The sequence below is a fragment of the Macrobrachium nipponense genome, chromosome 41 (assembly GCF_015104395.2).
Source record: "Macrobrachium nipponense isolate FS-2020 chromosome 41, ASM1510439v2, whole genome shotgun sequence".
Classification (NCBI taxonomy): Eukaryota; Metazoa; Arthropoda; class Malacostraca; order Decapoda; family Palaemonidae; genus Macrobrachium; species Macrobrachium nipponense.
The window spans coordinates 35,860,078-35,932,166 of NC_061102.1; the positions used below are offsets into that span (position 1 = coordinate 35,860,078).

A 72,089-nucleotide genomic window follows, 5' to 3' on the forward strand; every position below is an offset into this window, starting at 1 on the left:
TGGGCTCAGCTCGTGTCGCCCTATGAAAAGTATCCTTAATATCATTCTTTCTAGGTAAAATTAGCCTAAAATTACCAGAGAAAAACAAAATTAAGAAAATGTCAGTAAAACTGACTCGCTCACTCTTAAAAAGAAGTGTCGGTATGAAATAGGGGCGAGTGTGGAACACTACCACGAGACAAACACCAATTAGAACTTCCCTATCAGAATCCCCCCAAGAGAGAGCTGATACCAACGGGCGATGCAGCCTCTACTACTACTACTACTAGAGGACGCCACGGACAGCAGCGCCCCTAGTGGTCATCCTTAATTTTTAGCACCAGCGACAAGTCGCCATTTTCTTGTGCTTGTGTTTTTCTTGCGATTTATCCGCACCTTCATCATGGAACGCTCTGCAATTGCCACGGCTAAGTTAAGTAACTCATAAGTAACATTTTACCGTAATTTTGTCTTCCGGGTACCAGTATTTTCCTTTTTATAGGTCATATACGGTTCCCCGGTTGTCTCGTGGCGGCCATGCCGCCTCGTAAGAATTCCCAGTCCTCCATACTGTGGACTTCTTATGCTTATGGGCTTACTTTATCACATTCATTGTTTACATCGAGTTTCAGTTTTAGCTAGTTCAGCCCTCCTACCATTCTCTTAGCTTGGTATTTAGGGCTATTATTATTATTTTCGGCCCAGCATCCCGGCTCTTGCTCTACATCGGCTATCGCTGGCTCCGAGTAGGCTCCTGTTTCTCGGAACAGTCTGCCTCCTCCTGGGCTTCTTTCTCTTTTACTAAAGTGTCTCTTCCACCTTTCGATGTATTTTTATTATTTTAGGGTGTTAGGCTAGCCTAGGTGCTTGTTCCACATATTGGTACAGCTTGGTTCACGTGGCCCTACCACGGTTGTGTTGCTCGCGGCCTAGGCCACTTGCGGTCACGTGTCCTATAGCACCTTACCCTGCCCCTTCCCTCCCTCTCTGATGTAGGGAGGGGCTGGGGGACCCCTTGGTTGTTATAACAACCTCATCGCCTTCTCTCACACTCTCGGAGGTGACCGGGGGGTCCCCCCAGCAGGGGGTATAGGGCGACCACTATGAGGTACCGGGTCTCCATGCGGGTAGTTGGTGAGGCGGGGAGGAGTAGGCCATCCCTCCCTCCCCCCTTTTCTCGCTCCCGCCGTGTTTCGCCGATCTTCCTCCCCCCCTCCCCATTGCTCAGCCACCTCCCTCCAGATACGTAAGGAGCCTTCCGTCGCAGCCGGGACCCCTTTGGTTATAGGATATTGGCTCCGCTAGCGGGCAGGGTGGGCGCTATGAGTGGGTCAGTTGCTTGCCTACTATATCCTTATATCTCTCCCCCGCTACCGGAAGGGAGCTTACCCTTACCTACGCACTCTTCTAGTAGACGGGTGGAGAGAAGTTGTTTTAATTTTGTTATTTTAAGGATATATACCCTAATTATAAGATATTTTACAATGATTGTGTGTTATTATATTATTTTTATCACCATCCCCGCCATTGTCCGTCGTGGTTTCCATTACCACCACTCCTAGTTGGTTGATTCTTGTGCCTCCGCCATTGGCGGAGCCATAGCCTATCTTCCAACCTGGTTACCACACGTATTTTAGCGGGGCTCTGGTTTTATCTAACTTTATCGCTCCGCCGGCACCAGCGGAGCATATGTTAGGCTGTAAGTGTTTACTCTGTACTCATGTACTTTTTTCACTTACAGGCTACCACTGCCAGGTCCTAGCCTGTAATGCGACGCTCTACTACCCCTGTGTGGACATGACGAGTGCAGGTCTCACGCCCCGTGTGCCACGTCGTACAATGAGACGATCGTCTGGCACCCCGAAGCCTGCGCTATATGCTACGACCTGGTCGGTCAGCTGGGAGATGGGGTATGTCCATTATAGACTTACTTATGATTTTACTAACAACTTCTAGTCGTAAGTTTGTTAACCCTGTCCCACAATTGGTAGCTAATCTCACCTTTCTTTCAGGCTAGCGGTGTGAGGGAAGTCGCCCTCGCCACCCTGAAAGCGTGGGTGGGCGGCTTTGGGAAAAACGTGACGCCGCCAGGGCCAGCCCTACATTTTAGATAGAAGCTGGCCATACCAGATCTTCCCCGCGGGCAAGTCGACGGGCTACGTCGATCCCTTGTCCGCTGCCCCATTGATAGCCTCCATCCAGCAAGACCTCCAGCAATCGTTTGGGGTCGTAGCCTCCCAGGAGTCGGTTCCGGACGTCGCTGCCCTGGACCTGAACCTTGAGCCAATGGCGGTAGTTAGGCTAGGGATTTGGTTGGTTGAGGTAGGTTTGTCGGGCGCCCAAGGTCTTTCCTTGGCGCTCCTGGATCTTCTCCTGTCCCTTCTTCTTCCGCCTCTTTCCAAGGCTTTGCGGGATCCGAGATCCCTAGCCGCCCTCCGCTCTCTCTGTACCTCCTAAGGAGGAAAGGAAAGAGAGAACCGAAGACCTTATCCAAGTCGACTTCTAGAAAGTCGTCTTCGTCTTCTTCGGGCCAGGAAGTCGTCGACTTCATATGCCGATGCGGTGAAGGCAAAGCCGAGCTCTTCCCAGTCGAAGAGCTCCAGAAGCAAGGCTTCGAAGGAGAAGGCTCGCGCTACCACGAGTCACTGCCTTCTCCCGCTCCTCCGCTGCCTCCTCTCCGGCTATGCCGGCAGGGGTGGCAAGCACCAGCACCTGCGTTCCCTCTTCTGTCTCACCAGGAGTGATGGAACAGGTAGGGGTGCTGGTAGGTTCCAAATTTCAGCATTGGGAAACACGTTTTGAGCAGATGTTCGCGCAATTATCGAACAGTCTGTCTCAAACTGGACAGTCTATCCAGGACCTCTCTAATAGAATGAGAGAGAATGAGGACCGAGTGGCTGGGCTAACTCAGGCTCCTCCCCCAGTCTCCCCTGCATCTAGCACGGGGATTCTCCAACTTCCGCCTTACGACTCCCTGCCGGCTTTCTCTATGGACAATCCATGGAGAGTAGCGGCCTACGCCCCTTTTAAGGACGGGATGATTTCGATCCCGGAGTTTGGTACTCGAAGGATTGAGGACTTCGAGTTTCTACCCTCCGGGTCTGACGCAGCCTTTCATCGGGTATGCTAGGCTGACGCCAACGCTCTCACGAGAGAGGACAAGATCTCGAAGGAGTCAGTTCTCTACAGTAGAGATCACGCCCAGCGAGAATGGGTTCACTGCCTTGAGGACTGGGAGTGTACTAACACTAAACTCCAGGCCTACAAGAGTCCCTTCACTATTTTCGCGACGGAAGAGGAGGTCTCTCTTCCGTTCGCCACGAAATTGGTGGAGAAGGCTCTTCAGGCAGTCCTCAAGGATGAGCCCATTCCACAGTTGAGGGAGTCGGAGTCTACTTCTCCACTCTTCCCCGCCTTCGGAGATTGTGGGAAACCTGCCAGCTACATTCACGATGGGTAAACTCAAGCCGGACTGCGCCATGGACCAGTTCGGTGAGAAATTACCTAGGCTGCCGGATTCCCTAATCCAGGCAGAGTTCGATGCGCGAACTAGGTTTGGCAGGTCCCTCAACTCTCTCATCGTTACGGAAATGGCTGCTCTTTCCTACGCTACGGAACCGCTGTTCAAGATTCTGGCGAAATCTCAGTTTCAGACGGTTCTGTCAGACGCTTTTGACTTCTTCCAGGCCAGGAGGAACTGCCGGAAGCATGTCCTTCAAGAGTGTACAATCAGGCATGAGCCTAATAGACTCTGGCTGCGAGCATGTGGGGAGCGGTATCTCTTCCCAGAGTCGCAGTGAACGAGGGTCCACCACGAAGCTGCTAGACTCAACCAGAGCCTTAGAGCTAGGTGGGGTATTTCCTCTAAGAGGAAACAGGAATCCGTTCCCACTGCTGGCAAGAAACCAGAGAAGGCTGGTAAGAGGTTCCAGCCTTTATAAAAAACTTCAACATCAGCAGCAGTTTGTGCAGGCAGTCCCAGTTACCCAACAGGGGCAACCTTCCACATCTAAACAGAACCAACCTTTCCTCCTGGCTGCACCCCAGCAATCTCAACCATCTACTTCCTACGCTATCTCGCCGGCCTTTAACCTGCTTATGAGGCTCAAGGCTACTCTCAACCGAGGGGTAGGGCGAGAGGTTACTTTCGTCAGCGTGGCGCAGGAAGGGGCACGAGGAGTAGGCAGTTCAGAGGAGGGCGTGGTGGCCAACCCGCCCATCAGCAATGAGGCTCCCCAGGTAGGAGGGAGGCTGTTCCTCTTCCGCCACAGGTGGAGGGGGTTCAGCAATTGGGACAGAGCATAGTGTCCAAAGGATTAGGCTGGAGTTGGATCAAAGATCCCCCTCCAATCAAATCATTTCATCAGGTACCGTCAAAGGAATGATAGATTACGCGGAAGAACTCCTCAGAAAGGAGCTATTGCGAGAGTCAAACTCTAAAATTTCAAGGGCGCTTATTCAGCGTGCCAAAGAAAGGCTCAACAAAAAGAAGGGTAATCTTAGACTTGTCAAAGCTAAACTCTTTCATTCGCTGCGACAAGTTCAAGATGCTTACCCTCTCGCAAGTAAGGACCCTACTTCCGCGTGGAGCGTCACATGCTCCATCGATCTTACAGACGCATACTATATATCCCTATAGCCAGGCACTTCCCGCCGCCCATTCCTAGGATTCAGGCTAGGAAATCAGACATTCTCATTCAAAGTGATGCCCTTCGGTCTGAATGTAGCCCCCAGGTATTCACAAAGATAGCAGAAGTGGGTTTGTACAACAATTGAGAGCTCAGGGAATCATGGTAGCGGCATACCTCGACGATTGGTTGATCTGGGCACCAACAGTCGAGGAATGTCTCGAAGCTACCAAAAAGGTAGTTCACTTTCTGGAACATCTGGGGTTCCAGATAAACAAAACGAAATCCAGACTTACTCCGGAATCTCATTTTCAGTGGCTAGGAATCCAATGGGATTTGTCTTCCACAATCTATCAATTCCAGTGGCCAAACGGAAGGAAATAGCAAAATCTGTCAGGCAATTCCTCAAATGCAAAACAGACATCAAGAAGAAACCAGGAGAGAATCCTAGGGTCTCTTCAGTTTGCTTCGGTAACAGATTCCTTCTGAAAGCAAGGCTGAAAGATATAAATCGAATTTGGCGGTCAAGAGCAAACTCCAAATATCGAGACAGTTGTCAGTAATTCCACAGATCCTCCGCAACCAACTACGGCCTTGGTCAAAAGTAAAGAACTTAGCCAAGAAGGTACCCCTTCAATATCCCCTTCCAGTGTTAACCATTCACACGGATGCTTCCCTGTCCGGGTGGGGGGGATACTCTCAATTCAAACAGGTTCAGGGGACTTGGTCAGTTCATTTCGCCAGCTCCACATAAACTGTTGGAAGCAATGGCAGTATTTCTTACTCTGAAGAGACTGCTTCCCCCCGAAGAAGTCTCATCTAAGGCTAGTTTTGGACAGTGCAGTGGTAGTTCATTGCATCAACAGAGGAGGGTCCAAATCCAAGCATGTGAACCATGTCATGATAGCCATCTTTGCATTAGCAAACAAACACAAATGGCATCTGTCTGCCACTCACCCTGGCAGGAGTAAGAAATGTGATAGCAGACGCCCTGTCCCGGTCAGTTCCTCTGGATCAGAGTGGTCTCTGGACGTCGGTCATTCCAGTGGGTAGCCGGAGAGTCCCAGGTCTCCAAGTGGATCTCTTCGCCTCACAAGCGAACCACAAGCTCCCTTGCTATGTGGCCCCCAACCTGGACCCTCTGGCTTATGCCACGGACGCCCCTGTCGTTAGATTGGAATCAGTGGAGGAGGATTTATATTTTTCCCTCCAGTGAATCTTCTCTTGAAAGTCCTAGACAAACTAAGGTCTTTCAAAGGGATAGTAGCTCTGATTGCACCGGATTGGCCCAAGAGCAACTGGTATCCTCTTCTTTTGGAATTGGTCTCCGACCTCAACGGATCCCCAATCCCAAACTGTCACAATCAGTACAAATGAGGACTGTGTTCGCTTCCTCAAGAACTCTCCAGACCCTAACTTTATGGACTTCATGAAGTTTGCGGCTAATAAAGATGCTGACATTGATCCACAGAACATTCTCTTCCAAAAATAGAATCAGATAAGAGAGAGTCAACCATTAGACAATATGACTCAGCTGTTAAAAAATTAGCATCTTTTCTTGAGAATCGAACACCACAACCATGACAGTTAATTTGGCTATATCCTTTTTCAGATCCTTGTTTGAAAAAGGTTTAGCAGCTAGCACGATTACCACTCACAAATCGGCTTTGAAGAAAATCTTTCAAGTAGGTTTTCAGATAGATTTGACTGAATCTTATTTCACATCTATCCCCCTAAAGCCTGTGCTAGACTTAGACCTTCTCAGAGGCCTACTACAGTTTCATGGTTCTTAAATGATGTCCTCAAACTAGCTTCAGATACTGACACTCATCTGTACGTTCATTATGCTCCTGAGGAAGACATTATTCTTATTAAGCCTAGCCTCAGGAGCTAGAATTTCAGAACTGTCGGCTCTATCCAGGATGCGGGTCATGTGGAATTCCTCCCATCAGGAGAAGTTCTACTTGCTCCGGATCGTAGCTTTTTAGCCAAAAATGAAGATCCTCTTGCAAGGTGGGCTCCTTGGAAGGTTATCCCCACTTCCACAGGATCCTTCTCTCTGCCCAGTATCAACTCTTAGAGCCTTTCTTCTCGTACTTCTTCTAGATCCTCAGGTGCTCTCTTTATGAGAGAAAAAGGTGGTACTTTATCAGTTAAAGGCATTAGACAGCAAATCCTTTACTTCATTAACAAGCCAACCCTGAGTCATTCCCAAAAGCACATGTATATCAGGGGAGTAGCCACCTCAATTAATTATTTCCAACATATGAACTTTGAGGATCTTAGGAAGTATACTGGATGGAAATCCCCGACAGTCTTTAAACGGCATTATTTAAAGTCCTTGGAATCTTTAAAGTTTTCAGCAGTAGCAGCGGGAAACATAGTTTTCCCTGATACTGTTTAGTAGTTGTAGTATTGATCCAGGTCGTCTTTCCTACTACTTCAACCAACATGCCTCAACCTATCGTCAGGCTACTCAACATCATAGCCTAGCCGTTGTATTCATATAGTGGATTGTCCCTTATTTTTTGTTTTTTTGCTAGGGACAACCACTTTTGTACTGATATGTACTTCAGTGTACCTACCCTTATTTTTTATGCTAGGGTAAGGACACATATGTTTGTATATTCACCATTTTGTGTTTGTGATGAACTTCAGTCACAATGTGTTTTGTATATATTTGGAAATAAATGTATTAATGATGGATTTCAGTGTACCTACCCTTATTTTTATACTAGGGTAGGACACATGTATGTATATATTTTGTAATTAAGTATTCTAATTAAGTAAATCCCAAATTTGCCTTATTTTACATGCATCTCTGTATTTATTTATTTACCATTTAAGTACTTTAAGTTTACTAACATCTTATTTTACTGTTATAATAAGTTAGTTTAAGTGCTTAATTTGTATGCTGTATTTGATTTACTTATATTATATCCATCATTTTAAACTGTTTTTCATTGTTTCCTTTTCCATCTTGTCTGTTTCTCTGGTACTCTTTCATAGGCAGACACGAGCTGAGCCCAGAAAAGGGATTTTGACGAAGGAAAAATCTATTTCTGGGTGATTGGCTCGTGTCGCCCTATGAAACCCCCCCTTTTTTATGGTTTGTTTTCCCCCCCTTGCAGGACAAGATGTATTTACTGTTTTAATTAAGGATGACCACTAGGGGCGCTGCTGTCCGTGGCGTCCTCTAGTAGTAGTAGTAGAGGCTGCATCGCCCGTTGGTATCAGCTCTCTCTTGGGGGGATTCTGATAGGGAAGTTCTAATTGGTATTTGTCTCGTGGTAGTGTTCCACACTCGCCCCTATATCATACCGACACTTCTTTTTAATTTTTGAGTGAGCGAGTCAGTTTTACTGACATTTCTTATTTTGTTTTTCTCTGGTAATTTTAGGCTAATTTTACCTAGAAAGAATGATATTAAGGATACTTTTCATAGGGCGACACGAGCCAATCACCCAGAAATAGATTTTTCCTTCGTCAAAATCCTTTATTGTTATTAGTGGAATATTTGGGTCTTGTGGATGATTGGGGTGTGATAGCTGTATTTTGGTTTAGTTTAATGGTATGATTTTCATTAGCATTACGTATGTAAGGGAATGCTATCATTAGTATTGTTCTTTTGGGAACTGTAATTAGTGATTAACTGATTCTTCACTGTCCAAATGTTGGATATATGAGATTGTTAGATTGGGACTGAGCATAACTGTATTTCCACTTGTGATGAGGTTAATACGATGTCTTTTTTAAAATGTTCTTCTGTAGCTGGTGTTTCTTTAAATTGATTGGGATTATCAATATTCAATTTTTTTCTCTTAGGTGGGGTTCGTTCCAGTATTCTTTTCTTGTCAGTTCTGTTATTACTGTTATTATTTTATTCCTCTTCCATTGGCAATTCTTCTTCATGGATATCTGAATCTGTAATGTTAGTTGTGGTCTTGGTGGGTATAATATCAATCTTATTTTGGGTTTTAGTATTATTGACTTGAGAATTAGTTTCTGTATTTATATTATCTTGTTTGTTATTGTGCTGATTGATGTCTTGATTTTTAGTTACATTTGAAAAAGTGGGGCTTTGGATGGATTATTAAATCCTCTTACTTTTAGCTCAAGTCTGGCTTCCATGACCGACATTCCTGTCCTATTTATTAACAACTGAAGTTCAGTGTCCTATTGGTAAAATGAGCATTCTTTAGATTTCGCGTGATGGGCTAGTCCACAATTAATACATTTTGGTTGGTTACAGTTGCAATTAGTGGTATGGTTATCTGATGCGCAGACTGCACATATTGCCTTATTACAGCATTTTTTGTATGTGTGTCCATACCTTGAGCATTGTGTACGTTGTAGTGGTTTTGGAATGAAAGGATGAACTTCTCTATTTTGCCCGAGAATTTTTATTTTAAATGGGAGGTCTTGGCTTGTAAATTTTATTTTGGCAATGTTGATATTTTTATTCTTGTCTTTCCTACTTGGAACTGAGTATATTTCTAAATCGTGGACATTGTTATATCTCAATTTTAAGGAGTCTAGTAGCAGTAGTAGTAGTTGTTTTGTAGGAAGTTCCTGCTCGCTATTGGGTAGGATGACTGTAACTTGTACATAATTCAATGTTTCATGGCTTGTAATTGTTACTTTTATATTATTTATTTCCCTTATACTTAAAAAGGCAGTGGACTGCTTTTTACTGGTTACTTAGATTAGCCATTCATTGTCCTTGATGTGTCTACATTCCATTTCCTGTGTTGGATATATGTTGAGTAATTTGTTTTCTAGTATCGCTGCTGAGATTTTCTTTTCAGTTTTGAGGACTAGAAATCTTGACCAATTATCTGGTCCAAAGAGGTCATCAAAATGTACCAATGTGGGATTAAGTTGGTAATTTTTGTTTCTTTTTGGTCCTTGTTTTACGTATGTTGCTTGTCTATTAGGATTGTTGTTTTTCTGTATTGATGGGAGGATTACTTCTCTAATTCAGAATTATTGTTCATTACATATGGTTTCATTGTTATGATATTGGAGTTTACCAATTGATTTTAGTTTCTTTTTTACTTTTTATTTACCCTAATTGGTGTTTTGGCTCCTACTTCACTTGGAACATGGTGTCCCTTTGCAGCATTTATAGCATTTCACTGCTTGAGGCTGTACCATGGAAATTTGGGAGTGACGTGCCAATAGTCATCAACTGTGCCGGAGTTTTTCCATCATGGGGCCCAGGGGTACTCAAATCATTAAGGGGGCCGGCCAGAAACCCTATATATGGTGGTATAGGGCGAAAAAAGGGATTTTGACGTAAGGAAAAATCTATTTCTGGGCGATTGGTTCGTGTCGCCAGCGAAATATCCTTTAATCCATTATTTCTAAGGTAAATGTACTAACACATACCAGAGAATAAATAAAATAAAGAAAAGGTCAGTACAACTGACTCGCTCACCCTCCAAGAGGGTGTCGGTATGAACACTATGGCGAGTGAGACCACTACACGAACCGCTTGCCATAGAATCTCCCACTACAAAATCCCCACTAGAGGGGAGCCGACCCCACAGAGTGGGCAGCAACTACTACTACTATCCCCCATGCTGCCGACTGCTGCGCCTCTGGTGGCCATCCTGAAGTTAGCAGACAATCTTGAGCGATGGGATGGGCAGGGCGGGATCGCTGGCGACACGAACCAATCGCCCAGAAATAGATTTTTCCTTACGTCAAAATCCCTTTCTGGGCTCACGTTCGTGTCGCTGCGCGAAATCGTACCAGAGAAATAGCACAAGATTGTAAAGAACAAAATAAAACAGACAAAAAGGGTCTCAAATAAAAGATAACATAAAATGAAGAAATATAATTGCTAATAGATATACATATACACAATGATACAAATAGAAATATTACTTAAAATTAACTTAAGGTAATAATATTTCTTAAAATTAACTTAAATTTAACATATATATACAGGGCTTATATGGAATATATGTTGAGATTCGTATCAGTGTATAGTTATTATGTACAAAGAATCAAAGCAATTATAACAATAAACTGAATAGAACAAACTTCAATAATAATATAATAAAGGAATGTATATGACTTAGTATACAAAACCCGTAACCATTGTAAATACGATGTGTACCCTAGCATAAAAATAAAAAAGGGGATCACATCAAAGAGATCATTATATACAATCAATTGTGAGTGACCCTAGCAAAAAAAATAAGGGGCACCCACTATACCATCATAAGAGCAGCTAAGACTCAAGGTAACGTAGATGAACATGGCAGGTATAGACGAACTGTTGGGTGAGATAGGTAGAGAAAGGAACTGGATCTTCTACTAAAGAGTTAAGCAGAGTCGGGGAAACTATGTTACCCGCCGCAACTGCTGAAACGAAAATTTCAGAGCTTCCAAGGACTTTAAGTAATGACGCTTAAATACTGTCGGCGATTTCCATCCAGTATATTTTTTCAAATCATCGAAATTCATGTGTTGGAAATAGTTAATTGAGGTGGCTACTGCCCTGACATCATGTGCTTTAGGGAAGGAATCAGGATTGGCTTGCTTAATAAAGTACAGGATCTGTTGCCTGCTGCCTTTAATAGATAAAGTACCACCTTTTTCTCTCTTAAAGAGAGGGACCCGATGGAGGATGAGGTAGGTCCTGGACAGAAAGGCTCGTAAGGTTGATACTGGGCAAAGAGAAATATCTTGTGGAAGGGGTACAACAATTCCTTCCACGGTTCCCACCTCATCAAAGGATCTTCATTCTTTGCTATAAAACTACGTTCCGGAGAAAGTAGAACTTCCCCTGTGGGAAGAAATTCAACATGATCCGGATCTCTGGATAATGCCGACAGTTCTGAAATTCTAGCTCCTGAAGCCAAGCTTAATAAAAATAGAGTTTTTCTTTAAGAGCATTATAAATGAACATGTGTTATTATCTGTTTCTGAAGCCAGCTTTAGAACATCATTTAAGAACCATGATACTGACGTAGGCCTCACTGAAGGTATAAGTCTAGCACAAGCCTTGGGAATAGACGAGAAGTAAGAGTCTGTCAAGTCTATGCTGAAACCAAATTGAAAAATCTTTTTTTTAAGGCTGACTTGTTTGTCGTAATAGTGCTAGCTGCTAAGCTTTTTCAAATAAAGATCTGAAAAAGGATATAGCTGAATTGATTGTCATGATTCTAATATCTGATTCTCTCAGGAAGGTTGCTAACTTTTTGACTGCAGCATCATACTGTCTCAAAGTTGAATCTCTTTTATCAGATTCCAAGAAGAGAATATTTTGAGGATCAATATTCGCATCTCTTTTAGCCGCAAACTTCATGAAATCCATAAAGTTAGGGTTTTGAGAATTCCTGAGGAAGCGAACACAGTCTTCGTTGCACTGACTGGGAGAGCCTGGATGGGAATTCGAAGAGGACGAAGACCCAGTTCCAAAATGAGAGGGTACCAATTGCTCTTCGCCAGTCTGGGGCTACTAGAGCCACTTGACCCTTGAACGTCCTGAGTTTGTTCAGCACCTTCAGGAGAAGATTCACTGGAGGGAAGACATAAATCTTCTCCCAGTTGTTCCAGTCTATGGACAGGGCGTCCGTGGCATAGGCCAGAGGGTCCAGGGTTGGGGGCCACATAACATGGGAGTTTTGTGGTTCGCTTGGGATGCGAATAGATCCATTGTAGACCTGGAACCCTCTGAAGTATCCACTGGAACGAACTGTTGTCCAGTGACCATTCCGACTCCAGAGGAACTGATCGGGATAGAGCATCTGCTATGACGTTTCTCACTCCAGCTATATGGGTGGAGGAGAGGTGCCAACTGAACTTGTCCGCCAGGGAGAAGATGGCTACCATGACATGATTCAGATGACGTGACTTGGAGCCTCCTCTGTTTTACACAATGGACTACCACTGCGCTGTCTAAGACTAGCTTTATGTGGGAGTTCTTTGGTGGACGTAACCTTTTTAGAGTCAAGAACACTGCCATTGCTTCCAGTACGTTTATGTGAAGCTGACGGAACTGGGGTGACCAGGTTCCTTGAACCTTCTTGAACTGAGAATATCCTCCCCAACCGCTTAATTGAAGCGTCTGTGTGGATGGTAATCCCCGAGGAGGAAACTGAAGGGGTACTGATATTGACAATTCTTGACTTTCGACCAAGGGCGTAGACGATTCCGTAGATCTGAGGGACTGATGATAATTTGTCCCTGGACCTGACATTTGCTCGTGAGCGCCAGATTCTGGTTAGGTCTTTCAGTTTGGCTTTCATCAAGATGGTTTGTCACTGATGCAAACTGGAGTGAACCCAGAATCCTTTCCTGGGTTCTCCTTGAAGCAAGTTTGTGTCCTAGAAATTGCTTTACTGACTTCGCTATTTCTTTTCTCTTGGCTGATGGAATCGACAGAGTATGGGAGGATAGATTCCATTGAATGCCCAGCCACTGAAAGTTTGATTCCGGAGTGAGTCTCGATTTGGTCCTGTTTATCTTGAACCCTAGATATTCCAGGACTGGATTACTTTCAGTGTTGCTTTGCGACATTCCTCGACTGTTGGAGCCCAATTAGCCAATCGTCGAGATACGCTACTACCATGATCCCTTGCGATCTTAGTTGTTGGATGACTACTTCCGCCAACTTCGTGAAACACCCTGGGTGCTACGTTGAGACCCGAAGGGAACTACCTTGAAGGAGAATGCCTGATCTCCTATCTTGAAGCCCAGATACGGGCGAAAGTGTCTTGCAATAGGGATATGATAGTATGCGTCTGTAAGATCGATAGAGGTTGGTGACGGCCCCACGGGGAAGTAAGGTCCGCACCCTGCGAGATCGTGAGCATCTTGAACTTGTCGCAGCGAATGGCCAAGTTTAAACGGGACAAGTCTAAGATTACCCTTCTTTTTTGTGAGCCTTTCTTTGGAACGCTGAACAAGCGCCCTTGAAACTTTAATCTGTTGACTCTCGCTATTGCTCCTTTCTGAAGGAGGTCCTCCGCATACTCCGTCAATTCTTTGGATGGAAGTTGAAGGAAAGGTCTGGGTGGGGGCGGATTCGCCACCCAACTCCAACCCAGGCCTTTCGCACATGCTTTGTGCCCATTTGCTGAATCCCCACCGGTGGCGGAAGAGAACAGCCTCCCTCCTACCTGGAAGTTCTCATTGATGTTGGTAGCCTCCGCGCCTCCCCGGGCAAGTGTTTTCCTCTATTAAGGACCTTCCTGATCCTCTCTGACGAAAGGATCGCTTACCTCTGCCTCCCCTACACGAGCGGTCATAACTGCTGAAAGGCCTGGCCTTCGAACACTTGATTGAAGGCTGGGGAGACAGCGTAAGAGGTGGAAGGTTGAGGCTGGGGTGGGGGAATCATCCCATAAATAGGCTGTGATTGGGCCTTGGAGGTAGAGGGTTTGGGCCGCCTGCACCAACGGAACAGCCGCCCAAACAGGCTGGGCAAAGCGTTGCTGTTTCTTTTGGTAAGGCTGGAAACGTCTGGGTTTCTTCTGAGCCTTACCCCTCACTGCTTGATCTTGGCGTCTCTTTGCAGTGAGACCCCAACGATCCTTAAGGCTTTGGTTAAGCCTTGTAGCCTCTGCCTGGACCTCCTTTACCATTGCATCTGGGAAGAGGTTGCTGCTCCCAGATGTTTGATGAAAGCAACTTATTCGGTTCATGCCGAATAGTTGCTTCCTGGAGGACATGCTTCCGACAATTCGTTTCTGGCTGTGGCGAACTCGAACATGTCAGACTGTACCGTTTGAGTCAGACTTGAACTTGGTGATCAGCTTGAATAGTGGCTCGGAACCATAAGAAATGGTAGCCACTTCTGTCATGGCCATGGTGTTGATAGACCTGGCCAGCCTAGACTTGGCATCAAACTCTGCCTGAATGAGGCTGTCTGGAAGTCTAGGCAGCTTCTCACCAAACTGCTCCATAGCACAGTCTGGTTTGAGTTTGCCCGCCGAAAAAGTGTTGGGCAGGTCTTCCCACACAAATCTCCGGTTGAGGGAAGTAAAGGAGAGTGTAGGGTCCGCTTCCTTTAGCTGCGGTAACGACTCCCCCTTTTGGGCCGCTGGGATAGTGACCGTAGCAATCTGGTAAGGAAAGGAAGCGGAGTTCCCTCTTCCATTGTGAAGATGGTGAACGGACTCTTAAAAGGTTGTATCTTCGTATTCGAACAATCCATGTCCTCTAAGCACCTGAGCCATTCTCTCTGAGCCTGGTCACGTGAATAGAGGACTGTCTCTTTAGGGACCTTGTCATCTCGCGTCATGGCAGCGGCAGTGAGCCTGGCGTAGCCGATGAACGGCGGTTGGAGATCCTCCGGGTAGAACTCGAAGTCCTCAATCCTTCGAGTTCCACACTCCGGGATAGAAATAAGCCCGTCCTGGAAGGGGGCGTATGACGCCACCCTCCAGGGGTTGTTCATAGAGAACGGAGGCAGAGAGTCATGTGGTGGCAGCTGAGCTATACCTGTGCCGAAAGGTGGGGGAGTAGCTAGCGGAGCCTGGCTTAGTCCGGTCGATAATGTTTGTCCGGGGGGGTGGGAGTTAATCCTATCGGACAACCGCCGGGAGAACATCTGTTCCATACTGTTCTTGAGAGAACCAACCAAATCCCCCATGTGTTGCAACAGGCCAGCATTGGGATCCAAAGCCGGAGCTGCTGCGGAGGTGGTCGGGTAGCTCTGAACAGGAACCAAAGGAAGGGGAGAAACGGCTGACTCCACTGGAGTATGTGATTTTTCCTTGGAGGATCTACTCCTTGAGGATTTGAGCCGGACCCAGAAGCTCTAGACCTCTCTTGCTCCGGGGTTTGTAGCCGGAGACTTGCGAGATGATGACGCCGACGACGTCTTTTTAGACGACGACGACGTCTTACTCTCAGGTTTTAACTACCGTTTTGCCTTTGACCTTAGGTCTAACGGAGGCATCAGGAGAAGTATAAAGGAGCTCAGCTCCTGTAAAGCCTTGGAAGGAAGCTGGAGAGTTTGCAGGAGTAGAAGATCCAGTGGCGCCCAAGGAAAGCCCTTGGGCGTCCAACGTACTCACCTCGACCAACAGGTCGTCAACACCTACCATCGGTTCAATATTTAAGTCCAGTGTCTCGCGACTTCCGACGAGATGTCCTGGCCTGGTTCAGTCAACGAAAGCGGCGAGCTGCTGCTGAATTGCCGCTATAGTCGGGGCTGCCTCTGCTGGGTCGACGTAACCGTTGACTTGCCGCCGGGGAAGATCAGGACCGCCAACCTCTTCTCCAGGATGTAGGGCTGTCCCTTGGCGGCGTTCTTGCCAAAACCGCCGACCCAAGCCCGTAGGGTTGCCAGGGCTTTGGTGTCTCTAACAGCGGGAGCCTGGAAGAGAGGGTATTTGTAAGTTTTTAAGTTTAAACTTAAAATTAAAACTTAAGTAATAGGGTTTTAAACTAAAATTATAGAGGATCGAGATCCCATATAAAACAAGCTTAAGTTTAAAATAAGATATTAAAATTAAACTAAGAACTATAAATCTTGTAGGGAGGTTAGCTAACGGAGTTGGAAATACTTACCCCGTCTAAGAGCTGGCTCACCAGATCATAGCAAATCGTGCAGGTCTCGTGAAACCAGACTTGAAGGTTCCCGTGCGGAGTCGCGCATGGAGCATGGGATCTGCAGACTTCATGCCCACAGGGGTCCTGGAGCATGGCATTACATCCCGGATGCTCACAGTTGGTGGTCTGTAAGTGAAAAGATACATGAGCATCCTAAAAGATATCACTTACAGGCTAGAGTTAAAAGAAACTCCGCTGCATGCCGGAGCGCGAAAAAATTTTGGGCATAACCCCTCCCTTATCGCCTGAATAGGCTATAACCCCCGGAGAGATCCGGTGTGAGCAGGCAACGGAGGGATTGGCTTAAGGTAGCTTAAATTAAACTTAATATAGTTTAAATTAAATACTAATTCTTAAACCTATAGACATCGAACGTACCGGACTAGGTCCGGTGCGTGGCGGAGTTCGTGTCGCGATATCAGCGCGACGGAGTGGTTAGTCAAGACCAACTGTATGCCGCAGTCCGCCCGTCAGGGTGAACTAGCACCTTTCCACGTGGATGCCGGAGCTCCGGTAGATAAAGAGCACCAGTAAGGTGGGAAAGGGCAAGAGGGCAAACAGACTCGCACTAGCAACGGAGCGACGGAGTAACGACGGAGGGGGGAAAGGCCAGTCCCCCCCCCTTAGTCATCCGAGCGCGCCGTGAAGCTAGAGAGGTCGAGTCCAGTCTGGGTCTGTCCAGCCCCCCTACTCCCTCCGCCTAGGGAGAGAGGGAGGCAGGCCCGGGTATGTGTGGAGCGAGCGTGGGCAGACCAGCCTCCCCCCCGGCCCTATGGAAGAGCGGGAGGAGGGAAAGGTGACTGGACAGGCGTTCTGGCTGCGCCGTGATCACCGTAGTGACCACGGAGCGAGGTAACATAATACAATGAAACAATACCGCCTAGGATAAAACAACCGACTAATCAGAGAGATGCTATAGATGAAGCAACCGAACTGAAGAGCGGAAGCATAGTCCAATAAAACATAACCTAGGCTACGTGAAGCCAGACGCCATACACTAACAAAAACATAAATAATCAAAATCACTAAACGTAAAGAAAGAAAATAAAATAGTAGGAGAAAAAATCCAGGAGTGTACGACTAACTCGAAAGAAAGTCTACCACTCAAAGCTAGCCGGGGCCGATACTAAGAGCTGTGGCTAGGGTCTGGATGGAAGATGCCTACGCAAGGTGAAAAAGACATGCATGCATGACATAAACCCAGTAGGCTGTACCCTTAACATAAAATGGATAACTAATAATAGAGCGTAACAAAATAAGGGAAGGTTCTGGGTATGGAAGACCAAGAACGAACCCGCCACGAGGCAGAACCATGCTGCAATGGCTTCCGACCTAGAGCTCGTATTTTATACCTAAAAAACGGCAAATACTGACTCACGGCCGGAAAAAACCAAATAGCAATAATCACTGATTACTTAACTTAGCTGCTGCGATGGCTGTACGCTCCATGACGAATAAATCCAAGAAAAAGGGCACAAAAACAGAGCAAAAAAGGGCACGTGTATATGCTGTGCGCTAACTGAAAAGGATGGCCACCAGAGGCGCAGCAGTCGGCAGCATGGGATGGAGTAGTAGTAGTTGCTGCCCACTCTGTGGGTCGGCTCCCCTCTAGTGGGGATTTTGTAGTGGGAGATTTCTATTGGCAAGCGGTTCGTGGTAGTGGTCTCACTCGCCATAGTGTTCATACCGACACCCTCTTGGAGGGTGAGCGAGTCAGTTGTACTGACCTTTTCTTTATTTTATTTATTCTCTGGTATGTGTTAGTACATTTACCTTAGAAATAATGGATTAAAGGATATTTCGCGCAGCGACACGAACTGAGCCCAGAAATGCAGTCATGAAAAAATTCATGGAGCTTCATATGGCAATTGAGAATACGTATACGAAGTATTTCGTCAAAATTCCTCTTACTTTCGTAGTTACAGGGTAATTAGTTAACGTAACTCAATGAGCCTAAAACATTGATCCGTACAAAAAAATGCAATATTTCTTCTATTATCGTAAATTTTGATAATTATTGTCAAAGAAATTGGGAGAAATGGCATCTGTAAACATTCCCCGAGTCGAGAAGGAGACTTCAGGCTCAGCTACCAAGTCCAACACTCCAGTTATGATTTAGTGTGATCACAGACTTCAAGTAGTTTACACGTTCCATTTCACGTCTGACATTCGCTTGCTTTTACGTATGGTTATGTATGTTTCGGCAAGAATTTCATCATGCCAATGAGGAAAAGACAAGGAAAACATCTTGCTAACATACAGACGAAGAAAAATCGCTCAAGTATTATTACAGAATATCATAATATACGCGTAGTTAGTGAAGAGAGAGGGGAGGGTTGCGCTGTAAGGGTTGCTTAGTAACGCCCCCGTCTTGCCTGACAGCACACATCACACTGTGCCCAAGGCTACGATCTTTGAGCAAAGAGATCTTCATTTATGATAAATAACAAAGTTTTGGTTTTTTAATACCCAAAATGGAATATGAAATTCATAATAATCATGATTTATTAAATTGTCTTTGTAAAAAAAAAAAAAAAAAAGAAAAAAAAAAAGAAGTACACCTTCGAGTTTCACCTCTGACATTCTCTTGCATTTACGTTTGTTTATCTTTGTTTCGGGCAAGAATTTCATCATGCCAAAGAGGAAAATACAAGGAAAACATCTCGCTAACATACAGAAGAAGAAAATTCGCTGTAATAAGCCGATTTAGTGAAGGGGAGAGAGAGAATTGCGTAGGAAGGAGTGCCCCATCTTGCCTCAAGCATTGCCCCAGGCTGCGATATATGAGCAAAGGGATCATCATTTATGATTAAATTGTGATAAATAAAATAGTTTTGGTTTATTAATACACAAAAAAGAAATATACATTCATAATAATCATTATTTATTAACATTGTCTTCATAGAAATACAAAGGAAAACTTTGAACGCCCGTATCTCAAAACTATACTTATTGACCTTCAAAATCTATCTTCTCACTTAGTTTTAAAGCTATAACATTGGAATTTGGTATATAACTCAGAAAGACATTATAGAACAATCAAATAGAGCCCTTTTTTCCAATTTTTTTTTCGTCTTTTTTTTTATAAATTTTTTCTCCTGATTTATAGGGTTTATTTTTTTACCATATTGAAAAATTCATATCTAGCAAAAAAAATGACTTTTAGAAAAAAAAAACTCCATTCGATTGGAGGTCTACATCAGGTCTATATATGGTAGTAATCCCAGGTCTTAATATTAAATATCAAGGGAGGAGATAGAATTTGAAAAATGGTTATTTTCGGGATAAATCGCCCTGGCGTCACAAAACCGAAGGTCAGAGGCGAAAATCATATGCAGTTTGGAGATGTCCCAAGTCACCTTATTAAGTGGTATGAATATCAAAGTCCTGTCCTTAAAAAATGGCATTAGCCGGCCGGCCCCCTTAAGTTCACTAATCATAAAAATATTTGAAAGAAAAAAAATCTTGAAAAGATATTGGCCTTTCATGAAGTTAAATTTTCTGCCAATGGTACAAGTGAGAAATGACTCCCAAGTGTCTGCATTCCTACCTTACCCCAAAAGGGGATGGCATAACATGATTAGTATGGCCCAAGTGTAAGCAGAACCCACTTGCTAAGACTAGAGTATTACGGTAATACAATTATCCCCATTCTAATCACTTTATGGACAAACCGGACAGAATGGCGAGAGTTCTATTCCTAGAACAAGGCCCCCCTGGAATCCGTGGTCCAGCTCCACAGAATAGTTCCGCCTGAAATAACAGGTCCGAGCATTGATATGTTTTCTTATTTATTTGATTTGGAAAATTTTGACAAAAATAGAAAAGTCCACTAATATTAACCCAAAAATATATAATGTTATATGGGACTTTTGGGTTTTAACCTAGGAAGAAATTCCTGAGGTTTGAGAACCCCCTCACCACGTCAAGGTGGTCCCAAAATGAGGGGCCCTGCAGGTGAAGGAAGTGGCTATGCTCAGTAAGCAAGTGAGGGATACTACCCCACTTGCCCCCCTTAACCACCAGTAAATGACCATGTTACAAAGTTCAGCAGCCATTCCATTTTACACTGATGGATACTCCTAATATAATAGTCTGGTTTTTACAGCTATGAAATTGCTTGAAAATTCATTTGCATAAACTAGTTTTTTTACTTCAAAAGTCATCCATTAGTAATTCTGTTGTAAATTATGAATCATCCATCACTCGATATGAAGATTATCCATATTACTTGTGTCTGTATTTAGAAACTGCTTAGCTTACAACTCTGCCATGATGATGATAAATCATGGCATCAATAAAAAATTTACCCTGGATATAGGAAAAAAAATCAAAGTTCTGAATTAACTTATTTAATGAAATAAAATTTCCTGCTCCAAGAGAAGCAGTTTTATAAATTACAATACAGTATTTACAGATGTACAAATCTTTTTGTTTTTTTGTGACCATTCAAGAGTATTTTTACAGGTTGTGTTCTTACAGACTGTACAATGTAATATATACATTATACATATTTCATCACTTAAAGCTACAAATATTATGCATTTAAAAATATCACAAAAACTAACAAGGATATTTAATATATGAACATCAACTCTGGGGGACTTTATCTATCCTCATTTCCACTGACCTTTAGAGGGAAGTAAAAAAATAAAACTAAAAAACATAGGAAATATTTTAGGAGGTACAAAACATTTCATAAATAACCATACCTGCTCACTTTAATATCATATCTGCTCATAGAATTTTAGGAACTTTTCAAAAACTTCCAGTAAAAGCTTCAATTTTGGGACTCAAAGATCAACTTTAACATTTTACTGTTTAACTGCCCTTTGTGGACTTTTACAACACTATATAATTATCATCAGGCCTCATGAGAAATTGTTATGGCTCAATAATTAATGATGTGACTGATTGCACACATATATGTATAGTATAACATTAGAGCACAATAACTATCCAGTACCATGGAATTCATGGCCCTTGTTATGATGCAATTTTTACAGCAGCATGCTACTTGTCTATCTCCAGCAAGTCAAACTGTAAATCTTAACCTATGCTATGTGCATAACTCTGATGAGCTTAAATTTATAATCCAGCCCAAGAATCCAAGCCATTTCTTTCCCAAAAGGAATATATCATGCAGCTATAAAGGGGACTTATCATTACCCAATGTCATTGAACAAGGGCATCAAAATCATATGTGAATGAAGTTAACAATTTTACTGTCCAACCCATGTCAAGTTTAATATAAACCTTTTATATTTAAGTACATTTACACAGAAATTTCACAGCATTACCTACTGAATGAGTCTAAAACAGTACCACTAACTACACAAGAATGACAGCTTTTCTTACACAAATTTAAACATTGCCAATCTTTTTCCAATTTTGTAAACCACTTCAACCCATCTTATTAATTCCTAAACACATAATATATCAGTTTTAGATCAATTTCCCTTCTTAATAATCTGCTGAGACAAGAAGCTCAAAGCTTTTGAACCAAAATCTGAAAATAAGCTCCTGTACAATCAAAATCTCTTATATAATACTACAGATCTGTAAGAAAAATACTTAACCATAACTTAAAATTACAGTAGGACGGATTATTGGCAACATGGTTTAATTTTCAATTTATAGTAATGAGAATGAAAGCCAAAGCAAAAGTTCACACTTCCCAACAGAGCTTTTCATGGGGTGTATTCTTTCAGTGAAGTAAATTATAAAATTTGAGTACTGAACCATATAGTCAACAATACAATTTGAAGACTGATGGTCTACATAATATGAAAATCCAAAATGATGCAACCACAATCATATAAAGAATCATGCACAGTGAAAACTTCTTGAAACTTTTATTTATCAGTAAAGCCTTTCAATATCTTGGCCATCCTTTTCAGTATTTAATACTACTATGGGAATGCAACCAGCAATTAGATGTATCTTTATCAACTCACTTTACTCATGAAGTGAAATAGCATTGATAAAATGCTCTAGTTTCATCAGCCAAAATACCTCCATTCCATGTAGTTCTCAGCTCCTAATATCAGAGAAATTATTAACAAATGCTAAGTCAAATATTTCAACTCAGTGATCTAGATAAACTACTGTACTAAATAATAATAAACCAGTACCATGAAATCGCTAAACGTGAAGCTAACTCTGTCAAGAATATACAAAGAGCAAATTTCTGAAACTTGGATGTCGTCTAAAATTGTCCACCAGATTTTATCCTGTAAGCAAAACAGAAGACAACTGATGAAGTTGCCTTCATTTCGAATATCAACTAACATGGTCCACAAGTTTTAAGTCAACAGTGCATCAGTAATCTAACTGAGCTATATATTCTTTTTCATTAAGGATTAAAAAGGATTATAACTTGGAAACTTAATTTGGTTTTGGGTCAAATTCAACAATATTTATGTTGATATTTATAGCCATTAAAAGCACAAAAATTCATTGAGAGAAAATGTGCAATCATCAATTCTTGGACTCGTAATAAATGTCAATGTAATGGGCATTTATTCTAAACCAAGAAAATTCCCATAATATAATGTAAGGTACTTGTGCAACAGTCACTACACAGTGAAGCATTAAAGTATTTAACTCTTAACTGCATGTACTGCCGTGCCTTATGCAAAATGAAGGAAATGCTAGCGCTAGCCTTAATAAAGATCATGAATCCCCTCATATGATCACATGCAATGGTAATGATTGAAGCACATAACATTCATGTAAGTAGAGTCAAACATACTATGCACAACAAAATATGAAGAGGAAATGGAATCCAATAAAGAAATCTAAAGTGCTCACATGCTAAAGATGACATTTTTATAATAAAATAAATTTTTAATTATACTTACCCAGTAATTATTTAGCTAAAAGTTTCTAAAAATTGGCATCTAGAATTTTGAAAATTTGCGATTTGTGCTATTTGTAGCGGCTAGGTGACAAGCCCCACACACTTTTGGGGCTAGAAAGGAACAACTAGCAAACATGGCTTCAATTTGTTCATGCCCACCTTCCCGTGAGGGGAGGAGGGAAGGGTCTGATCATATAATTACTGGGTAAGTATAGTAAATAAAACTTTATTTGATTGGAAAAATGTCATTTTAAATTAAGTAACTTACCCAGTCATTATATAGCCGAGTCCCACACTGACAGGAGGTGAGAAAACATGACCTCGTCTATCCCAACACATTATGTAAGATAATGAATTGAACATTGATAAGATTGCTACCATTGCAATAATGCCAGTAGTTCCTTACCTGAAAAATGAGTGGCTTCATGAAGATACTGCCTCCATATGGCACTCATTTATCTGATAGTGGCACAGCAGTAAAGCGAAGGGTCGCCTACTATGTAGTGGGTGCCTTGTAGCAAGGATGATTCCAATTGTTGACAAGAACCAGGTGGCCCTGCCCGGGGCACAGTACATAACAGAACACATAAATGTCAACAAAAGCTATTAAAATTAAAAATATACTATCACCCAACCAAATAAACTGGAGGGTACTCCGGTATATATAGTACTCCCGGGCTCCCATAAAATCAAAACCATAATTTAAGGCGGAAAATGAAGGAAGGGATGCTTCCTATACTTCCTCTCCCAACACCATGCCAGCCACTGAAAAAGGACCAACAGTACTGCAATTACTATACATAGACACTTTCCACTTATTTAAGATAATGCGATGCAAAGACTGTCTTACACCTTCAGAAGATCATTTGCAAAATGGAAGAGAGAGATAAATTGTGCTTAAAATCCATGAACGTGGCTACGGCCCTTATTTCATGAGCTTTCACTTTACACAAAGGAAAATTATCCTCCCCTAGAGGGGAATGAACTTCTGAACACCACAACGACAACGATGGGCCCTGTATCTTCTCTATTCTGCGAAGGTAAAACTTCAGAGCTCTCACAGGACATAAAACTCTCGTGTTTGCTTGAGCCTAAAATTTCTGACAAGCTCTTAAATCATGAAAGAGCGGGGTCACGGACTAGAGATTGTTTCATTTTTGGTTAAGAAGCCTAGAGAAAATGAGCATACTGCATTCCCTCCTGAAAAACCCACCTTTTTATCTAAAGTGTGGATTTCACTGATCCTTTTTGCAGTAGCTAAAGTTACTAGGAAAAGGGTTTTCCTAGTAAGATCTCTCAAAAGACAGTATCTTATAGGCTCAAAATGTGAACCTGGTAACCATTTTAATATGATGTCCAAATTCCAGGGAACCACTGCCTCTTCCTTCTGCCTTGTCGTGTCGAAGGATTTAATTAAATCCAACAAATCTTGGTTGGAGGATAAATCTAAGCCTCTATGTCAGAAAACCAAACTCAACATGGCTCTATAGCCTTTAACATTCTTCAGACACAGCAGAAAATCTCCTATTTCATCTACAGATGTCCGAGGAGACAATACTCTGTTTTCTCTGAACCATGTCCTAAAAATGGTCCACTTAGCTTGGTATACTCTATCAGAAGAGACTCATCTGCAATTGGAGATAGCTTGCGCAGCCGACTTTGAAAACCCTTTCTTTATGACATTAGGAATGCAGTCAGGGTCAGAGAAGACAACCCTTCATGGAATTGCCAGAAATGGGGTTGTTTGAGAAGACGAGTCTTTTGCAGAAGTCTTGGAACATCCACCAGCAGTTCGATGAAGTTTGGGAACCATTCTTTGTTGGCCAACAGGGAGCCATCAAAATCATGGACACATTTTGGTGTTCCCAAAATTTGTTGATCACTTGTCTGACCATGGAAAGGGGGGGTTGAGGGGGAAGCATGGCATCTGTTGCCCAGGCTAGGGGATCCGGAACTGGAGAACAGAACAGTGGAAGCCTATTAGTTTCTTGATGTGGAGAACAAGTTTAAGATTGGAGTTCCCCACAACTTCCAAAGGTCTGAGTTTCCCCTGTATAGATCTCATTAAGACTTTACATAACTTCCGAACCACGTCAAGAATGAACTTCTATCACCAAAAATACACATCTCTAGCACCTCAATTGAATGCACAAGAATCGAACTTGCAGCCACTGAGGTGACAGGTCAATACCATGCCGATCACACTAAAGAGGCACTTGGCAGTTGTGTTGTCTGAGTGTATCGTTACAACTTTGCCCGCTACTTTCTCCTTGAAATGTTTAAGACCCAGGTGAATTGCCTTCAAATCTAACATTTATTTGCCATTTCCCCTGTCTTTAAGACCATTTTCCCAACACTTTGCTGTCCCCCAGAACCGCTCCCCAACCTAGACTTGACGCATCTGAAAAGAATTCCAGGTTTGGGTTCACTGGATGGAGGGATTTTTCTTCCGACAGCTTGCTCTTTACCTTCCACCAGCATAAGTCTGTTAAATGTTTTTATTTCCAGAGTCACAGGAAAAATGATTGAGTCAGGGAATACTTTTCTGTACCAATTGGCTCTCAAATAATAGAGCGGTCTTGAGGCAATCTGCCCAGATGAACAAACTGTTCCATCATGGACAATGTCCCCAGTAAGCTCATCCAAACATCTGCAGAACAGCAATTGAAGTAAAGAAATTTTTCTACTGTTTCCAGAGATGATTGAATTCTCTTTGGAGACGGGAAAACCCAAAACTCCGAGAGTTTATCATCATCCCAGCGGTGCAAGAACTCTTGTGAATACTTGTGGTGCTGTAGACAGGCCAAAACACATTGAGTAGAATTGGAAAACCTTGTTTTCGGAGACAAACCTCAGGAATTTCCGTGATTCCTGGTGAATCGGGATGTGAAAATGTGTCCTGCATGTCTATGGACGTCATCCAATCTCCCTGATGAATGGATGAAAGAATGAACCGGTTCGTCTCCATCTTCAATTTTGTCTTCAAAACAAAAACATTCAATGCTCTTACGTACAGGACGGGTCTCTAGCCTCCCGACACTTTTGGCACCATAAAAAGATGATTGTAAAAGCCTGGGGAATTCAGGTCTACAACTTCCTCTGTTGCTCTTTTTTCCATGAGAGAAGCAATTTCTCTTGAGAAGGCTAAAGCCCTCTCTGAACCTTTGAAGTAGGCTATTAAGGGCACTGGAGAGTTCAATATAGGAGGCCGTTTGATGAATGGTATCTGTTACCCCTCTAGCAAAACGTTGACAATCTAAGGTTCTGCTCGTCTCTCTCCGCGAAAAGGGATGTGTCTGAAGGGGAGACACTGTCATAGTCGAAGTAGACAAAACTACTTTTGGATGACTAAGAAACTGAGTGAGAAGGTCTTGTGTACACTTCTTCTGCAGACCCGATGAAATCCCCAGAACTACATCTTGTGGAAACAAATGCTGCTGATTTCTGTGAGGGTGTTACGGCCTTAGAAGCAAGGGTTCCCTCTTCTTAAGAATCCCCATTGTATATAAGGAAGCTAGTTCCAGAGAGCCATCCTTTACTCGCACTGATCAATGCAAGACAGGATCCCCAGCCAGTCCAAAGAAACCTCATCAGCGATATCAGGACATTCCCTAATCTTATTGGCGAGTGCTCCTACTGCCCAGTCTAGGAAATTAAATACCTCAAAAACTTTAAAAATACTCTTCAAGAGGTGAGCCGTCTCCGAATAGTTAAACATAACTTTAGCTGCAAGAAAAGCCGATCTCCTCCCGGCATCAACAAGTCTGGAGAAGTCCCCCTGGGAGGAGGCAGAAACTCCCAAAGAAGGAGCTTCTCCGGTAACGAAATACCCACGCCTTCTCTTAAGCCTTGTAGGAGGAAAGCAAAAAATGGCCTTACCCTGATCTCTTTTCTCCAAAAGCCAGGCATCGATGTTATTGATGGCTTTCTGGGAAGATGCAGATGGCACTAAATTAGGAAGCAAGGAGGGATCCTGTACTTCGAGCTCCCATAAGGAAAATGGAAGCAGGCGCCGCAGGAGTCGCTGGAGAAAAGAAATCAGAAAAGTTAGAATCAAGGTACATCAGTAAAAAAGAATAAGCTGAAGAACGAGAATCCTGATTCTCATCCCCTTCCTCCTCCGAGGAAACAGGAGACAAGGTTGAGACTGGATGTTGAACTGTCGGTTGAGGAGTAGAAGTAGTCTTCTTTAGCAAAACTTAAATACTGTCAAGCTTGCTCTGAATAGGATCCCCAAAGAAGGGTCCTGTGGGCCTACAGAAGGAGCTGGCTGAAGGGCAGTTGACTGATGAACAGACATAGAGGCTGGGAGACCACCAGAAGAAGATTCCACTGAATGAGAAATAACTTTCTCCAATCCTGAACAAGGGAAAGGAGGGCGCTTGAGCGCTTCTGGGTAGTCTACTGCAGCCAAAGAGGTAACGCCGACTAAGCATCTATCCGTAGATGGGCGCTTGTACACAATCAGGCGCTTGAGAAAACTCTGATGAGGACGACTGATCTAAAAATGGAGAAGGAATGAGCTCTGAGACACTGCTTGGAGCTCAGGTGCCATAAGCGCACCTAGCATCTGAGGGCGCTTCAGCGACGACAATCTCTGAGATGAAGAACGCTTGCAAGACAAATGGCACTTAGAAGGAGCATTCTAACTTTCTGCAACTGGAAAGCCAGACAAAAAATGCTCTGGGCTTTCCCAGCAACTGCAGGAAGGCTGAGGACTAGTAGGTGGATCCCTAGTTCTCTTACACAGTACAGGAGAACATGACACATGCCTAGTGTTTGTTTGTTTGTATGGTGTTTTTAAGTTGCATGGAACCAGTGGTTATTCAGCAATGGGACCAATGGCATTACGTGACTTCCAAACAACGTCGAGAGTAAACTTCTACCACCAGAAATACACATCTCTAACACCTTAGTGGAATGCCCAAGAGTCACATACCTAGCAGGTCTTTTCAAAGGGCGTGAAGCATCCAAAAAACGCCACTGACATCAAGGCGAAAATTCATCCAAGCTCAAAGAAAGTTGATGAACATCCAAAGAAATGCCTTTCCAATGGCATTTAGCTGACAACTGTATTTTGCAACAGGTTCAGCAGCGGGGGCAACAACCAGGATGCAGACCCCACCAACCTCCTTTAGGCTCCCAGTTTGACTCCTCCCAGGTGCTGGGGAGAGTGTCATTGACTTGGCCTAGGAGAATCGGCAGGCTGGGAGGCCACCTCCTCATACACTGTACTTGCACTAAGTGCTCCACTAACACATCACGAATGCTAGGATCTACCGCACGCTCCAAAACAATCCTATCATTCATTAATACCTTAAGAGAGGAAGCTAATTGAGAGAGAGATTTGGCAAAAGATTCGTACCTCTTATCAACCCTACTTTCGAGACTGGCAATGGTGTTGGGTTCGGAATTAAGGGAGCTGGGAGGAAAAGGAGTGAGCAGGTGCAGGGTGAGAGTTAGGAACAGGATCAATAGCAATAACCAGTTCAACAACATTAACATCATCAATAATATCATCCTGATGTGATTCCTGGCTAACCAAAGCTTTCCTAATCCGTCTAGCTGTCACTTTTCTTTCTCTATCCCTTTCCAGTTTACGTAAATATGATTTCAAGGTCTTCCATTTATGCAAGTCCCAATCTTGACAATCATCACACATCTAATGTCTGTTGAACAAACTTGTCCCCTAAAATCTGCGCAAATAGTGTGACTCATAAGATTCCTTAGTCATACGGGTATTGCAACCTTTGCTGCAATACCTAATACCGGAACTGCTAGAGCCCGACATACTAAGCTCAAGTCCGAAAACGTCGTTATTGGTAAAGTCACAATCATTAATAAAAGGTTCAAAATAACAGAGCCTAACTTTATCTAAATGTGCCAAAAGGCAATACAAAATCAGAATACTTCACCAAACCGAAGGTAATACAACAACGATAGAACAAATTCCCAAAATTCAGCCTGAGATAACAGTTGAACTACAACCATCAGCCAGCAGAAACAAAATTGAGGCCATGTTTGCTGGTTGTTCCTCTCTAGCCCCAAAAGTGGGTGGGGTTTGTCACCTAGCCACTAGAAATAGCGCAACTCGCAAATTTTAAATAATCTTAGCTGTCAATTTGTAGAAACTTTTAGCTATATAATAACTGGGTAAGTTACTTCATTAAAAACTATGGTTTTCAGTGTCATCTACTACAAAAATATTGAGCAATCCATTTGGGATTCACAATGAAAGATCCTGTTCTCTGGGTACATCAAAGAATATAAAAGCTACTGTGTTCCTGATTGATGTGCTACATTGCAGCATTAAAAGTGCTTTTCACAATGTTTGAGAACTTTAACACACTACACCCTCTTATACTTATAACCAATAAGTCTGAGACAAACCACAAGAACAATGTGAGAGAGAGAGAGATATGAAGACTTAAATGAGGTATTAAAAAATGCACCTGCATACATTTTCACAAGACGACGACTGTGAATGCAACTGATTTACAGAGTATGGCTTGTGAAAATGTAATTATACTCTTACAAAGTAAAATTTTAATTAAATTTTATGAAGCTATGTTATGTTAACCTAGGGTTGAAGGGTTACGATTTCTATTACAAACTTTACTGTCTTGTCTATAAAGTTTGTTTCATAATAAATGATTAAAAAAAAAAAATCTGGTCATCTAAAGTAAACTCCAACAATCCTAAGCTACCTTAACTTTTCACTAATACCAATTTTTGCATGGGCTAACAACTGGTTTTGGAACTTGTTGATAGGAGGAGTGAACTCAAATCTTCTTTTAGTAGATGAACTAAAATCTTCATTGTGACTTGTTTTATGTTTTTTTTTTAATCTTATTTTGACACTTGGAAAGCAAATGGTGGTATTGTGCACTGTTGAAGCCTCTTGTTTTGACATTAAAATAGTTGAAGGTATTGTGCATTGTTTAAGCATATTTTTCACATTAACAAAACAGATGGTGGTATTATTGAAGCAGACTCCATATAATTATGAAAAAAATGTAAATAAGAAAATGAGCAAAAGAAAGCTTCAAACACAATCAATATATTTCCTCAAGTACATTTGTAAATTAAAATGCACCCTATGTACATCATTGTCCTTACCCCTTAATCATTCTGGGTGTGATAATATTGTACTTTGTGTTCCCTTGGATTCAAAGACTTTTCATGTTACCTATGCTATCAGGTGGTTATCATTGCTATTACAGAATGTATATCTTTTTACCAGACCACCAAATATTATCTCTCTGATACTCTAAGAATTTATTTTTTCCTATTGATGCACATACGACTTATGAATGCATGTACAGTACTTACAGGAACATAAACAATGGACCCCTGTATTCACATTCTCTGGATTTGCAGATTTCTCTCTGGAACACTTCCCCCCATTATTCGCTAAAAATTTGCCTGTGATATTTTTTATGAGAAATACCCATAATTTTTTTTTATCAATTTCATCACAAATTACACTTTTTGTGATAAAACTATTAAAAAACAGGGTATAAAAATTTTTTGTGGGTTTTTCTTGAGTTTTAACTAACAAAATGGGAGGAGGTTTTAACTGTTTTTATAGGGGTTCCAACTATTTATGAGTTCTAACTATTCGCAGGGGTGAGGGGGTCTGGTATGCATCCCCTTGTATTTACACATATACAGACATGCACTCATACACATACATACATACCTATATACAGATGTTTCTCATTTAACGTAGGGCTTACTTCAAAATTAGGTACTGCTCATAAGGTATTATACTTTACAGATATTAATAAAATAATTTCTAGATGGGCTTTTAGTTATAATTTGATTTGTTACTTGACTACCTTCCATACACCATTTCACTACAAACAAGCTGTTACTTTTTTTTATGCATCCTGAGTTACTTTTGTCATTCCTTTGCAACCAAAGATGACATTTTGGTCATGGCAGCAGTCGAAAGCAACATATGACCATTTGGACATTTCTGGATCAAATGATGATGATAAAATAACATGGTCCTTGATAAAATAATATGGTCCAGAAAGTAACTGATAAATTATTAGCTTAATCAAATTCACAGACAGTCCACTGGCTCCTTTCAAGGATCAAAGGAAAACCACCAATGACTAAATAAATACTACTCACAAATATAGGTACAACTGTGCAAGTATGCAATATTTATGATTCGAATACAGTTTCCTTAAAATGGTTAATTCAGATTTGCTGTTTTCTGCTCACTGAAAAATGGGAAATTGAAACAAAATCTGTTTAACCATAGAACACCTAAGCATTTCTCTACATTCATGAAATGGGTCATGAGTGGTTTATAAAAAATCCATGGGTCAAACAAGTAATACTGGACAGATAGTTCCTGATTTGCAAGTGATAATTTCCCCATTGACTGGTTGTAAGTTTAAATTAACTTGTCAGACAAGTAAATATATAGAACAAATGCTCATACATTTCAGTTTTGTCTTTAAAAAATTTCTATTTATACTAAGTACCAACCATGGCCTTGAAATGCCTTACCACTTTGGTAATCAGAGAAACATTCCAAGTTGATATAACTTCCATCTCTAAGACACCTTTAGTTTTAAATTTGATTAAAGAAGTACAACAGTCATTCTGGATGCTGTAAATCTGATTCTTGTTCATGCACTTTTTGGATGATCAAGCATAGAATATTACTTTCAACCTGTGCATTCTTCCAAAATCATGGTTAAAACTTTTGCAAGTGTTGTATGTAATTGGTGTTTAAGCTTAGGCATATGTTTGTGCATCAGTCTTCTTTATTAAACTATAATGACAGATAAGTTATATCTTTATTTCCAGGTTTGCTTCCCATGCATAGATGCTAATACAGGCTGTCATCAATGTAAACTAGCATTAAAATTTGGTACATCACGTAACAGTGACCTTCCAAAGCTCAAGCATCTTGTTTATCTGCCCTGGTTTTCCCCCCAAGAAGTGCATTACTGTGTCTCACTCTCATTTATCATGCTGTACTTGAATCACAATGTACCCTACATGACTAACAAAGGTAAATCCTCTATAGTAGAGAGGAATGGAGGCAGAATTTCATACAAGTTAAGTCTCAACTATCCATTTCATCATCACAGGCAACATAGCATTTGCTACAAAGCCACATTCCTTAATCCTTATCCTTACAAATGGATAACAACCAACCTCCACTTGCAAAGTAAAAGTAATCAAAATAGAAACCCAAGCAAATACCATAAGAGCCAAAACTAACAGATCCATCATGACCAGGTTTTCCTGGCAAACTTTGTTATAAGATACTGTACTATTCACCTATGATGTGGATGAAATTCCCCAGAGTGGTAGCAATATTTAAAAGCATATAACTGATGCAATTCAGATGCTTTTTTAGTAGTGTCCATAAGTGAGAGAGATATTAGTAACTGCTTTCTATTTTGTGCATTCACTTTGTTTCTACTGTGACAATCAAGAGTTGCTTGTATACCTGTTAATAATAGAAAGCTACTTTACCTTGTTCATCCTTTGTGCTTTCTGTCAAATATACTTGTAATATATGAAGTATATAATTATTACGAAATCAAAGCAAAATTATATACAAAAATGCACAGAAAAGCAGAATCGAGCAATAAAACAATGTATTCAGTTCACCTAAAACATTGACATCATATTGTGTCAAAGCTAAAGTTGACTAAATTCAGTGAAATATGTTGACCAGAATTTTAGAAGAGGTAATGACTTCTGGCCATTACTCAGCTAAATTTCAACCACCATGTTATCACAACAGACATTCAGTGCATATTTGTGCCTACTGTACATAAATGCATTCTTGCTGTGACTAGGTTGTACACAAACCTTTACAAGAAATAAATTTTGGAGATTAAAGTATGATTGAATCTCCCATCAAATTTTGGAAAACAATACTTTCATCTGTTTATGAATAATTTTTCCAGACTTGCAATTCATACCTTCAACTGATTCCTCTTATCTTCTGGCTTTAATACATGGATACCCCAATTATTTTTTTTATATTTATATTTATTATAATAAACTACAGCACAGCTGACCAGTTACCTATAGGATAAAATATATTTTGGCCATAGTAATTACTCCTCTGCAATAATTAGGCTACCACCTCCCCAACTACCTGCAGCTAAAGGGTTAAGCATACGTATATGAACATAGATCAAATTATATTACTTTAAATTGGCATCCAAATTTACAAGGGTATTTTTCCACTTTTGTTAAATTTTCATGTTTCTATATACTGTACCCTAATGTTAAGTTCTTGGTCAATCAGTCTCCATGAAACAAAGCCAAGATTTTTTAATGTTTAAAGAATTGAATATAAACCTTGAACAAGCATGTTCAAAGGTCATGACCTTAAAGTGGATATGCTCTCATCATGAAGTCAAATCTTTGCATCCTATCTCCCTGATATTCTCCTGCATTATTCAGAATTCTCATTGAATCAGGGTTTGTTTGAAATGTGCTGCCATTTCAACTGGCTCATTGCTCTTATTAGTACTAGTCAAAATTTATCTTAATTTGTTCCATACTTTCATCACAGCCAACATCCTACTTACTCGAAGAGACTCAGAAATGTATTTCTGCTCCTAGCTCAAGCCCTTTAAGTTATTTTACAGGTGCTCTCCATAAGGATTTTAAATAAGCATCATATACAGCTGTTTTTATAACATTCAACCTCATTGACACATAATCAAAGCAGCAAATGCTACTCACATTTCAAAGAACAACCCCCCCTGCTGAACAAAATTCACTGAAGCTATGGTTTGCCTCATCAACTAGGCAAAAGGTCAAAGCTATTTGCAATTTCTTCTTGATAATATGTCAATGATGGACATAGTTGTATTTGAAGTCAAACCTTCTGTTAAGAAGGAATAATTTCATTTGGCAATAGAATTAATTCATTAAACACGATGAGAGCAAATTAAAAGAATGAACATGGTTTTTAATGTTTTAGCTAGGCTTTTAAGGCAATTAATAAAAAATTTTCAGTTTGGGAAACTCAATCTATGAACTACTGTGCAGACACAAAACACAAGTCAATTATCTCCTAAGGACTTGTGGATAGTGGTTTCTTATTATAAAGCTTAACCAAACCAATTAGCTAATTTATTTAGTTCTAACAGGGCTAGCCCAAAAAATCTGTCTTTATTGATAATCAGGTTTAAAAATGATGAAAGATTCTGACAAAATTTCTTTTATTGTAAAACAGAGGTCTGCATTGTTTGCATAATTCAAGCCCACAAATATAGGCTCAATATGCATGATGGGTTTGTGATGACAAAGACTACTATGATGAAGATTGAAGGATAACAATATTTTATACTGAAGGGAAAGACTTTGTTAATTTGCCAACATACTGGAATGTGAAGCAGTAGCGAGATGATGAAGTGGAAATGTATCCAGACTACTGTTATCAATAAGAAAAAGTTCAACCAGACCACTGACTCAAAGTACTCAACTGTTATAGACTTGGACTAGTGGTAATGAACAATATCCCTTTATAAAATAGCAAAAATACTATTATGTTAATTACTTGAAGCAAATGCTTCCCTATAAAGTGAAGAATTGGGAATCTGCAAAGAAAATGGATGGAAATTCTGACTAGGTGTCATGAGATCTTGTAGCACTGAGCTTATACTACAAAATGCTGAGATAAGACATACATATTTTGGAAAAAGTATATTTAAATTAGAAAGATGCCAATTTGGACTGAGATAGATTAGGAATGAAATATAAAAAAATCTAATAAATATGGAAGCATTGAGGCAACAACCAGCAGTGTTATAATCGAGTCCACATCTTTCGAGCCCAAAACCAACTGCAAATCTACACCATCTAAGCCCAAGGTAGAGTCGGAGCCAAAGTCTCAGTCCAAACTGTCTTGATCCAAGTCTAGCTTTGAGCCAAACCTCAGGATCAATGTCTGAATTTGTGTTCAAGTCCTTGTTTAACATTATGTATTACAGCTTTGTGAAAATACTTCGCCTTGTATGAATAATTGATAACACTTTAATTCTTGATGCAGTGGCTGCTCACCTGGATTTCATTAACAAAGGCTGATGGCTGCTTGCCTGGAATCTTTGTTGTAGTCTTGCTACACATCTGGATTTTCTTTAATGTAGCCAGGAGGCTGCATTTGAGAGCAAGTTTTCCTTCTGTTTCAAGGAAGGGTAACATTACTACATTACCTATAGGACTAAGTCCATCTTCATGCCCCTCAGAATATAAGATTTTAAATACCCCTGTTTTATCTGATATTTGAGAAGCTGCGCTAAGGATTTGTACAAATATTGAAGATACTAACCTGCTACTAGCATAACATTTGGGTTTCATAAAGACCTTGGTATTTGTGAGGCATTCTTATCAATATCTACCATTCTGCAGTGCTCTTGATGAGAGTGAAGAGGAATGCATGGTCAGTTTAGATTTTAATGCAGCCTCTTACCTTGTGAATCACAAAGCACTTTTCTAAAATCTAAGATTGTTAGGAATTGGTAGATCTTTTATTATTATTCTAAATGAAATTTTAATAGGCAGAACCTGAAGGCCTGTGTTGATGGCCAGTACAATAGCTTTAGTAATGTAGTAATTGCAAGTGTTCTTCAAGGAAGTGTTCTTGGACCTTTGCTATTTATTATCTATACTAGTGAAATGTGGCAAGGTCTGGCAAACAAACTGACTGCATACACCAATGATGGTAGAGTATTCATGATGCCATAAGCTTATACTTTCTAAAACACCAAGTAAGATAGTCAATCCAGAACACTTTGTATCCTGATTTAAATTTAAATGGTATGGTTTTAAATTTCTGACTCATTTTAAGATTTTAGGTTTAACTTTACATAAGTTATTGACTTTTGAGAAAAATATAGAAAATATTGCTTCCTTTATTTTTCAAACTAAATCTTACAAAAAAAAAAATTGGTTTAATTTTTCATGATGAAACTGCTGTATCTGTTTTAATGATTTTCTTCTTCTCTGCTTGGAGCACTGTTCTCCAGGTGCTGACTTTCATCTCAACCTCTTAGACCTTTGTCATCAGTCAAGTTTATAGTTTATTTTGCCAACTCTTTGATATTGGCTTGTGGCATAGATGTAAAGTGAGTTTACTATGTCAGGTGCATAAAATGTATTGCAATGACAACCCTCTGCACTGACCTTTACCTGATCTACCTGTGTTTGCTTCCAACACTAAGCAGGTTGGTGGTGCAAATAGTTTGTTGTTTCCTAGTTTTATTTTGGCTACAACTAAAATGTAGAATAATTTGCCTAGTGTAGTTGTGGAATCTTCTGATCTCCAGATGTTAAAGCAAATTCATTCCTGCTTTCTGCTGACATCTCCTGAATTAACGTGAATCCACCTTTTTTCCCCATTCCCTATTTAGTTATTTATTACCTCTGTCCTATAAGTTACCTCTCTTTACAAGCTGATTTCCCTTTGGAGACCACCTGGATTTATTTACTATTCAGAAGTTTTTTTAGTTGAAGATTTAAATAAAGAAAAAGAAAAGAAATGCAAAACTAAAAATGGCCTTTAAGATTTGCAGTTCATCATAATATCTAAAGCAAAAGGCAAAAGAACATTATACAGACAGTCCCTGGTTATCAGTGACCCGGTTTTATGGTCCTTGTCTAGCGCAATAAAATCGGTGATTTATGGCGCCATAACGGGCCGAGTTCCAGTTATCAGCGCCATAAAGAGCCTTATGGCATGCCATAAAGCGGCAATAATAAGTTATGGGGCCATAACATACCTAACAGAGGTGCCATTATGGCTCCATAAATCACAGAGTTTAGAGGTTAATGGTAGTTTTTCGCTTATAATCACCCCTCTGAGAACGGAACACCCGCCGATAACCGGGGACTGCCTGTAACAGTTATTTTTTATGAAATAGTAAAAAGTAACATTAGCAAAATATAATGGACACACTTCCCTGGCATGACTGTGAGGCACCACAAGATCTTGCACTGGATTGTTGATAGGAAAGTTTGAAGTTTTAAGTCCAGTTATGGTCGTCCAAAAGTTAACAATTTAAATATTTTATATTACCAGGTTTTCTGACACTTGCCAAGATACAAATTACTAATGAAGAGGGAATATATAGAAATAAAGGTCAACTTCATAAAAATCACCTAACTATCAGCCAAACTGAACTATGCATGTATCCTAGTAGTGTTGACCTTTCAAGAAATTGGAATTTATTTAGCAGCAGTCAATTTTTTAAAGATTTTAGTGGTGTGTGTTGCCATACAACAAATATAAAGCTGTGTGTTATCATAATGCATAAATACAATACCGTGTATTGCTAAAATGTGTAAATACATTGTTGTGTGTTGCTATAATGTTAATGCAATGCTGTCTTGCTACAATGTATAATACAAAGCTGGGTGTTATTTACACACTGCAAAATAACATTAATATGAAGTTCATAAAAAAACTTGAAGCAAGTTGCTCTTGATATTGCTACCAACATTTCAAAGTATGAGTGATAAGGTATGGAAACTAGCAATATTTGTACCTTGCAAAATTAACCTTCCAAACACTTATGTGATGCCAGTAATACATGTTTCCATCTTGTAACAGATGTGAAAAGTGAAAACTGGAAACAATTCACAGGTGTTTCCCACCAGATGCATTCAGTTCTCATCCATTAAAATTTGTGTACTACCCATAAAAGCTGCCTGGCCAATTATCATGACCAAAAGGCATAGAACAGAGTCTGAGTCTGAGTCTGTTCCAAGGTTTATCCACCTTTCAAATTATTTGGAAATAAGAAACATTTGTAACCTTTAGTACAAATTGCAAGCCCTTCATTATGAATTCTACCTAAGGATTTTAAGACAGTGTCTGATGCTGAGCCATATACGTATTTGTTTCACATAACCTATCAAATAAGAATCCTTTTATGATTTATGGCACTAAATAATTTGCCTAATTTATCTTACTTTTAGCCTTTACATAGACAATATGAACTCTCCAGTTCCATGTGCACTGAAAATTATACATAAAATATTGGTATTAAGTTATTTCTCACTGTTTGTTCAATACTGTAACCAATTCCAGACATCTTTATGATACCATAAATAGAACTTTCATTACTAAAAGTTTGTAAAATATAGGGTACTTGGACTAAATTTGCAAAAGAGAATACAAAGAATGGGGTATGTCAAAAGTATATTCTAAAGCATTATGGCTAAGAGAGCAACATCACTGATGGAGTCACAGCCCTCAAAAGCTCTTTGGTAACCATAACAGTATAATTAGCTTGTATCTGCAAATATTTAAACCTTAAATAAACTACTTGAAATAAAAACTGTTTAAATGCCACATACCACACAACCTGTCATCCAATCCAACCATAAATAAAAAATAAAACCATTCTGAAAAGACTTAAGCTAATGTCAAAAGTATAAAAATAAAAATTCTAGAAGCAAAACAATACAAGTATTAATTATTCTTAAAATAGAAAAATATATAGTACTGTATTTCACATAACTAAAAGTTATTAGGAAATGCAATACAGAAAGCTTGTAATTTACAATTTGTGAATAAAATGTACTCAATATTAAAAAACTTATTTTTCCCAAGAAACTGAAAGCAAACTTTTGATTTTTACCAACTGACACTAACTGTCAGACAGTGAACTCCACCATTCTGATAACTTTAAATGGTAAATACAACATAATTTCTATAAAAAAAATTAGCAATTAACTTATCTTCCTTATATAGTTCGTGAAGATTGGAGAAGAGCCTTTATTAGGCTCAGAGGTCTGGATAAACTAATCCTTTATAACAATAAGAAGTAACCTGCAATCTCAGACAAATAAAAATCTAAACACTGGACAGACAAGTGTTTAATATTGCAATGAAATAACAGCATAGTACTCCCAAAACATGGCAATTATCAGGGGCTGGGAAAAATTATAATACTGTTTCAAAATACAGTATCCCTCAAATTATAAGATGCCTTTGGCAGTCTGGCCTTCTATTAAGTAACAAACTCATAGATAAAGACACTACAGAGTAGCCTACACTTGAACATGAAAGATATCCACAGCTAACAGCAATTCCATGTAAATTCTAAGCTAAACTCAACTGTATTTTACACTTATCACTCAATTTAAGAGACTTACCTGCAGAATGCATCGTGTATAAAAGGGCAGCCTAACAAAAAACTACCATTACAATGTAGCCAATAAGTACAAATTCTAATAAGTTGAGGGGTTGATGTACTATAGTTTATGTAATAAAATGCAATTATAATGAATGATCTTTGGGGCAGATACGGTATGACAGAAAATATTTGGTAAATATGGTATGACAGAAAATATTAAAAGTGGAAATTAGATCAACACCAATTATTACTGGAGAGAATGTTTATCTGTATCTCAAGTCACTTTTTTTGCATTTAAATTAAAAAATGTAAATTTATTTCATTCAGATCAAGATTCAATACAGCAGTAACACTTTCAGTAACATTCTTGGGAAGAAAGTTCTCTTGAATATATCTTTCACTACACAAGCCTTCTTTACAATATAAAAAAGGGGTTCTCTTAAAAAATCAGTAATTTACATAAAAAAGGACAAAAAACTAGTAACCGTCACAATATGCATCTTTAAATTCTACAAATGCTTGAATAAGAAAAGTATGCGTGCACATTCTATGTTACAAATATCAGGTACTGATTTGCTACAAGGAAGAGTTGTTCAATCTCCCTTACAACAAATGATCTGGAATTTCTTGAATCATTCAAGTACAATATTCCTTACATTTTGCTGATGTCAACTTAGAAGCAATCTTGGCGTATATCATACAATGGTACACCAAATTCCCAAAAACCCTCACTTTAAACAACTTGGAAGAAAAAGTTTGGTACCATAAGAAAACCACTGACATCAATTAATGTCTTTGGTATATTAAAATTTCTTCACAACATGGAAACACTCAATGTACTATCATTATTCATGACACTATCATGAAAAATAGCAACCTCTTGCAAATTAGTCTTTATTTTTGCACCTGAATTTCCTAAGAGTACAAACTCTTTACCAAAAACATAAGTCTATTGTTGCAATAGGCTAACCTGTACATAAGTATAAATTACATCCATTGCAATGGTTACATAAAATCTTGCCATTTGCTGCCATCAAAAATAATAGAAATACATTGCAAAATTCTGTAAGGTGTTATCTAAGGTGTTATCCAATTACAAGATATTGCAAAAACAAATGCATGATAAACCTCCCATAGGCCCTTCAAACAAACAAACAACAAATTCTATTTCTCAAGAAGAGATAACTACTATCAGCAAAACACTGTAAGCCAGAGGGATTCTATTAATGTGAGGTACTGGTATCAGTCATCATTTACTCTCTTGTTTTAAACTTCAAATAACAATGACAATAATTTGCTGACTGATGGAGAGACATTAATGTATTATTAAAGTAAATTCTTATATGACAGAGCCATTAAAATATTAAAGAACATTGACAATCACTCATCATTGACGACATACTTACCAATTGCTTCAGTTGTCTACTCAAACAAAATATCTGACTAAACAACCTTACTTAACAGTGTTATTTAGGTTAACCAGTACTACTCTACATAAAAAGAAGGAAAGAAGGAAAGAAGGAAAGAGAGAGAGAGAGAGAGAGAGAGAGAGAGAGAGAGAGAGAGAGAGAGAGAGAGAGAGAATCCTCAAATGTCAGAGAGCATCAAATGCACGAGAGGAAACCTGGGGAAGAATAAGAATCTCAAGTGAGGAGCCTTGAGGACATAGATGCCCTGACAACACAAGTGTTGCAACTAACAAACAAATGACATGTATCTTTGCTATTATCAATTCTTAGCACTGCAATGTACATCAAGGTTACTTCTACATTTACATCAGCACATTCATAAAATCGGGAGTCCAAAGTAACCCTCAGCTCACCGTTAAAACCCTAATTGTTACATCCCATCACTACAAACCATCCTGTCAAAATTTATTTCTCTTGACTAGTTTGCTGTAATAAAACTAGTAATCTCAAATTCAAGAAACTGTATTTAGTACTATACCTTTGTGCAATCTGAAACAACTGCAATTAATACTATGCCAACAATATGAGGCAATGATATTTAAAATTAAGATATACACAAATAATTGCTTCTTTCATCATATACAAGATACAATGTTTGAATAGTAACTGACACAAGGAGTATTATTACATGTAAGAAGAGGCAGCAAAACTCTCCATACTTCTTACATCAAATACATTTATAGAAGAATAATGGAGCAATTAACATGGAAATGTCACAACTATTAACACACCTGGCAGAGCATATGGCTTCAATGAAGCATTCTTTAAGTATATGGCACAAGACCTAATAATGATGGCACCATGGGGGTAAAATTACACTGGCTACCATCAAATTCAATGGTAAGATAGATAAGAATGTCTGGTTTCTTTCTTTCAGCAGTTAGGATTTATTGGCAAACTATGGCAAAACTATAAGGGAAACAGGTTGATATTCTATAACAATTATCTCATTTTTTCTTAAAAGAAAATAATGTACAAATATTAAAAAAGCAAGATGAGGCAATGACTAAAATATTTCAAACACCATCATTCACAACATAGTTACAGTACCTTTTCCTTAAAGACCTTGAAAATGTACAATGCTTTCTCAATTCACACACTCACTTTCAATATGTGAATAATGAAATGTTTCATACTATTCACTTACTATTATCACCAGGTATAATTTTCTTTTGCAAATAAAATAACACAACTCAAACATAATAACAACAAAAAGACTTCAGCCTGTCTCATCTAGGTTCCATTGCCTCCACTTCACGTGGTTTAATATGCTTAATCACTTCCCAATGGCACTGGAAGCATATTAATGACATTTCCATCTTTGTCAAATTCACCTGAACACTATCAGAGCTGTTGTAATTTCTTGAACAGCCCGGACATATCATTTTATTGATACGGCGGTTCATAAATATATCACACAGCAAAACTGAACACTGAGGTAAATTATTCTGCTCCTCAGTCACAAGAGAGGTCTTTACTACTGGCAGAGGTGGTTTTAGCACTGGTAAAAGATTTCTGTACTTACTGATAGGCCCATTATAGGGAACTTTATCTGAATTAACATTATTAAATAACTCCAGTGATCGGTCAAATGACCTAAGAGATTTGTGTCTTCTTTCATTAGCCTCTATTGCAGCTTTGCGTTTTGGCCTTTTTTCATCTATAATGCTTCCAAATACTGAACCTCTCGCAATTTTCACATTTGGTTTTTGGTGTTTGTCACATAAACGACTGCTGTAACAACTATAATTGTCTTCAGTGTATATGCGTTTTATAACAATGCTACACTTTTTAATCTTGGGTATAGAGCATCCAAAGCCTTCGCTAGCAGCACTAGAAATCAGTGCCAAGTCTTCACTCGTCATTCTGTTCTGATCAACTTGTTTTCGACTGGCACGAGTTGCACGTGAGGCACTACTTGAGCTAAAAAGACTTTCATTGTTAGGGGCATTAGCACACTTTTGATACTTCCTGATATTCCTTAAAGATATCACTTCACTCGTAGGTTCATCTAAATTTACCATATCACGGGATCCTACACAGGGATCTTCTTGTTCCTGTTTTATAGCACTACTACCTACATTTTCACATTTCACAAGCAATGACTTAGTATCAGCATTTTCCATGGGAGAAACACGGGCACGCAGTGGATTTGTGATTGTGATTTTCAGAGGCTTTTTCATTACATTCTTGTTTGTGTCAAACTTCGTTACTTTGGAACCAGCAAGTGAGCCTGAGTTCCTTCGTTTACGAGTTCTTCTAGGACTTTCAGGTTGTGATATATGATTGTCAGGGTTATCTTCCTCTTCCCTTTTAATGGTCCCAGGACTTAGAACTTCAGCACCACCATCTTCCCTCCCATTTATAATACTATCAATAGTCCATCTCGTGTATTTGACCATTGGATACCTAATGTGATTTCCACGGTCAGCTCCAACATCACTGTTACCTGAATACTTCCCACTATGGAAGCTACTTTCATCTGGTTTGCTGTGCAATAATTTCATCTTAATAACAATTCTCTCCTGAGAACTAGGAGAGGCTACAAGATTGGACTTCCCAGACGATTCTCCTTCATCATCTTTGTCCAAATTTTCATCAGAACTCAAGCCAGCTGTAGATCTCAATGAACTAAACTCAGACTGATTATGAAGTTTTTCCTCATGCTGTGAACTGTGAGATGGGTAAGGTTGCTCCCTTTGGTTACTGATCATTTCAGGGGAAGCACCATGACTCTTTCCCCTTAATTTCAGGCTGTGACACTCAGTTGCTGACTTGTCTGATTTCACTGGCGCACATTCCATTTCAGTCCCATCACCATCACCATCCTCATTATCATCAACATCTATAAACGCAGGGTTGCCACTACAAGAAGCATCTCCGACTACTTTGTCATCTAAATGTTTTGAAGACATGATTTGCTCTGGGGTTTTCTCTACCACCGAGTAACTGTCACAGGAGTCATTGCATGCTTCCCCACAACCAGATGTGCTCCTTATGTCACCACTTACTGCACCACTTGTATGATTTTCATGTGCAACTTCACCACTTGAGCTTGCAACTATTTTCTCATATGATGCATCTTCACTATACTTATCACAATTGAGAGGGGTTGAATTGAGCCTTGTATCACCATAGTAAGAGAGATCTCTAGCATCTTTGTAAGATGACTTATTAATACATAATTTATTGTGACTAGCATTTTCAAAGGATTCCGTAAAACTAGGAAGCACAGCAGTTTTCGTTTCATTAGATGTATCCCCAAATTCACCATGGGATCTATGCTGAGACGACAAGACTCGGAAGTTCTGAAGGCCATGAAGGTCTCCATAATTATTTGTACCAACAGCTTCTTGAGACGATGTATTACCAACTGACTCATCATATCCTGATTCAAAATCATGTGTGTCTCTCTTTACTGCTTCAACAGAGTTACAATCTAAAGAATTTCTTATGTCCCCATAACCAGTGGACTCTTTAAGCCTTGACAACACATGCTGATTAGAACATGAACTTTCTATGGTTTCTCTGTACCCTGAAAGACCCTTACTAGGACTACCATGCCCAACTCCCTCGCCATAACTAGGAAGGCTTTGTCTCGGGCTAGTATGATTATTTTCTTGATATCCATGAGTTCTATCCTTCTGTACTAAAGAATAAGCTTGATGATCTCGTGGACTTGAGTGGTCCATTCCTTGATAAGATGGAATATTTTGCTCCACAGGAATTCCATGAGATGGTACAGGATGATGCCTGGGACTAGTATGGGTTAATGAATGTTGATAACCAAGCATGACTTGATCTCTGGGACTTGAATGTGCAACATTATCCCTATAACCAGGTAATTCTTGCTCACCAGCAGATGAAGGACTTTGCATTTCCTGGAAACCTGGCAACATATCTCTAGTGTTACCATGATTCACACAATCTCCATACCCTTGAATCTGCTCTCCAGGACTAGTATGACTAACTGGATCTCTATATCGGGATGAAAGTGTTTCAGTAGGACTAGCATGATTTACTGCTTCTGGGTAATTGGACCGTATGGTACTTCTAGAATTTACAGGATTCATAATATCTTGGTATGCAGGAAGAGGTATAGGTTGTTCTGTTGGACTAGTTTGAGATACCAAATCTCGGTAGCCAGGAGGGGCTTGCTCTCTGTTGCTCGAATGTGAATTAGAGTCCCGAAAACTTGGTGGTAAAGATGTTCCATGTGTTACTAAATAATTATTTAATGTTTCAGGGTCTCTATAACCAGCTAGAACTGATTGTTCTCTATAGCCACTATGAAGATTTGAGGTTCTTGTATCAGAAGACTGATAGTCATTTGGACTAGTGAGAACAGTATGTTCTCTATATGAGGAAGGAGCAGGTGTATTTCTCATCCTGTCAAGGGAAACTGAATCCCTGTAGCTACTTGAAAGTTGGTTTGATTTATAATGTGATGCAGATTCCCTAAAGTTCTGACACATATTAGAATTTCTGTTATCAGGATGGGAAGAAATTTCTGAGCTCGACCGCTGATAATGTGATGATCCCCTGTACCCAATTTGCAACTGCTGATCTCCATAATTCTGAAGTACATGACTTTCACGTCCCATAGAACCAACAGATGAATTTCTTACACTATGATGAATCGGCATTACTTGATTACAATTCTGTAAAGGTGTATCTCTTGAACTGGAGTTAGGAAGTACCTCTCTTTGGCTATGTGTAATCTCCTGAGAACGCACTTGATTTGGTATGTGACTGGAGCTACTATATGAAGGAAAATCTCTATATGGAGTATGCATGGAAAAGTCACGGGGAGTGGCATAGTTCAGCACTTCAGAAGAATTAGCACAACGGATGTTACCTGGTCCACTGTGGATATTATAAACACTTGCATTATGATGAGAACCATAAAGACTTGAGATATCATGCAATGGAAATCCTCCACAATTAGTAATATTGCCAAAACCCATAGTGTTTGAATTTGGAACCATCCCTCCTGAGGCATTGATACTTGGATACTGAGCATTAGTCCCTTCCTGAGGATATCCTAAAGGGTGACCTGCAAATGATACACCACTACCTTGACCTAGAAAACTTCCAGCATTTGGATGCATACCAAACCCCCCAGAATTCAATTGTGTTGGAAAACCTACTGCATTTGACTGAGAGGACAACACTTCAGAACTGTTACAGGAAACATACATGTCTGACACTGAACGGCTATGAAACTCTGAAGCTGGATTATTTGAAAAACCACTAGGAGCACTAGAACTAGTCAATCTACCTGACTGGTTTCCTTGCTGAAGTGAGCCAGCAGATATGGCCTGTGAAGGATGAGACATAGGTATATTTTGTGTTATGTGTCTCTCAGAGTTAGACAGGTGAGTATTACCAACTGAATGCAAAGGAGGATTCACACCTGGATGATTATGATTCTGGTTTAAAGGCTGAATAGCCTGTGACTGATGCCCAGATCTGGATTGAGGAGAATCTACTGAATTAGACTGTGGAGATAATCCAACACACCTAGACTTTGGAGAATGATCAGACCTAGCTAAAGGTGATGCTTGTGCTCTTGACTGGGGGGAGACTTCAGACGATCTTGACTGTGGAGAGGCTTTCACAGATCTTGACAATGGTGATATCTGAGATGACCTAGAATGAGGGGACATCTGAGCAGTCCTTGATGATGGTGATGCTTCTGAAGATCTGGAGTAAGGTGACATGTCTGCAGATTTGGAGTGTGGAGACACTTCACAAGACTTTGACAATGGAGAAGGCGTTTCAGGAAATTGAGAAACTCTCACAGGTGTGGTTGTCTGCTGGTAAGACCTTGATTGTGGGGAATATTGAGCTGCAGACCTACAAGGATAACCTGAAGGACCAAGGGGGGCAGACATTTCACCTGAATTTGTTTTCAGTGCACCATGGGTATTTGAACTGGCAGATTCTTTGACACAAGGATATTCAGCAGTCTTTGAAGGGCTGTCACGCATACCACGTTCTTTGACATTCTGCTGGGGCAGATGCTGACTGTAATATGAGTGACTATTAAATCGTTGAATACTGTTATTGACTGAGGGGTCAGAATTAGCTGGCTGAGCTGAATAATGTGAGGAAACTGGGATATTTGACTCATAATCTGACTGCGAATGAGACTGACCTGATTCTAAGCGTCCATCACTTACATTTTTGCCTGACTTGCCATAAGAGTCTGAGACTTGAGGCTGTTCATAATATTCTTGAGAGTCATCTGGTAAATGATGGTCCTGAGCCCCTCCCAATCCATGCCTAGGCTCCTCAGTTGAGCTTGAAAAACCAGATGAAACAGAAGTTGGAATGGTTTTCTGTTCCTTTACAGTCTCTTCAATATTAGATTTACTATTTTCTTTGGTAACAAGTGGATTAGCAGTTATGACTGAATCTTTCAAAGGAAATGTTATAACCTCTTTCCTGATATTCGTCATACCCTCTTCTCCATCTACCATTCGTCTGACAACAGTTACACCACGTCTTGCTAACTTCGACTCTATTTCCATTGCAGATTTAGTTTTATCACTGCTACTATTACTACTATTACTATTACCTGCACAATATAAACTATTGCCCCTCTCACTAGAATTTACTTTTTCAACTGAAGAACTGGCTCTACTAGAATTTACTTTTTCAATTGAAGAACTGGCTCTGTCTTCATGTTTCTCACTAATAATGCTTTGTTTTGCATCAAACAGAGAGCCATTATTTATTCCATTAAAAAGATCTGACCCACTCACACATGGACGCACAAGCTTAGAGTCCTCATCTGCCTCTGATTCATCTAAACTCACCTGTCCTGGAAGACTGTTGCAACGCCTTTCAATCTTTTGAGCATTGTAGAATGCACCAGGAGTGCTAGGTGGAGGTGGTGTTTTGCTGCTAGGTGAGTACTGAGGAGAAATGAGGGCAGATCTCCTCCGAGCTACCAGAGACCGAAGCCCTGGCATAGCTCCAAGCCCTATCCTTCCACTGAAAAAATTTACCTAATATTAATCATTCAGAGTATAACAAATGCATTACATTCTTTAATATTAACAATATCAAGAAAAAATTATACTGACAGCCATGCTATGATCACCCAGATATAGCTTCTTAAATTGAATGTTTTAAAATATCTTTAAATTTTTCAAAAAATAATTACAACCAAATACAATTATTCATTACACTGAAAAAGCTAACAGAAATGACAAATGACTAATGTTACTATTACTAACAATTCCTTTGACTACACATTCCATCAGGCATTTGTTTCACAACAAACATGTCCCTCACGTTCGGCTGACATTTGTGATCTTAGAATGTCCTGGATAGTAGTCTTTTGTCTAATTGTGGAAAGATCATAGACCTCTATACAATACTCCCATTATTTCTTTCACTATTTAATTTCAATTCATCTTTTTTCACCTAACAACCCTTTAACGTGCAATAATGGATTTGGAGACTGTACTTCACTATTCCTTTCACATAAGAAGAAAGTGTGCATCAGGGAAGAGTAAACCAGTAGCCTATGAAACCTTCTTAGCTTGGGGCCAGGTAGGATGGAGTCCGGAATGAGGGGACGGGATGATCTTGTCCCTTAGCCATTCCTCTGCATAGTCTGACAGTCAATAAAATGTGTACTGTAGCCACAGCAAGATCATAGAGTCAGCTGAGTAAGTTGTTCTTAAGTAAGAGGATACACAAATGGACACAAATTTTTTAAAAAAATGCTCATATAGTCAGCTGAGTGGATTGTCCTTAACTAATAAGATACACATAGGCACACAATAAAAAAAAATGCTCAGCAACCATAACTAATGGCTCCTTGATCACTAGAGTGCAAAGAACTGTCAAGCTGAGGAAAAATTGAGGGTATATAGCCAGAGGAGAGGAGCATATTCCACTTCCCTTCACTTACTTACTCCTTATAATTACAAGCAATCCCTGGGTTACGTCAGGTTCGGGTTACGTCGTTCCAGACTCACAGCGCTTGCCTCATGGCGTTGTTAACTATAATTTTTCAGCGCCGTAAGTGGATTTACAGTGATGTTACCTGCTTTATGGCGCTGTAACCCGGACTTACAGTGCTATAAAAGTGTTGTGAGTGCTATTTATTACCATTATAATTATGTTGATTTGACGGCGATTTTTGGCTTACAGCGCCCTGCTGGGAATGGAACCCCCGCCGTAACCTGGGGACTGCCTGTACCTTGTTAACAAGTTCAGCAATGAAAGGCAGCTTAGTGCCAAAAATACTCCTATATAAAAGACAAACTCGTCAATTTTGTCATGATAAATAAAACAAAGTAAAAGCCTGATTAAGGAGGCTGGCCAGCTAAAGCCATTTTTTAAGGATGGGACTTTGACATTCATACCACTTAATAAGGTAACTTGGGACATCTCTAAACCGCATATGATTTTCACCTCTGACCTTCGGTTGTGTGTCACCAGTGTGATTTATCCTGAAAATGACCATTTTTCAAATTCTATCTCCTCCCTTGATACTTAATATTAAGATCTGGGATTACTACCATATATAGACCTGATGTAGACCTCCAATCAAATGAAGTTTTTTTCTAAAAGCCATTTTTTTGCTAGATATGATGTTTTCATTATGGTAAAAATATAAACATTATAAATCAGGAAAAAAATATAAGAAAAAAAATAATGAAACAAAAATTGGAGAAAAAGGGCTTCATTTGATTGTTCTATGTCTTTCTAAGTTATATACCAAATTTCAATGCTAAAGCTTTAAAACTAAAGAAGGTAGAATTTGAAGTTCCACAAGTATAGCTTTGAGATATGGGTGTTCAAGGTTTTTCTTTGTATTTTTACAAAAACAATGTTAATAAATAATGATTACTATGAATTTATACTCCTTTTTGGGTATTAATACACAGAAACTATGTTATTTATCACAATTTAATCATTAATGAAGATACTTTTGCTCAAAGATCGTAGCCTGGGGCATGGCGTCAGGCAAGACAGGGCACTCCTTACGCAACTCTTTCTCTCTCCTTCACTAACCTGGCTAATGTCGCCAACATTATGATTTTCTGAACTCTTGTTAGGGCAAATTTTTCTTTTTCTGTATGTTAGCGAGATGTTTTGCTTTTCTTACCCTCTTTGGTATGATGAAATTCTTGCATCATGATTATTATGAATTTTATATTCCTTTTTGGGTATTAATAAACCAAAACAATGTTACTTATCAAAAATGAGGCTCCCTTTGCTCAAATATCGTAGCCTGGGGCACTGCGCATCAGGCGAGATGGGGGCGCTCCTTCCTACACAGTACTCTCTCTCTCTGTCCTTCACTAACTCGTTATATCGCCGATATTATGATCTGAACTCTTATTAGAGAGAATTTTCTTCTTCTGTATGTTAGCGAGATGTTCCGCTTGTCTTTTCGTCTTTAGCAAGATGAAATTCTTGCCGAAACAATAAAAAAAGACGTAAAAGCAAGCGAATGTCAAGAGGTGAAACTTGAACGTGTTTCTGCTCGCACTGAAGGCTGTGTAAGCATACCTTCCCATCTTGTGACGCATGGAATCTCTACAGATGCCATTGCTCACAATTTGTTTGATAATAATTATCAAAATTTACAATAACATAAGAAATACTGCATTTTCTTGTACGGATCAATGTTTTTGGCTTATAAGAGTTACTTTTACTATTTACCCTGTAACTATGAAAGTATGAGGAATTTTTACAAAATATTTTGTATACGCATTCTCCATTGCATATGAAGCTCCATGAATTCTATCATGACTTTGCATTTTTCGCCCTATACCACCATATATGGTACCGGCCAGCCCCCTTAAGGGACATTCATGAAACTACCACTCACTGCTAATTAGTGAGGGAAAAAAAAACTACATACAAGCAAATTAATGCAACAAGGTTAGCAAAAAACACTGGAATTACCAGATTACATACAAGACACAGAAAAGACTATATTCACAGCTGCAAGAACCAGTACTGACAAAGCCTAAGTAGCAAATGTTACACTTGCAATTTTTCAAACGGGAAGAAAGTAATTATGTAACGATAGAGAAAACTGGATAAAGGAAAATTATAATTTTATAATAAAATCACAATTTTTGAAAGTAAAGTGTATTTTTCCTAACTATACAAACCTTGTATTTTTCCTAACTATACAAACCTGAGGTCCTTTACATAAGGAATTACTATTCAGCACCTGCTGGACCGGTCATAAGATTTAATGACAGGTAGTTTGGCAGTAATTGCTTGTCTGATGGTCGGGAGTCCCGCTCGACTGGATGTAAACATTCCACTTTGCTTTAGGCCCAGGAACTGAGTGAGGGGTGGCATGAAATGGGCCTATATGTAAAGGACCTCATGTTTGTATAGTAAGGAAAAATACAATTTACTTTCAAAAATTGTGATTTGTTCCGACACGTTATACAAACCATAGGTCCTTTACATTAGGAAGACTTACTTGTTGGTGGGAGGAATCTGAGTCTTGTGAACAGACTGGTGTTCACCCAACCTGGGTTCCCTCCCTGGTCATAAGAGCAAAGGGGGGGAACCTAGCCTCTGTCCAACTGATCAGAGTGAGAACTGCAGGATTCAGCGGCCAGATCTCTGGACCAATTCATAAGAGGGAGGCATGCATACCTCTTATGAATATCAAGCAAGAACTTATGTCATAAGTAAGAAGCCAAAATAAAGCATTGGGTTTGTCTCCTACTGCTGTTTGTCTCCTACTGCTGTCAGCTTTCCCCTTGCTAGGGAACGGACGGACAAACGCTTCTACCCTAACTAAAGAGATAGAATGGAGCTCAGTTACAAAGCTTACCTGCACTGTCGTCCTGTCCAGCGTGTGATGACCGCTACCCTCTGCCCACAGGAAGAGGGAAGAAAAGAGAAGAAAGAGGAGCCAGTCACACACTCATTCATTCTCCATTCATGCGATATCACAAGGACGAGATGCAACCTTGTCCTGTTAAAGGAGCTGGGTAAGCTACACAACTTGTTGAGCAGCCACCACAGGTCCCAAGGAAAAAGTGTCCAAGGACCTATGGGCAATATCCCAAACGTAGAAGGAGCCGAAGGTGGTCTGGTTCCACCAAACCCCTGCCTTCAGCACCTGTGCAACTGACAAGTTCTTGCGGAATGCAAGGGTTGGACCAATACCTCTAACTTCGTGGGCTCTAGGACGAAAGGTACTGGTGTCGGCACTCCTGTCATCAGACAGGGATCTGACCCTAAAGACCATCTTTCTGCTGGCCCTGGCATTGGCAGAGAGAGTAGGAGAACTACATGGTCTTTCCTTCAATGTTAAACACCCGAGGGGATGGGGATCAGTTATGCTTTATTTCGTCCCGGATTTCGTGGCGAAGACCTGGAACCCTTCGGTTTCTGACGCCAGGTTCGAGTCCTTCACGATCCCCCCCCAGAGGACTTTACTGGTAATGATACAGAAGAGATGCTACTTTGTCCTGTTAGAGTGCTACTGCTCTATCTGAAGAAAACTCAACACCTCAGGCCTGAGTGTCGATGCCTCTTCGTTAGCACTGGGATGACCAAGAAAGAAGTGTCCAAGAACACTGTTTCTTTCTGGCTTCATGAGGTGATTAGGAAAGTGTACGACTCCAAGAGGAGTCGTACACTTTCCTAATCACCTCATGAAGCCAGAAAGAAACAGTGTTCTTGGACACTTCTTTCTTGGTCATCCCAGTGCTAACGAAGAGGCATCGACACTCAGGCCTGAGGTGTTGAGTTTTCTTCAGATAGAGCAGTAGCACTCTAACAGGACAAAGTAGCATCTCTTCTGTATCATTACCAGTAAAGTCCTCTGGGGGGGGATCGTGAAGGACTCGAACCTGGCGTCAGAAACCGAAGGGTTCCAGGTCTTCGCCACGAAATCCGGGACGAAATAAAGCATAACTGATCCCCATCCCCTCGGGTGTTTAACATTGAAGGAAAGACCATGTAGTTCTCCTACTCTCTCTGCCAATGCCAGGGCCAGCAGAAAGATGGTCTTTAGGGTCAGATCCCTGTCTGATGACTCCTGGAGAGGCTCAAAGGGTCTACGAGTCAAACTCCTTAAGACAAGAGTCATGGCCCACCCAGGGGGCCCCAAGTTCCCTGGGTGGGGAAGACCTCTCGAAGCTCCTCATTAGGAGAGATATTTCTATGGAGGAGGAAATATCCACTCCTCGCAGCTTAAGGACTAGGGCCAGGGCGGCTCTGTATCCTTTGACTGCAGAGACAGAGAGGAGCTTCTCTCGGCGAAGGAAGATCAGGAAATCCGCTACCTGCTCAAGAGTGGCCCTGAGCGGAGAGAGACCCCGCCTACAACACCAACCACAGAAGACGGACCGATTTCCCTGGTATACTGCTGCAGGACTGTCTGAGGTATTCAGCCATCTCTGTTGCTGCTTGGCAAGAAAAGCCTCTCACTCGCAAGAGATGGTGGATAACCACCAGCCATGAAGACACAGGGAATGTACTGCCTGGTGGTACTGTTCTACATGTGGTTGACACAGCAGGTTGTGCCATGGGGGAATCTCTCACGGTGCCTCCGAGAGAAGAGCCAGCAGGTCCGGATACCAAATGGCCTCACCAGAATCATCCGAAGATTGCTGGTGACCAGCACCCTGCAGATCATCTTGCAAATCAGGCAGAACGGGAGAAAGGCGTAAACTAAGAGGTTGTCCCATGGATGTTGGAACGCGTCCTCTGCAGCTGCCCATGGGTCCGGCACAACTGAGAAGAAAACCTGAAGTTTTCTGTTGTGCAGAGTGGCAAACATATCCACTACTGGATGCCCCCACAGGTCGAAGAGCCTTTCCGCCACGTCTGGGTGAAGAGACCACTCTGTCCCAATCACCTGATTCTGCCAGCTGAACTAGTCTGCCACTACATTCCTCTTGCCTGGAATGTATCTGGCTGACAGCTCTACCAAGTGAGCTACAGCCCACTCATGCACCTGCATCGTCAACTGGTGCAACGAGAGGGACACTAGGCCCCCGTTTATTGACATATGCCACTACCCGTTTGTTGACACGTGGCATATGTCAACAAACGGGAAATGCTGCCTTGAGTTCCAGGAAGTTGATGTGAAGGTGCTTGTCATGATGGTTCCACACTCCTTCAACCAGCAAATCTTCCAGGTGTGTGCCCCAACCCTCGGTCAATGCGTCTGAGAACAGAAGCATCTCCGTAGGGGTAGTGCGCAGCGGCACTCCTATTAAGAGGTTCTTGTCGTCTAGCCACCTGGCTAGACGAAGCAAGAGGAAGGCTGGGTCTTTCCTCGCGCTACCCTCAATGGTGCTGACGTCTTGGGAGCGGAGGAAGCACTAGCTAAGCTCCGAGGTTTGTACTCCAGCGGCTTCTGACACCCTGGCCCCTGAAGGCGGAGTCTCGGTTCCCTCTCCCGAGGAGTTGGAGAGCCGAAAAGAGAACCAACTGCCTCCCCCCAAGGAGGGAGGACGCAGACCCTTAGAAGCCTCAAGGCAAAGCTTCTTAGGGGGCAGAGAGGCTACCTTCCCCTTCTTAGGTTGTGAAACCTTCAAAGGGGGAGGTGAGGAGGCGGCAGACAAAGACAACAACGATGACGAAGATGAGGACGAAGACAAAGACAACAACACCTTCCTCAATCTCTTGAGACAAAGACAACAACACTTTCCTCAACTTCTTGAGACAAAGACAACAACACCTTCCTCAATCTCTTCTTCTTCAACTTCCTCTTCGACAGCTTCTGCAGGATTGTGGTCAGGGTCAACCAAGGAACATCAGCATGAGCAGGTCCAGTAGTGGCAGGGTTGGCAACAGAAACAGGCACAGGAACAGGGCGGGGTTTTGGTGCGTGCTCTGCGACAGGCATAATTGCAGGTATGGCTGGCATCCCTGTCATGTCCACAGGTGACAAGGGAGGAGCAGGAAACCTTGACACTATCAACGATGGTAATCCAAAACCAGGAGGTGGAGGATTAAGTAGGTTGGTTGACGGTAGGTGGTGTTGCTGCCCAACTAGGGAAGATGTCACACTCGTGGGATTATGTGCCCAAACCAGGTGTGGAGGGGCATAATAGCTGGGTTGGGTCACTGTAGCCATGGTAGTAGTGACTACAAAGTGGGTAGCAGCGCTGCTGGACGCATGGTTCAGATGAGCCAACAACACTTCTACTGAAGGCGCGCCCAAGAGAAAACCAAGCCTGGTCTAGTCCCGACACCTCACCTGCAAAAGCAAATGTCGGGTGAGTTAGTTTGTATACTTAACTGTCTAACAATTGTTATTCTCCGAAGTAATATTCATATAACTGTTATGCTAATTATTGCTGTAATAGTTCTTAACTGCTTTTGCTGTTAACTATCATAATTATTGTTTACTTCCTGTATATACTATTTCTCAGTATTCAGTACTGAACTGTATCTTGTACTGTGAGGTTTGGATAATAAATACCAAGAGGAAACGCTGTGTTTGTCAAACCATGACTGGTGGCAGTGGTGGGATGGTTCCAGATGAGCAGTATCTGTTGTGTCCCCGATGCCCTGAGGGTTCTCCGGTTGCCCCTCCTCATTGCTGCAGAGGAGATCGTGGAACTAGAGCTCAGTGTGGTAGGATACGATGGCAACCATAGCCTTTTAAGTTCAATTGAGGGGAAAGAGGAAATTTCATCGTTGGAGAGTCGCTTACTTTTGAGCAGAAAGAGGAAATGGACAAGGTACTTCATGAGTTCAAGAATGTTTTCTATAATGGAGGCCCACTGCTGCTGGTACAGGTATGGGTGGAGCACACAATCAGAGTTAACCCAGATTCAGCACCAACAGCAAATAGACCGCGGCGGTTGTCACTTGCTTTGGAGGCGGAAGTCAAGAAGGAGCTAAGCAAACTTCAGGATATGGGTGTAATAAAGAAATCATGTAGCCCTTGGGCAGCTCCTATTGTTTGCGCTCGTCGAGCTGATGGAAGCCTTCGGTTGGCTATTGATTATAGAGGAGTAAATAGCGTGTCCCAGCCAGCAACATTGCATCAAATTCCTGTGGTTGAGGATCTTCTTGATAGACTTGGTCAGGCAAAATACTTTTCAGTGCTTGATGCAAAGTCTGGATACCATCAGATCCCTCTTCGGAAGGAGGAATGTGAGGTCTCGGCCTTTGTAGTCCCATGGGGCCAGTTTGAATGGCATGGTAGAACTCCTTTTGGTCTGAAAGGGGCAGGTTATACGTTTCAACGGATGATGGCTACAATACTCAGTGATTGCAACTATACGGATGCATTGTGCTATCTCGACGACATACTGGTCTGGGGTTCAACATGGAAAGAACACATAGCAAGGCTCAGAAATGTGCTGTGCAGGATTCGTGATGCTGGTCTTGCGCTAGCCCCGAATAAGTGTAAATTTGGGGTGCGTGAAGTGGAGTATCTGGGTTCCGTGGTTGGTGATGGCATGCTTCGTATTAGTGAGCAAAGAGTTCATCAACTGAGGATCTTCCTAGGCCTTTGACTGTCAGGCAGTTGCGTCAGGCCATTGGGGCATTTTCTTATGTGCAAAAATGGATTCCAGGGATGTCACAGACTGCTAGGCCCCTGTATGAGGCTTTGGAAAAAAACTCACATTAGAAATTGCATTGGTCGGTCGAGATGGTTGAGGCTTTTGAGAGGCTTAAAAACCAGGTAGCAAATGCTGTGGCACTCCATCTTCCTGACTATAGTAAACAGTTCATTTTGAAAAAGGAATTACTGGCGGTTGTCCTGGCAATAAAGAGGTTTCGGATGTACCTCTCCTCTGCACCGTTTGATCTGATAACGGACCATCAGGCATTAAGATGGCTAAACACCCTGGATATTAGAGAAGAGAGAGGACATCGAGGGCGATGGATTGAAACAATTCACCAGTCTGACATAAATCCAATTCATAAAAGTGGTCGCAGTGCTGTGATGTCCATGGCTGATTATCTGTCAAGAGTTGGTGCTGATGGAAATCTGGTATCGCATATTGCAAGTATAGCAGTAGGATCTTCTCAGCAGTGGGCCACAGCATTTGTGGATCCCAATGAAATGTTAGAAAAACAGCATTGCGATGAAGAGATCGGGGAAGTAGTGAACTTTATGAAAAATATGAGTTCACCGGGATGTGTCAGAGGAGAATGAGCTTGCCAAATATGGTAACCGTTTAAGTATTACTAATAATGGAATTCTGTGTTATATAAAATATAAAGGAAGACACTCACAAGAACATCCCTAAGGCGTGAAAGAAGAGTGGCTACCTGTAATACCTAAAGATATGAGACTCTATGCACTTCAAATGATTCATGACAGTCCAATGAGTGGTCACATGGGTCGTGATCGAACATGGGAAAGAGCTCGGAAGAGTTTCTGGTGGCCTCGCATGAAGGCAGATGTCCATGCACACGTCAGTAAATGTGAAGCATGTGGGAGTAACAAAAGATCGAAGCATCCAGGGAAGGCCCCTTTTCAGAACCGCGAGCTTCCGGAATACATGAATGAACAGGTGCAAGTTGATTTCATGGGTCCGTTTCCGATTTCATCATCACATCCATATCGTTATATCCTTCAAATGCAAGACATTTTGACTCGCTATGTTGTTTTGGTACCTCTTGAGGATTGTTCAGCAAAAACAGCAGTGGATACTCTAGTTGAAAGATGGATTTGCATGTTTGGGGTGCCCCGTGTCATAACGTCGGATAGAGGATCACATTTTAAGGCTGATATCTTCAAGGCAGTGTGTAACCTGTTTGGAATTAAGCAGGATTTTGGTTCTCCTTACCATCCAAGAAGTCAGGCCCAGGTAGAACGTCAAAATCAATTATTAGACAACGTTCGTTGCATGTGCCACAATAATATGGATCTTTGGCCTGAAATGATACCCAGGGTACAGTTCTCTCATAATACAGCTGTAAATACTACGACTACATTTACTCCACATGAGCTCGTCTATGGGACTCCGGCTCGACGTCCAGAGGAGATTCTAAAAAAGGAAACTTGCAAAGATGAGGATTATCAACCGGGCTCTTTGGGTAATGCAGCAATCGCAGAAAGATTTGTGAGAGAGAAAGTAGATAAAATTGAGAAAACTATTAAGGTCGCACGGAAAAAGACTGCAATGGCACGACAGATTAGGAATAACCAGCGGAAGTCTTACGGCAAAGCTTTAAAAGTTGGAGATTTGGTTCGATTGAAGTTATCGACAGCTGAGAGACGCCGTTGTGGAGGTGGTAAACTTGCACCATATCTTTCGAAGAAATATAGAGTTATAGAAATACTTCGTGGTGGCTGGACGTATAAATTAACCCCAGCAGAGACTATAACAGACGAAGTAAAAATAAGACATTTTGACGAACTGGAGCAGGCCCCTGTAAGCAAATATTCATGGGAAACCGCATTGGCTGATCATTCAGGTGAAGAAGTCATCAGAATAGTCAGGGATTGGAAGTAAATCAGAAGGAATACGTCTTTCTACTCGGGAGCGCCATCCTCCAAGTCGTTTGCAGGTGGATCCCAGTAAAAGATCCTATGAATCGGAAGAGGAGGAATTCTGGGATGAATGTTCTAACAGCGAAAATGAGTTAGAAGACGATCAGAATTGCTTATAGTAATGATAATGCTCGTCTTGATAAATGCAACATGTTAAATGGCAATTATTTATTTTATGCTATTTTATTCTTGTATTATTAAGTAAATTTATTTTATTGGCATTCCCGATTTATTCATATATTGTCTCATAAATAAGAAGGGGAGTGAGATAGTTTGTATACTTCACTATCTAATGATTGTTATTCTCCGAAGTAATATTCATATAACTGTTATGCTAATTATTGCTGTAATAGTTCTTAACTGCTTTTGCTGTTAACTATCATAATTATTTTTTACTTCCTGTATATACTGTTTCTCAGTATTCAGTGCTGAACTGTATCTTGTACCGTGAGGTTTGGATAATAAATACCAAGAGGAAACGCTGTGTTTGTCAAACCATGACTCGGGTTAGGGGAGTCCCTCCTTGCTCCGAAGGAGAACCTTCGGGGCGAGCAGAGACCCTAAGAGGAGTGTTACCCAGGTCCGAGGCAGCAGCACCCCGCCTCCTCTTCCTCTCCACTCACCAGACTCGTTTTGTTGGAGGAGGAAGAGGAGAGAGAGGCCTCCCCTGAAGGGGTGGCAGAGAGTACAGGATGGTTGCCAGGAGAGGTATGAAAAAGATAGGTTTGCAATATTAGGAGTGGTTGGGGGTGAATTAATCCCCACCATGGGTTTGAGTCTCCCTGCAAACTTCCCCCACTGGGCAGCAGACCACAAAGAACACTCCACACACATTAGATCTCCATTCCACTCGCCCCCCTCAGCATGAAGAACAAAGGGAGTGAGAATCTACCTCGAACAAGGCACAGATCTTTCCACACTTCTTGCCGTCTAACCCGGGGCAGCACCGGCTGCGGATAGAGGGCAGCAAAGGCTGTAAATGCAAGGCTTGCCGAGTATTCATATTAACATAAGCATCCACAATAACATAAGAGGAAAAGGAATAATTCCACCGAGATAGAAGATGAAGAAAACAGCATAAACAACTGTCGGGCAGAAAGCAGTGAAAACAAATTGGAATGTTTACATCCGGTCGGAGAGACTACCAACGACCGGACCAGTAGTTAACTACTGAACCGCCTTGTTTGAGAATTCAGCGGCCGTGTCCAGGCTTCGCCTTAAATAATTCCAAATTGTAAAAGACAGACTGTTTGTATATCTTTTAGGAAAAAACAAACTTTACATTATTTATCTTTCATCAGCGTGAAAACAACAGTAAAATGTGTTCTTTGAAGCCCATTAGTTTTTATTAAAATAATTTTCTCTCAGTGTTAACTACGGTTGTGTTTGATGGCATAAGTTTACGGGAGTTTTATCCTTGTTGCCAATGCATGATAATAGTCATTAGCAGTTTGTACATTTTTCTCAGCTTCAGCTACAACTTGGTTTAAATTTGACAGTATATTTCCTTGTTGATCTTTGATCTATAGTGAATAAAGTTATTACATAAAAATATCAGTCCTATACTACATAATGTCATTGATAACATAATTTGGTTGTACGTACTTAGCAAAAAGTAGTTTCTCGTCTGGTTGTTCATAGCTGTACACATTTACATAACGAGTATAACATTAAAACAATACTTTCATTATTCTTTTTTGCTGTTTTTGAACTTACTTATCTAGAAGATGGAATACAGTGAGGCTATTGTAATTTGGTTTCTCTCGCTCCCTAATTGTCACTGCTGCCTGCACCTGTTTTATCAGTATTAATTGCTAACCCCGTTGTAAAATAGGATTATCGCAAGACAAATTATTGTAACTTGAACACTACCTGTACGCTGTATAAAACCTTATTATATCTACATACTCTTTCTATTATGTTTTTATATAATATTTGTTATATAGAAATGTATTTTCCTTATTTAATATCATGAAACATGAAAATATGGGGTGGCATTTTGAGGGATGGAACAGATTAAGGGTATTTCAAGTATTTTCAATGGGGAAAATTGATTTGATGTGCGAGCAAATTGAGTTAAAGCTCGGCCACAGAACGAATTTAAATCGTTGGTCAAGGTACCACTGTATTTGTTATTTTTATGATAATAATATACCCTACTTTGCTAAAAAAGTTTAGTAAATGTAATCTTGCACTATCTAGTCAACAATTGGAAAACAGAAAGCAATTACTAAACTACTTCTTACATAACAAAAACTCATAAACTGGGTATACCTTTGTTACCTGTTCGTGAATCTTAAGATATATGGGTAAATTCATTCAACAAGGCTTCCCACTCCAACATTTTTAAAAGCTGCAAATACTGATGGATCTGAAAAGAAATCGTAAATTAATGAAAAACATGACAATTAAATTTAAACAGCAGTCATAAACATAATTTGATATTACTTATAAGAGCAAAATCACAATTTTTGAAATAAATTGTATATTTTTCCTAACTATACAAACCTGAGGCCCTTTACAATAAGAATTACATAAAATTCTTGAACAAGGTGGTTAGGCAGTAACTACCGCCCGTTAGGTAGGGAGACCCGCCTGCCCAGACGTAATCACTCTACTTTGCCTTTTTGGCCCACGTTTCAGACTGAGGGGTGGCATGAGGCAGGCAATTAGTGTAAAGGACCTCAGGTTCATATAGTTAGGAAAAGTACAATTTACTTTAAGGGGACCGTCCGCTATAGCGGATGACATGTCAACTTGAAAAAATAAAAAATCAAGTTATTATTTGTATCTATGCAGAAACATGCCATGCATGCTTTCCAGAAGTTTCAGCCAATTATTTTTACAAATAATGAAGATATAGCGGTTTTTAAATGATGACGTCATCGTAACTGCGTCGTCTGTATGACTGAGTTTGACAGGATCGTTTTTGCGTGTTTATTTTTGCATATATACAGCGATTTTTTCAGATTTTTTTTCGAAATTCTCATACATCTGGTAGCAATGAAATATAGTGTGAGAGGCCAGCTGCTCAGACCGGTTATTTATAGGCAAGACTCAGAGAATGACTCAGTTACGCCACAGACGCCAAAGTAGTTGTACGCACTTACGCACTTGCGTTTGGTTACTAGCTATTTACGTTGTTTTTATAACTTCTTAGTGAACTTATAGCAATGCTGAAGTTACCCAAGATCAAGAAGGCTACTCAGCAACTAAGGCTAGCAAAATTAGCGAAGGCCAGGAGTGCGCTGAAAGAAAAACACGAAAATTCATTATCAGCTCCCCTCATTGTCTCATGACACACCGTCAACATCGTCTCGTGTCACGCTTAGGGTATTAATACCACTTTTAGGGGGAGGACCAGGATCCTTGATGTAGAAATCAACAAATAAAAGTACAAATAAAGTAATTATAATAATGTTGTTTTGACTTTTATAAGAAAAAAGCTAAAATTTACATAGCAAATCTTTGGGAGCTCATAACTCAAAAACATACTTATTCGCATGTTGGTAGCCATTACTCGGTTATTTATTATCCAATTTTAGAGAGAAAGATATCATTGAAAGATATCATTGGAAAGAGGAATAAAAATCCCATAATTCCTTGTGAGCCAATGTTTTCTTTCTTTCTTTCTTTTTTTTACGATTTTTTTTAGTCTAGACAAAAAAAATTAAAAAAATAAATTCTGTTCACACAGGATTATTCCATGTATAAAAGGGATTTTGATGTAGGAAAAATCTATTTCTGGGCAAAGGGCCCGTGTCGCTCAGTGAAATAGGTTCCTTTAGCACTATTTCTAAGGTAAAATATTGTTATAATACCAGAGAACCGCTAAATTGGAAATGTCAAAATATTCTGGCTCGCTCACCTTTATTAAAAGGAGTCGGTATGGTTTCTGGGGCGAGTGAAACCACTACCACGGGCCCTTCTCCAATTTTTATGGTATGATTTTCAATACAACTGATGTCATATTAGCGGAGAAATCGCTACCTAAATTTTTTTTTTAATTATAATTTTTGCTAATAAAAATGATATTGTTATAATACAATAAAGTTTCATACATACTTACCTGGCAGATATATACATAGCTAAGACTCCGTCGTCCCCGACAGAAATTCAAATTTCGCGCCACTCGCTACCGGTAGGTCAGGTGATCTACCTGCCTGCCCTGGGCGGCAGGACTAGGAACCATTCCCGTTTTCTTTTTCTATCATATTTTCTCTCTTCCACCTGTCTCCTGCGGGGAGGCTGGGTGGGCCATTAATCGTATATATCTGCCAGGTAAGTATGTATGAAACTTTATTGTATTATAACAATATCATTTTCATACAATGAACTTACCTGTCAGATATATACATAGCTGATTGGCACCCTTTGGTGGAGGGTCAGAGACAGCTAATATGGAATAGACAGGTAAACAACATATGTTGTAGGTATAAAAGAAAAACCTTGGTTCCTACCTGATAGGTGGTAGACTTCGTGGCTGTAGCCCGGTAGTCTGCATCACCTCAAGACTTTAGCGAGATATTAGATCTATGGCTAGAGTTCTTGTGGGTCTGTCGATGGGTATAAGAACCGCTTACTCGGCAGAGCCTAAAAGGACTTTGTCAATGGGTACTGGACCACTTCTATGACAACACACCTTGTGAAGGAGCATAACCAATCCCGACCACCTGATCCTAACCACCATGTTAGTACAGTGGGGCCTCGTTATCCACGGGGGATAGGGCCCAGAACCCCCCCGTGATAAGTAAATACCCGTGTTATCCTGATACCCCCCTCAAAAATTGCTTAAAACTTAAAACTGCCTACTTTAATAGTTAACCCACCCAAGACCACTATTCCAATGTTTATAACTGCCTACTTTAGTTCAAACACCAAATAGGTTTTCAACTATCACCTAAAACTAAATTCAAGACAGTTTTAAAGTTATTGTACAAAATTAGCCTTAAAAAATAAATGTAGTATATGTACTACTGTACATATGTAGCCTACTAGCCTAGGGATTACAGCTAGAAGCCTACATACGCATGGTGGGCCTCTTTTTTTTTTTTTTTTTTTACAAGGAAAGAGAGGATGAGTGGTAAGAGAACTATCAAAATTATGTAAATCATATGGGTACTCACCAACAATCTATGTTGATAAAAGATGGCGACGATTTTGCAGTGCAATCCAGTAATATAATAACGATAATGCTACCAACAGTATGCAGCGAAACATCTCTTCCCTTCGTCACAACACGTTAATAGTATATTCCACGTAAAAACCTTCATCTGACCTTTAGGCGTCTTTCCCATAAGAGTAAAAGAATCAGGGCTTTTGGATGCCACATAATTAACGTCGTTTATATGGTACAATTTAAAGAACGCGCCGCACACCACATTTCATAACAACAACAAACAAACGTGAGTAGCCCAGTGTTGCCAACTGGGAATGGCAATTTCTTGCTAGATTTTGTTCCATAAAAGGCTAAAAAAAATCACATACCGTATATACTCGAATAACGTGCAATCTCCCATATCGTGCGACCCCCAAATTTTCACCAATAAACAGTGGTTTTGTCATGTATCTCATGTATCATGCAAGTTCATAAGGTTGGTGGTTTAGCCTGCTAATGGCCGAGTCATTCAGATGTGTGCTGATGCTAGTCAATTTACGGTAATTTTCTTATTAATCTCGAGAATTGAATAGAAAATCTCAAGATTAAAAAAAAATCCCAAGATAATAAAATAATTGTAAAAATAACACGCCTTGGAGTCCTTAATCATTCTCTCTCTCTCTCTCTCTCTCTCTCTCTCTCTCTCTCTCGTCTCTCTCTCTCTCTCTCTCTCTCTCTCTCTTCTCTCACTCAGGAATAAATACGTACGTACTGTAATTTGAGTCTTTCACCAACGGGTATCAGTAAATGTGTAGACATTGTGTGCGTGTTTAAAAAAATGTGCAGTACACACACATTCCGATGTTTCGGTTTTTGGAATTTTTCAGATTTCGGAAATGAGAGGTCAGATGCATAATCAAACAAACACCACTACTGCAGCAAAACATTTTTTCCCTTTATGTTTTTCATTATTGTTATTTATTAATTACAGTTTATTTAAATAAATATTAATATAATACTGTTAAATGAATGAGAGATAATTAAGATCACCTATAATAAAATAGTGGGACAATTAATACCATATGTACAGACGACCAACAAAGAATTGGCGTAGTTTCTTAATTCATTGTTCGTTATGGAAATATTGCCATATGCAGGTGCCAGAATATTTACTTAACAATAAATAAAATTTCCTTTCAAAGGTGCTATACTTGAAATAAATGACATTAGAACTGAGTAGACTAATTCCACGTATTGATAATTATTTTGCAAAGTAAGGAAAATATATACCGATGGGTCCACCGTCCACGATTTTAATAATTTTATTTTCAACTCTAGCTTCGTAACAGCATTCCGAAGATTTTGAAGTTGGCTTTGCTGCCGCTCGAGTCTTGACTCAACATATCGTACTGCACTGAAGTGTTGTCATTTCGTCTCCTACAGCCGATAAATAATACATCAAGGCGTTAACATTCTTTGAAAACGATGTTTAGTTAAACTAATTTTGTCCTTTGATCAATAAAATAATTTGCATGACACGTTTAGTGGGCCTAAATTGGACTTCTGATTTTCCCACATGATAAGCCTAGGTCTATTTTCAGCAGCATACTCTCTCGATACGTAATATTAATGAATATTTAAATCGACATATATATATATATATATATATATATATATATATATTATATATATATAGATATATATATATATAAATCTGCTTTATTTGACTATTCCCGTTATTCTTGTTTTATTACCATGTTCGCCTTTCTTCTTATCCTTTTAATAATTGCTTAACATAATTAACTCAGACCTAGCTATTCAAAGTCCAAAAAGCAATTATAAAAAAATCAAACGAATATAATTCTTTCTTATTTTTATCGAATTCCTTGCATATCATCCTGTTTCATTTGGACACCTTGGAAAGCTGTGGGAGTCAAAACTGACGAATACATTAAGAAAGGCTTACTTTCCTTAAAGCTTTCTTAGGATGATCTTTCTGTAGCTATTCATTTCTTTTAAATAGAAATTAATTCAAATTAGTTCACATGTATAACTACTAGACCTACTTACATAAGCATATTATAAGCAGCTGAAAGAATAAAGAAATAGGAAAGGTGACGTTCTCCTTTTAGTCTATTTCATGTTTTTTTTGTTTTTTTCTCTCAAGAAAAACCTACTGCTTTAATCAAGGGTTGCTCTTTGACGGCTACAGGGTGTAACACGAGGGTATGCACACATTTTGTGGAATGAAAGATAAAGTTTCTTTGAACAGAAAATGTTTTACAAACATGTATTTTAAGGCGTCCGTTGTCGGTGCGGGGAATTTTAAAATAACCGTTATCATTAGTGATGCTTTCACGAGGTGGAGTTCGTAGTGAGAAGTCGGATCTAGTCGCTGAGATGTAGAAAGAGAGCGGAGCGGAGGTGGCTTATAGGGAGTGATGGAAGGATTAGGCCGATGTTAGTAAAAGTATCTCCCAATAAAATGTATTCTTTAGGTTTTGAAGAAAAAAAATGCATGCATCATTGAAACCGTGTCCCTCCCTATCCGTGGTAATCACTGGCCACCGATAAAAAAAAAGAAAAAAAGTAAGCCTAACTGAATCTCTCATCCATCAAAGATAAGTTTGCTTATTCATTAGACAACTATCAGACTTCAAGGTGTAGATTTAAAAATCTCTTCCTCTCCATCTAAAGTATTCATCAGACACCAGTCATAACGCGTAAGCTAGTTATGATCCCTGGTTCAGCAATGTCGTGACGAGGCACTAGAATTCAAAGTTCACAAATGAATGTTGCTCAGCAACATTTTCACTACTGTATTGTCTTGCTCTCATGTGGTGCTTCGAGGTATTCCACCGCTAGGCCCATGTTCTAAACTTTGCCGTCCTTTAAACAATTTTATTCATCTATGTATGATTCTCTCCGGTTTATTAAGCTTTCTTGATATCTCTCCAACAGAAACTTGCACCGAATGCAGTGCAATAATTCTCTCGCTCATCGAAGGATGTTTCTTAGACCGATAAATGACACATTGACATTAGATACCCTGCACATAACATCAAAAGCAATAGAGTGATGGGTCGCCTAGTTTCACATTGTTAAGATATCGGTTTTTTTTTTTTTTTTTTTTCTTTTTGTTTTTAAATTTGATAGCATTTTGTGAGATTCCAATGTTTTTCTGTAAAATTTAACAAATGGAATAGTTTCAACTACCTTCAACTTATATTGAAATGATAATTTAAGGACTATGTTTTATGCGATACTACTAGTGAAGGTGTCTCCTATCTATTTGGTAATGCATATCTACTGGTTGAGATATGACGTTTTTTATCACTTCGTTTCGTTCACGTTAATTTTGCTATATGGAAAATAGTTTTACACAATAACATAACATAATGTTCTAAAGATATCAGTGACGGTTTTTAATGTCATTACACATGATTTCATCCATCTTTGAAAAGAAAAATAGATAAATAAGGCATGAATCGTGCGTCAGGCAGGTGAACGAAAAATTATGAAACTCTGCCACGAGTTTTTTTGGCCGACAGTACACTAATAGGTATTATTTTAAAACAAAAACAAACATTCCGTAAAAACACAAAAAATAAAAAAACTATGTACATAACAATCAAATATAATAATGTTTTGCAGTTCAACTTGTGATTTTAACAATAAGTATGACTATATATATTTCACCATATCGATCTTGAAGTTGAAGAGTCGTAAAATTCTTTTGAGGATGGTCCAAAAAGGGAAAAGGATTTTGTACTTTGTGATTAGTCATCGCTACAACACCATGTGGTATTTTCATACCACTATATTGATGACGCATCCGCTACGACACACTGGTGTTTATCACCTAACCACTATACGTTAAAGTTAAAAACATGACATAGAATCGACTTTAACGACTTCGTTCACTTTGATATTTTTAACGATACAATAACTATCATTTGTACTACTAAAAACCATCTTCACATAAGTAATTTTTCGTAAGATATGTGTTGTTGCAAAAGCTAGCTTATACATAAAAGGCTTTTATAATTTAAGTCATCTTAGATATACATATGCACCCAAAACTCATTGTGGGGAAATTTACTGCTATTTCCTCGGATATTGAAAATACTTAAGCATCATTCAAACACTTTAATAATTATATGCATAAATACTAGGCTATACATATTTACATCGTATAACAAATACAATACATACAGTTATTATACACATACTTTTATATACAAAGGTTAACATTTATATACACATACCTTTTATATACAAAGTTAATCATATGAGTAGTGATCAGACGACAGCTGTGCACTGGACTACGTACGTACTACTTGGAAGATAAAACAAAACAAACGAAAAATTTTGTTGTGTTAGTCGCCGGGATAGATTAACATTTTTCCAGAGATTAAAAAGCTGAATTTTGTTTTGAAGGTATGTCAACCGCGTTATTATATTATTGTTTTCACGAAGGAATAATTATATAAAGAAAATCATTGAGTAATTTTGCCAGTCAGCAGTCAGAAAATCACGAACATGGTAACGTTTCAAACCTAGTGCCATCCATGGGCGTATGTCTATAAATAGAACAGAAGCAGAGGGCAGTCATTGGATAACAGATCTCCATGGCTACCAACCAACCAATCAGGTGTTAGTTAGACTACTCTGTAATTTCTTAGAATGAACGTTTACACACACGAAGCTAACGATGATGTATGTGTTTTTCATACAGTACGTAGTTTTAGTTTTTGATTATTAGTGTAAGCATTTTACTGATTTCATGAAGAATAGAATGATTCCTTCTCATTACTTTGAATGCAAAATGGCTTGAAGATTCTTCCGCAAAAGAAGAGAAAAAAAAAAATTCCTTAGAAGATGATACCTATTTACTAACGCGGTTGACATACCTTCAAAAACAAAATTCAGCTCTTTAATCTCTGGAAAAATGTTAATCTATCCCGGCGACTAACAACAACAAAATTTTTGTTTTTGTATCTTCCAAGTAGTACGTACTTAGTCCAGTGCACAGCTGTCGTCTGATCACTATCATATGATTAATTTTGTATATAAAAGTATGTGTATATAACTGTTAACTTTGTATATAAAAGTATGTGTATATAACTGTAGTAGTTATTTGGTATACGATGTAATATGTATAGCCTAGTATTTATGCATTATATTATTAAAGTGTTTGAATGATGCTAAAGTATTTTCAATATCCGAGGAAACAGTAGTAAATTTCCCCACAATGAGTTTGGGTACATATGTATATCTAAGATGACTTAAATTATAAAAGCCTTTTATGTATAAGCTAGCTTTTGCAACAACACATATCTTACGAAAAATTACTTATGTGAGATGTTTTTTTTAGTAGTACAAATGATAGTTATTGTATCGTTAAAAATATCAAAGTGAACGAAGTCGCAAAGTCGATTCTATGTCATGTTTTTCCTAAACGCGTTGACTTAAAGGAGAAACGTTATTTTGGTTGTTTTATCACTGCCAGAAACCCATAACAATGCAGTGTATGTATGATAATTCTAAACTATTATTCACTACCAAAAATACGATGATATTTTGTATTGAAAATTAATGTTACATATATTCCAAACAAACATTATTACTACGTAGCATGAATAATACTATCAAATATTTCGAAAGATAATCTTGTGTGAACGCTACCATAATTGATTTTCATATACGTACTTACATTTTGTCAGCTGGCTGGCCTCGCATAGATAAAATTGATTTCACTGAATATGGAATTACTCCACGAATAGCCTTTTTATTATGAAGATATGACGACTTAAAGGAGAACGTTATTTTGGGTTTGTTGTTTTATCACTGCCAGAAACCCATAACAATGCAGTGTATGTATGATAATTCTAAACTATTATTCACTACCAAAATAACGATGATATTTTGTATGATAAAATTAATGTTACATATATTCCAAACATTATTACTACGTAGCATGAATAGTACTATAAAAATTTCGAAAGATAATCTTGCTGTGAAACGCTAACCATAATTTGATTTTCTATACGTACGTACATTTTGTCAGCTGGCTGGCCTCGCATAGATAAAATTGATTTCACTGATATGGAATTACTCCACGAATAGCCTTTTTATTATGAAGATATGACGATAATATATAAGGGTAAAAAATGCTTTTATGTATTTCGTTTACGCTTCGTCGCCAATAACAAACAGCAATACTTACGATAATCTATGACAAATAGCGTTTGTATGACTTCATTGTTCAGAGAAGTTATATACGAATACTGCCAAAATAATAATGAAGTTCGAATTAATTTTAGCCTTAATGTTATTACTACTGTAATTACACTACCACTACTATTAAAATTTCTAAAAGTTTATCAAACAAAAAATGTCGCTTTGAACGCAACCGTATACATAAACCATTTTCGTACGTAAAGGTATATGCTATTATGCTTACATTTTGTGGCTGGCCACTCCGACGATAAGTTGAGTGCAATGATGTGGAATTATTCTTTGAATAGGCTATTTATTATGAAGATATGACTATAATATATATGGTAAGAATGGTTTTATTACCTTTATTGTCAGTTAATATCATAATGTGAATGTTTGTGTACGTTGGTGGTTATCGCACTGCAACTACGCTTAGCCTACCAATGAACGTCACATAAACCTTGAATAGACTATTTATTTCGAAGATAGGACAATAATATATTAGGTGAGAATGTTTTTATTACCTTTATTGTCAGTTAATATCATTATATGAGTCTTTAAATGAATGTTGGTAGTTATCGGACCACGGCCGAGGGTTAGCCTACCGAAAAACATCGCATACGCAACACAACAAACCCGTGATGCAGCGATTCATACCAGTGATGTAACATGAGAAACGGTCCAAGAAAAAACCCGTGATTAACTGGATCCGTGAATAAGCGATGCCCCACTGTATATAGAATTGTTCTGAGTTATCCCCGAACTCATTACAAACAACCCATAACTCGAAACGAAAAACGCATTCATACAAAAATTCTCAAAAAAAAAAAAAAAAAAAAATTTTAATACTCCCCTAAAAGATATCACAAGAGTTCCTTACTGAACAACAGTGACTGGCCGCCAGTGCAGCACCGAGCCCTCTTTGTCTGCAGAAATCTAGAACATATCTAGTAGAAGGTATGTACAAATTTAAGGATTGGTGTTTGCTCCCGTACCCAGTATTGTATCCGCCGATACAAAAGGTCCCAGAGAAAAACATTTCTCGTAGGTCACGCGAACGTCTTTAAGATAGTGAGATGCAAAAACTGAATTACACCTCCAATATGTCGTGTCAATTATTTTCTTTAACGACATATTCTTCTGAAAAGAGAGAGACGTCACCACTGCTCTAACTTCATGGGCTTTTACTCTTAAAAGCGGAAAAGAGTCGTCAGGACAGAACTTGTGAGCATCCGTAATGACGCTCCTAATGAGAAAGCTAATGCGGTTTCTTAGACATGATTCTTTGTGGGGTCCTTAATCGACACCAAAGACTTTGTCTAGAGCCTCCCATTTGTTTCTTTGTTTTCTTTGTAAGAAGAACTTCAAGGCTCTTACCGGGGTCAAAGAGAACCTCTCTGTTTCTCTCCCTACTAGACTCGATAAGCCTTTGATCTCGAATCTCTTGGGCCAGGTTTCGATGGATTTTCATTCTTCGCTAGAAAAAGAGTTCTAAACGAGCAAAAGGCCGAGTCTTTGTTAAAGCCGACTTCATCTTCTAGGGCATGAGTTGTTCGCCAACTCTTTTGGCGTGTCGCCAAAGATAGGAGAAACAAGCATTTTCTTGTTATATCCCTGAACGAAGCTACGTGGGGAGGCTCAAATCTGTCAGAACGAAAGGAACTTGAGAACTACGTCCAGGTTCCAGCTGGGAGGAGTTAGTTCCTTCGATTTTGTCGTTTCAACGATCTAATCAAGTCGTGCAGATCTTTATTCTCAGCAATGTCTAGGCCTCTGTTTCTAAATACTGCCGAAAGCATGCTCCTGTATCCTTTGATCGTCGATACAGACAAATGAGAGACCTCTCTCAAGAACAAAAGGAAATCAGCGATTTCGGTTATAGAGGTACTGGAGGAGGACAACTTCTTAGACTTACACCACCTTCTGAATACCTCCCACTTCGACTGATAGACTCGTCTAGTGGAAGCTCTGCGGGCTCTAGCGATAGCGCTTGCAGCTTAGCGAGAAAACCCCCTCGCTCTGACAAGTCTTTCGATAGTCGAAAGGCAGTCAGCGCGAGAGCGGGGAGGTTTTGATGAAACCTCTCGAAGTGTGGCTGTCTGAGAAGATCCATCCTTTTTGGAAGGGATCTTGGGAAGTCTACTGTCCACTCCAGCACCTCTGCAAACCAATCTTGTGCTGGCCAAAACGGGGCTATCAGGGTCATCCTTGTCCCGTTGGACGCTACGAACTTTCTCAACACTTGTCCCAGGATTTTTGAAAGGGGGGAAAGCGTACACGTCCACATGAGACCAGTCCAGCAGGAAGGCGTCGACCACGAGAGCTCTGGGTCTTCCACCACTGAACAAAAGACTTCCAGCCTTTTGGAAAGGAATGTGGCGAACAGATCTACGTGAGGAGTGCCCCAAAGATCCCAAAGACTCTGACACACCTCTGAATGAAGAGTCCATTCTGTGTGAAGGACCTGGCTTCTCCTGCTCAGTCTGTCCGCCCTGACGTTTCTCGTCCCCTGAACAAATCTTGTCAGGAGGGAGATGTTTCTTTGTGAGGCCCAAATTAGCAGATCTCTTGCTATCTCGTAAAGCGACACTGAGTGCGTTCCTCCTTGCTTCCGAATGTAGGGACAGGGCTGT

At 40.0% G+C, this 72,089-nt stretch overlaps 1 protein-coding gene across 3 annotated transcripts; it reads right to left on the reverse strand.

The window, feature by feature from the left end:
* Positions 1 to 23,263: 23,263 nt before the first annotated feature.
* Positions 23,264 to 60,509, reverse strand: LOC135212688 (mucin-3B-like). 3 transcript variants are annotated; one of them, XM_064246366.1, is made up of 2 exons: positions 60,420 to 60,509; positions 23,264 to 47,656 (listed from the first exon to the last, which is right to left on the reverse strand). In XM_064246366.1, exon 2 carries the CDS (start codon positions 47,632 to 47,634, stop codon positions 41,884 to 41,886), a length of 5,751 nt encoding a protein of 1,916 aa, XP_064102436.1. In that variant the 5' UTR covers positions 47,635 to 47,656; positions 60,420 to 60,509; the 3' UTR covers positions 23,264 to 41,883. The 3 variants fall into 3 exon arrangements, with proteins under 3 accessions (XP_064102436.1, XP_064102435.1, XP_064102437.1); XM_064246365.1 differs by having other exon boundaries at positions 60,411 to 60,509; XM_064246367.1 differs by lacking the exon at positions 60,420 to 60,509 and having other exon boundaries at positions 23,264 to 46,960; positions 47,479 to 47,653.
* Positions 60,510 to 72,089: the final 11,580 nt, after the last annotated feature.

Bases quoted from the DNA above. Each gene is read 5' to 3' on its own strand.
- LOC135212688 (XM_064246366.1), bottom strand. From the start codon at position 47,634: ATGCCAGGGCTTCGGTCTCTGGTAGCTCGGAGGAGATCTGCCCTCATT.